Here is a 60,948-nt window from a genome sequence, read left to right as displayed (position 1 = left end):
AAGATTTCACTGCACCATAACAATATTTAACGTAAACAAGCCAACACTCTGTCACAGTTCACAGAGACAGTCTAAACTGACTTCAAAGCGACATTCGATCGACTGTTATTAATAAAAATTAGAATATTCTGACTAGAATAGTTCTCTCCAGTTCAACCGCTGTTACCGTTTTAAAGTGAAATAAATTAAAGAATTTGAAATCGAATCGGGCGCTAGGCTTAACCCTAGTAAATCAAAGTCAATTGACATTGGGCACATAACGGACAGAAACAAAATTATATTCAAAAAATATCAAAACAAAACAACAAAATCAAACTATTGGGAATATTTTTACAAATTCTCTCAGGCCTACAATCAAATTGAACTAGGAAGCAACGTCCCACAAATTCGCTCAAATAATTTAGCATCACAGTGCAAGAGACTTAAACCTGCACCAAAAAGTCATAGCAGCGAATATCTATTTAGCATCTAAATTATGGTTTGTTGGATCAGTTCTGTCAATCAACAATAAACTTTTCGCGAATATTACATCTAAGCTAGGTTCATTTATATGGTCTAAAGGTGGAGCAAGAATAGCTAGGCCTAAAGAACAATGAGGTTTAAACCTCATGATCCTCGAAATAAAGCTCAAAGCCTTACTAGTTAATAAACAACTAAAAGAAATGGAAAACATTCCATACAGTAATTATTATTAAATTACATTCAAAATCCACCATACATAGTAGACATTCCACAATATAATCCTGGTATCTATTCCTTAAGCCAATGCTAAATCCACTGCCAGGTACTAGATGACTAGCCTGTCCGTCTGACTTACGCAGAAACTGATAGAAACGTCCAATTTCTCGAAGAAAAAAACGACCGCGATAGGCTTCTATACAAATCGACACTCCTTCAGGCGTTTGCATTGGTCCTCTCATCCGTTCCGTTCCAGAACTCGATAACGCTCGTCTTTGTGCGTCTGCTTCGTCTCCCATCAGTTATCCGATATCATCGTGTGGTACTGTAGTATCGTTTGTTGTAACACTTTCAATGTTTTGCACTTTACCTTCTCACTAGCTGTGTTTAATATGTTTTCACTCCTCCATGCACTTTTCGTTTTGTGTCTCTTTTTTTCCAATTCAGAATTGTCCTATTTTCACTTCCACTCAAAAAGATTTTTCCAGCTCAGAATTGTCCTACTTCCCTTCTACTCCTACTAGCCTCCTACTCCTACTAGGTCAGCTTATTTATAAGTTATTGGTGCTGGTGTGGATTTGTGCTGCTCTCATAACTTGCTTCCGCAGGAGCGCTTTGTACTCTAACAGATTGCTACAGAGGAGCGAGATTGCATGGTCGCCTGATCCACTACAGCCGACACGAGAATGACCAAGTGACCTCGCCATCCTTGGATGAAGTTATCAGAGCCATCAAGCAGCTGAAATGTAACAAGTCAGCTGGCTGCAATGTACTTTTGGCAGGCCTGGCAAGGCTTGCCAACATTGTATATCGGCTGATCGTAAGGATGTGGGAACAGAAGGAACTATCAGATGAGTGGGGGTGACAGGCTGTACAATGACTAACTTTCGAGTCATCACAATTCTAAAAGTCGCCTACAAGATTCTGCCCCGAATTCTCTACTACAGACTGGCGCTCTTTCCCATAGATTTCAAGAGCTCAAGGGTTTAACAATTTATGTAATAACTTATATCTAAACGATCTTTACATAAAACTGACAATCATGAGAGGATCCTAAGAGGATCCTGTGAGAGGGAAAAAGAAAACTGGGTAGGAAAGTAAGAGGAATGAAGCAGAAAACAGGAAACAGAAATAAGGAAAATGGACTGTTAGGAGGAAAACGATGGAAACAGAGCAAAATGAGAGAAGAAAGAGAAATATTAAAATCGAAACAACCAGAGACGGGGAAGGGGAGCGCCGGAAAAGGTGACGAAATATAACTCTCGTGAAAAGGTTTTGAATTCATTCAAGTCTATTGATGTCAGTTTGGATTGTCGGTCCATAGCCCAAGCGATCTACTAGCGCTATTGATGTCGTGGTAAATCTAAGGAGCTAAAGATAAATTCCAATCAAGAAGGATCCCAAGATCTTTAATACGATCAACTCGATCAAGCTGCACAAGCAGGATGGAATAAGTGTGGATACGTAGGTGGCGAGAGCGAGAAAACGTATTGACAGAATATTTATTTGTACAAAGACAGAACAGATTACAAGAACACCAAGAACAAAAAGAATCAAGAAAAGATTGAAGGGAATTGCATTCAGATTGAGAAGAGATAGGGAGAAACATCTTAATGTCGTCAGCATAGGGAAGGTGACCATCACAAGTGAGGATATCACAAACATCATGGACAAACAAGAAAGGGCTAAGCACACCCCCTTGTGGGATACCTGAGAAACAGAAGCAGGATCCTTGCATTAATGAAGCTTGCGCACGTATGGAACAAGTCCCTTCTCTCCTGTCTTCAATTAACTTTAATGTTTTCTCCTATCGCCTTTGTCCTCGTGCTCCTCTCGCTGTTGCGTCGTAGGGCGGTACGTGCAAGTCATCCGCTTCTCAGAGCTGTTCGCAGCTTCAATTCCTCAGCAGTGCTGTTTAATTTCTTCATCACCTTAGATTCTTTCGGGAATCATCTCCTGTCCTCATCCATCTCTTCCATCTGCTCATGAAACCAACTAAGTAATGTTAGGATAAGTTACATTATGTAGCACTGAACAGACTATTAACTAGAATACAAATACACAAATATAAAATTATCCCTTGCGTTTCTCGTTTACGTCTTCGTTTGGTTAATACCACTTATCGAATTAATGTTTTATTCCTGGGGTTTTACTTATCGGCGCAGGACGATTATTTTAACAAGCAGAGCTTAATCATTTGAAGTTCGTTAAAGGTTATTCTTAAAATAAAACTTTTTTCAATTAGCTAGTGTATTTCGAAAGCATTTGTTAGCATGTAGAATAAAAAGTTTTGCAATACAACGTAACAATAAAAGCTTTTATAATTATGTGATTTCCATCATGCCGTTCGTCGCTTATTGCCGTGTGGTTTTTCGTTTCCACATGTTATTGCGAATATTTGGTCATCTGTATGCAACATTATCGAATACTTTTGGCGTGAATCGTGAAATTACTTTTTGTTTAAAGAATACATGTCAGGCTTAAAGGGTGCCATAAGTAATTTAATTTACTTAAATAAATAAATAAATCACAGGGATTGAAATTTAATGGAGACGCCCAGTGCCTAAGAAGTCATGCATAATGAATATTAAACCACCGTATACAATACGTTTGTATACATGTATACATGCATACAATACCTTTTTATACTGTATACCCGTGTCGTAGACCTATAGTCACGCTCAAATCATTGGGAACATTTATCCATTTTATTTAATTGATCATAAATCAAAATCTTTTAATCAGTCTGGTGTGGAATTGATAGCAATTGTTAACAAACAATTCCTTGAAACTAAAACCAATGATCAATAAATGAAAAATCTCAAAACTATGAAACTGAACCCTTTATCAGATTTGTTGTTTCATTTGAAAAGAAATTAGTGCTAATAATCCGTATGGAAAATTTGGAAAATGAATGGTAAAATGAATCTGGTATCTTGTCATCGTGTAACGCATACATAAAGGAATAAAGGAAAAAAACACATTAGTTATTGGAATAACAATGTTTTGTCACTCAAAACACTCACAACCATTTTGGATGTGTGCACTGATGTAAAATTACCATAGTAGGAACTGATACGCCATCCAGCAGAATCCAATGAACATGCACACCACTTCTAGTGCATTTCTCAGGCTCATCATTTTCATTCGGACCTGCCGAACGCGTCGGATATTACGTTTGTTTCGAACGTTGTTGTTGGCGGCTGGTCGTCTATCTCTAGCCGTCTTAACCTTCTTGCGGCTTACTTCATACCGTAAATTACGGATGCGATGCGACATTTTCGCTGCACGGGCTTGAATAACAGTCGGACGGATCGGAATAGATGGAGCGGAAAATCTTTAATGCTACCCTACAACGAAACAAGCGACCGAGCAAAAACAAGAACTTAAAACAATTAGTAGCAATATAGCTACACGATAAACTACACGAGCAAAGAACAGTTTGATGTGTTTGAAATGATTTGTGATTTCAGCCATTACTTACAATTTGCAATTGGAAATTTCTGCTTCAATCTGCAAGCGAGAAGTTAGACGGTGGAAAAGCGAATCAATTGTGACAGTACAGTACAACGCATTGATGTGTTGGTGACAGTACAACGTATCGATGTGTAGGTGTCTTCGTGACAGGAAGGAAAAATGTTGACATTTGTGATTCGATTGAAAAATAAATTAACTATCAATTAATAATTAATTAAAAATTCTGAACAAACTCTGCTCTAATGTTATGATAAAGTGGCAACAATTTTCATTGGCAACTCAGATTCCTTCGGGAATCATCTCCTGTCCTCATCCGTATTTTACATCTGTTCATCTAAGTAAGGTTAAGTTAAGTTATACTATATAGCACTGAGCAGACAATTAACTAAAATACAAACATACATATAAAATTATCCCTTGCGTTTCTCGTTTACGTCTTCGTGTGGTTAATACCACTTATCGAAATAATGTTTTATTCCTGGGGTTTTACTTATCGGCGCAGGACGATTATTTTAACAAACAGAACAACAAACATATTTTAACAAAAGAGCTTAACACAATAAGTAGCAATATAGCTACACGATAAACTACACGAGCAAAGAACAGTTTGATGTGTTTGAAATGATTTGTGATTTCAGCCATTACTTACAATTTGCAATTGGAAATTTCTGCTTCAATCTGCAAGCGAGAAGTTAGACGGTGGAAAAGCGAATCAATTGTGACAGTACAGTACAACGCATTGATGTGTTGGTGACAGTACAACGTATCGATGTGTAGGTGTCTTCGTGACAGGAAGGAAAATTGTTGACATTTGTGATTCGATTGAAAAATAAATTAACTATCAATTAATAATTAATTAAAAATTCTGAACAAACTCTGCTCTAATGTTATGATAAAGTGGCAACAATTTTCATTGGCAACTCAGATTCCTTCGGGAATCATCTCCTGTCCTCATCTATATTTTACATCTGTTCATCTAAGTAAGGTTAAGTTAAGTTATGCTATATAGCACTGAGCAGACAATTAACTAGAATACAAATACACAAATATAAAATTATCCCTTGCGTTTCTCGTTTACGTCTTCGTGTGGTTAATACCACTTATCGAATTAATGTTTTATTCCTGGGGTTTTACGTATCGGCGAAGGACGATTATTTTAACAAACAGAGCTTAATCATTTGAAGTTCGTTAAAGGTTATTCTTAAAATAAAACTTTTTTCAATTAGCTAGTGTATTTCGAAAGCATTTGTTAGCATGTAGAATAAAAAGTTTTGCAATACAACGTAACAATAAAAGCTTTTATAATTATGTGATTTCCATCATGCCGTTCGTCGCTTATTGCCGTGTGGTTTTTCGTTTCCACATGTTATTGCGAATATTTGGTCATCTGTATGCAACATTATCGAATACTTTTGGCGTGAATCGTAAAATTACTTTTTGTTTAAAGAATACATGTCAGGCTTAAAGGGTGCCATAAGTAATTTAATTTACTTAAATAAATAAATAAATCACAGGGATTGAAATTTAATGGAGACGCCCAGTGCCTAAGAAGTCATGCATAATGAATATTAAACCACCGTATACAATACGTTTGTATACATGTATACATGCATACAATACCTTTTTATACTGTATACCCGTGTCGTAGACCTATAGTCACGCTCAAATCATTGGGAACATTTATCCATTTTATTTAATTGATCATAAATCAAAATCTTTTAATCAGTCTGGTGTGGAATTGATAGCAATTGTTAACAAACAATTCCTTGAAACTAAAACCAATGATCAATAAATGAAAAATCTCAAAACTATGAAACTGAACCCTTTATCAGATTTGTTGTTTCATTTGAAAAGAAATTAGTGCTAATAATCCGTATGGAAAATTTGGAAAATGAATGGTAAAATGAATCTGGTATCTTGTCATCGTGTAACGCATACATAAAGGAATAAAGGAAAAAAACACATTAGTTATTGGAATAACAATGTTTTGTCACTCAACACACTCACAACCATGTTGGATGTGTGCACTGATGTAAAATTACCATAGTAGGAACTGATACGCCATCCAGCAGAATCCAATGAACATGCACACCACTTCTAGTGCATTTCTCAGGCTCATCATTTTCATTCGGACCTGCCGAACGCGTCGGATATTACGTTTGTTTCGAACGTTGTTGTTGGCGGCTGGTCGTCTATCTCTAGCCGTCTTAACCTTCTTGCGGCTTACTTCATACCGTAAATTACGGATGCGATGCGACATTTTCGCTGCACGGGCTTGAATAACAGTCGGACGGATCGGAATAGATGGAGCGGAAAATCTTTAATGCTACCCTATAACGAAACAAGCGACCGAGCAAAAACAAGAACTTAAAACAATAAGTAGCAATATAGCTACACGATAAACTACACGAGCAAAGAACAGTTTGATGTGTTTGAAATGATTTGTGATTTCAGCCATTACTTACAATTTGCAATTGGAAATTTCTGCTTCAATCTGCAAGCGAGAAGTTAGACGGTGGAAAAGCGAATCAATTGTGACAGTACAGTACAACGCATTGATGTGTTGGTGACAGTACAACGTATCGATGTGTAGGTGTCTTCGTGACAGGAAGGAAAAATGTTGACATTTGTGATTCGATTGAAAAATAAATTAACTATCAATTAATAATTAATTAAAAATTCTGAACAAACTCTGCTCTAATGTTATGATAAAGTGGCAACAATTTTCATTCCAACGGAAGCCTTACGTTCTAATCGGTTAGAGTTATTTAAAACTGAATATTTTTTAACATTTAATTAACTCCAGGCCAAGTACACCCGGGATGCCGAGAACTGCCACCGTTTAGAGAATTAAATATTTTCAAACGCATGTCAATTGTACAATGATGTAATCATGGCGTAATCATATCACGATACATAACAACTGGAAACAAGCGCGCAGGCAATAAAACGAAGGGTAAATTGCAAATTGCAAGCGGCACAACTACACCTAAAAACAAGGGTTAGCACAATAAATCAGTCGGCAATCAAACAGGTAAAATGACGTGTCAACGTATGCACATTATGACAAACTAGAATCCAACTCATGAATCGTACGATTGTAAACGGGGGGAGGGGGAGGGGGTTTAAATTGAGGCCTCGCTTTGAACAGGTTGAACGGGACAGGGGGGGGGGGGGGGGGGGGTTGCTCCACTAGCATACGAAGAGGGATGACGCATCGCTTTTCGGATCCGTTCCTGACATAATCCATGCACCTTTTACTGCAGCTTCTTTACAGCTTTTTTAAGGGCTCTCATAACTACGAAACTCTAGGCGGCCGCGACGAGAGACGTTTCGGGTGACGTTGAGATGAACAGTGTTCAGATGAGAGTTGAAGCCGAAAATTTCTCAAATTTTTATTTCATTTTAATTATGACAACTTTTGCGTTAACGGAGAAGAAATGCATGATTTTAAAATAGAAACATAAATACACTTATTGGAGTTGATAAATCTTTAGGACGATTGCCACATATGTCAGTTCCGATAGTATGAAAAATTCGCATTTTGGGCGGTATTGGTGCGTAAAGCGCTTATCAAATTATCAATATTCCGCATTGCATGAAATTCCGCATTCCGTGTACTGGGAGCTTGCGCACTGCACTTATCACTCGCCCAATTCCCCGGGATCAATATCGTTGAACCGAACGTACAGCAAAATCACTCTAACTAACAATGCCTGTAGAAGGATAATGATCCTAAACAGGACATTAAACAGCAAAATTATTACTCCTAATATTAACAGCAACTGCTTCATGCGGTCGTCAATCTCAACCAGTGTGTGCTGCGACGCCATTAGGATGCGAAACAATTTTTCGATGTAGCACGGCAGCAACAAAACTGTGTCAGGAATAGAAAAGAACGATATCATCACTCGCTGGAATAATTATCTGTGGAGGACGTGATTTGGAATGTGGACGAAATAATGTTTCACCTTCTTCTTTACGGCTTATGGTTGGACGACGAACAGGTGTGGATGACAGCGAAAATGTGAATGCATCACCTTCCGGCAATATAATCTGCTGGCCCCTTCATCTCATACACACACGCAAACATATAGACACCACCACCGCATAGATGACTCAAATTGCGTTAAACTAGCTTTAACACGTTGGGGGCCGTGTAACAAATCGCATTAATTACCGTAGGGCCGCTGTTAAAGCTTACTTGGCGTTAATTCACCGCGTAATTGAAGGGTGAATTAAGGGTAAATCAGCACTCCTTAATGTACCCTTTCCATAAATTAAATGATGCTAATTTTCCCTTAAATTGCCCGGTAAGTTACATGTGATTTATGGGTAATTTAACGAAATGCGGTATGTGCGGGTGTTAGTTAAAGATTATGCGAGTTGAAAGTAAAAGTGAAGGGAATAACTTTACGGGCGGAGGAGGTCATTAACGACGAAGCTGAATGCAGAAACTTTAAATATTTTCCAACCGAATCACCAAGCAATCACCTTCCATTTCAACCATATCGTGAAAACAAAGAAATTAAGCCCTTTACTAAAGGGAAGGAATTGTACGATCAAAGTGAATAAAATAAGTTGTATGAGTAAATGAATTTTGTATCATATCTAGTGGCTGATCAATCCCGTTGAAGGCCCTGGGCAGTGGCGGATCTAACGGTGGGTGGAGTATGCAGCAGCCTAGGGCCTCGCCATATGCGGGTCCCGAAAAAGCTGCTTAGTGGCAAAAGATGGATTATACAAAAAACAGGGTTTTAGATCTTGTTCTTCATCTTGAGATCATGTTGCAATTTACGATCCCAATTGTTGTTGGGTAACCAGAGCAGGACTACTGTTTAACACTGATCATTGGCTAGATTATAGACTGCTTGTTCCCCAAAATTAGCCATATCTGAAGAATACGAAATGCCTACCTGTGTACAACTTCTTCACTTTGGTGAGAGGCCTGCAGTACGAACAAAGCTTTGTAAGTAGTTGCCAGTCTGTTTTCGAATTATAATAGCTATAAAAGACGAAACTATGAGGGTTTTTACAAACGTTATTGCAACAGAGAATTGTTTTATAAAACGCTGGATAGTTTGTTTTTAAACAAACGGGGAGGAACTGGGAGGAAGTTGTCTTTTACGGACGATTTCGTGTGCTCGAAATAGATCGAGGTAGGACGGCGTCATAACGTCTCCTTGATTTTCGAGTGCAACCTCGCAGTACAACTCCTCGTTTACCAAATCCGCCCGAGCGGAGGAAGCTTCCTCTCTACAGTCGATCACCGTGAAGGCAGATCGAGTCAGTGGTTTGTTTCTTGGGTTTATATCAAACTATAAACTCCAGTCCAGTATATCAAGTTATCTAAACTCCGGTCCGCTATCCATGCCCGCGGCTATAGCCCCCTTGCTGGTCCCGTGGTGATCCATGCCGAAACAGGGAGGCTACGTGTAGGTTGAAGGCTGTCCTCATGAGGCTGCCGCTTAAAACCCAGACCAGTACGACTGAAGCTTATCTGCACCAATAACTACCGGGCGTTAACCCGGCATTGGCCTTCTCGGCGTTTTACTTAGGATCCACCACAAATTACTAAGGACAAATGGAATTGTTCGCCAGCCCCCATAGCCATAAACGAACGTGTGGAACTTGTCGGTATCAGGTGCCATCTCCGAATTGCCACTACCCAAATGAGTATGCAAACTCTCGAGGCAAGCTCTAGATGGATAAGGCTTTCACTCCGCCTGGGACCGGAAGGAGGTACGGGTATGGATTTCCCCCGAGCTCTGAAGTAGCTGCTATAACGTATGGAAAGGGTATTTTAATATAAATGGGCATCTACGATGTACATCAAAAATCATTTTTTTGCTATGAAATTGTGTTAAATATCATGCAGTACGCAATTGACGCAAACAGCCAACACTTGCACTAGCGAAGAACTCTCTCAAAAGATATGATCTTTTATAACGTTGAACGGCTGTGGGGTTAATTTACGTATTTCGGCAATTACCGTTTGTTATTGTGAAGAAACTATGAAAATAATTTTTAGGTCAATTAAGATCTTTAACTGAATTGAGCGAATGAAATAATCTTTTATCCTGTCATCATATAACGCGAACAAGAAAAACAACAAGAATGTAACAAGAAAAAATCATCTTTTACACATACAACATTGTATTGGGTGTTATCGTGGTGATCGTATCCAGTTTATCCCAGAAAATAATTATAAACTATCCACGTTAAAATTAAACAGATGATCAACTCATAAATCCGTACTCGCCAAAAACCATAATTAGATTTTCCTTCGCGGAGTTGTTCCTCAAGATATTCTATATAACCTTCATTGGGAAAGGGTTCCATGAGGTCGCTCGCTAGAGCTTCCAGACTCATCTTATGCTCCATATTGCTATTCAAACTTCAAACAATCGTAAGGGGAGATATTTATAGGTGGTAGTCGATGCCCTTGATAGATTTTGATAGGTGATATCCTACAAACGAGAGGAGAGAAAAGCAAAACAAAAATAGTAAGAACAACGCTAAGGTGGTGACAAAAATGACAAAATATATTCATTGGCTCAAGCTGTTGGGATTTATAATCCGGCGCTGTTGGGTGTGAACCAGATCATTCGTAAGAAAGCTTTAATTTTTCCACTGACATAATTACCTCCAATTCTTCTCCGTGCTGCCGGTGTTCCAAAAGGGTCAATTTTTCGCAAGTGTACAATCCAGGCTACTGCTTCTTCTTTTTCTTCCCCAGAGGTAACCCCTGAACGCGCCTGTTCGTTTATTCCAGCTGTTATAACGTATGGAAAAGGTATTTTAATATAAATACATTAACAATAATATAATAACAGTACAAACGTTGTGGAGGAACCACAAAACCACACTTGAATGCTTTTTTTTCTAGAAATTGAGACAAGATGTACTCACCGACACCGTACTCGTACGCTGGACCGAATAATACAAAGAAGCAGCTCCGAAGTTATTGATTGATTTATTTTATTCACCTTTTAATCAAACGAACTATCGTTATCAAATAACTATCTTATTTGTCACAGAACGCCAATGACTGACACAACGAGCAGGGAATGGAATTTTGCCGTAGCAAAGAAAACATAGCTAAACTAAACCAGATGCGTGCGTGCTTCGTTTAGAAGTGGCTAGTCAATGAAATCATTCGTTTCTATCCACTTCTGGTGACCACACCAATACATTGCAACATCCACGCCGATGTGTCAAATGACCCATACGTGGACGTATGTAGCGATAAATCACACGTGGTTGCTCATTATACATACCCACTTGCGTTTAATTAGGAACAACTGGAACCAACACTATCAAACATCTACACGGCTACTTCAGCAAGGAGGAATTTTGCCAGACAAGTATTAGTGCCCTTCGGCAGCATTCGATCTTTCATGTTGGCGTCAAAGGTGAGGTTATGTTAGGTGAAGAGAAATGTTTGAAGATTTTTGTTCCTTTTTATCGCTTCATTCACCTATGCATTTAGAAGCAATCCATATGATACTCGTATGATATTCGTATGGAATATTGTCGTGTGCTTGTCGTGTCGCGTTCTCCAAATTTTTCAATTTTTTGGTCACAAAGAAGGGGTGAGTTGCTTTCTAAGGTGCGGTGTTTTCTTCGCTAGTGCAAGTGTTGGCTGTTTGCGTCAATTGCGTACTGTATGGTATTTTACACAATTTCGTGGCAAAAGAAAACGGATTTTAATTATGCTAGGCACTGTTTTTTAACTTCAAAAGTGAATAGTGTATGAATATTCCATGATTAGAATAATCCCCCCAAAGTTCGCTCCCTATTTGTTACGCAACGCTAATTTGGCACGAAGGGAATAAAAGAGACAAAAAATGTGTTCTTTCCATTTCCGGGTTTTCTTTATTGCCCCATCCACGTGCGAGCGTGTGAATGTGTTGGATAAATTTGACACTATTTGGCACACGGGGTGTAGGCGAATGTGTTTGTGTAGGTAGTTCTGGCGTGTGGCTATTGAGTTGATGAGAGTGTATTAGTAAGTATGCGTGTGTGTAGCAATCATTCTATTATCCATGCGAGCAAATCACTTCATCACTTCGAGCAGAAAGGGTAAGGTGTTGGTGAGTACATTTTGTCTTAATTTCTAGATAGAAAACGTTCAAGTGTGGATTTGTGGTTCCTTCGCAACGTTTGTACTGTTATTATATTATTGTTAATGTATTTATATTAAAATATCCTTTTCATAAGTTATAGCAGCTGGAATAAACGAACAGACGAGGTTACCTTAGGCGAAGAAGCAGTAGCCTGGATTTTACACTTGCGAAAAATTGACCCCTTTGGAACACCGGCACGGAGAACAATTAAAGGTAATTATGTCAGTGCAACAAAACTATTACTATCGCAACGAATGATTTTCTGATGTAGTGTGGTTTTTTGGAATTCTTCCGCTTCGATATTCACAATATTGCAAAGCCGCTGTACCTGTGTGGAGACTTACGGCGTCCCAAACCACCAACACACATCGAAAAGCTTCACTATGTGCACCCAACAGCCTGAGACACATCCAAATGATTTTCTTTTCGGTTTACAAGGCAACTCGATGCGCTGATCGGGTTCGCTATGTCGTGTTGAGAGGATATTTAATTGGCTTCGCTGGAATATTTTGGATGTCCGAAAATTGTTTCCAGTTGTGGAATTATGCAAACCTGCTCTTTTTTCTTCTCGTTTTAGCGAAGAATCGAACACTGTCAATCATAATTCAGGATATAGATAGCTACTGACGTCCGCCAGATCATTATTGAAGCTCATACAGCAAAGATGAAATACAGCAAAGTTCGTATGGGTAGCTATGGGTGTAACCCGAACTTTGTCAAATACACAGGACAAATTGCTGTCAAACCACGATTTGCTTATGAAGGCACCAATCTCCGATTTAAGGTGCGTGCACCGGGCGTTGCATATACACCGGAAATTATGATAATGTTGAAAGTAATGGGTTTTGTCATAATATTCTACATTGTGATGATGTACATAATGTACAATATGGCGTAACGTTGTTGCGTAACAACAAGGCCGTACACATTTAACTACGCTGAATGACAGTACACTGTTATTCCGCTAACGATTGAATATACATTATGAATTAGATAATGTTTGTTTTTTTATGTTTGTTTGAACGTTATTGCTACAATTTCCTCGTGCTATTTTCTTAAGAACCTTATCAGCCAGATCGTTAATACATAACAAACTGTTGCACGTTGCATCCTCCCTGTCGAACGGTAAGAAGTTCGCAAGGGTTTTGGCCCTAGATGCATGGGTGATTTAATGGTCGGAACGAACGGATCAAGAGTACCTTCGAACACTGGAGTCGATCAGAGAGATCTTGATGTTGCATTGCATTTTTTTTTTTGCATAATTCAGGAAAGCCAGCCAGTTTTCCGATGACAACTATTCATGCAAGTTAACTACCAATATCTACATTCGGATGTAAAAAGTCATTAAAAATCAAATAGTTCTTTTATTGTGTTAGAGCATACATATCCTCTGGATCATGCTCTTGGCTTTTTTTTATTAATTAAAATTGATTTGTTAAAATTATCTGCATGTTATTGGTTCTGTATATATGTAAGTGTGTTTGTGTATGTGTGTTGTTTATCTATTGTGGGTGTCTTATTCTAAGTCGTTGCATCCTAAAAACCTCAACTAGCATTCTGCTAGTACACGTACTGCTCTGTTTGCAACTATTAATATGCTTCCTTGTCCAAGTATATAATATTAAAATAAAACATATAGATAAACGCTCACATAGAATATCCGCAAGAAATTTTATAGAAGGTTTGGTTTGGTACAGCTTTTGTTTTTTTTTTGTTTTGTTTTTGTCCTCAAAAACCTGCAGAATAACGTTTACGTTGATTGACGGTCTTTAGGCCGGTTTAGAAATTTGGAACAAAATTGTTGTACGTTTCTGCAATCAAATTCAAATTACTAAAAATCGCCTTCCCATCTTAAGCGACGAAGCGGGCGAATGATGGTGAACATAAACGCCTAGTAAATGGTACAAGAAAAGTGTTCTTCAGGCTACACACGGTCAACCTCGCGATGGATAAGAGTTAGTAGTAATTGCAATAAATTTAAGAGCATTCTATTAAGGATTTGTATCTGCTTGTACAAAAACAAAAGTTTACACTTTACTTTTTGGTTTACAAAAATATCGTTACGAGATGTATAGGCGCGTATGCATGCTGCTTGCAGTTTAACTTCTCCAAAACATTCTCCCCGTCTATTCCTCAATTCACTTCCACGTACAGGTTGGAAAATGAGTAGATGTCAGGTAAGATCATTACAATTAATCATTGTTTTTAATACCGAAAACAATGGAACCGTCCATCAATGTTTGCTTTGTTTTCGCTAATATGATCGCAATTCTTTTCTTTGTAGTTAAGGAACAATCAATGATGTGGAGTACTGACACGACTAAACCTTATAGCGAGAAAACTAATTGACAGGAGTTGAAAGAACCTTAAGCCTTAACTCCAGTACGTTTCACATTGTTGCATGGATAGCATCCTTGTGCAAGATAAACAACAGCTAAACGGGAAAGTCAGGCAACGTCAGGAAAGAGCATAAAAAGCAAAGAAAAGGGAAAAATGGAAACGTATAATGGGAGGAGAGGAGAAAGGTGGAGACAAAGGAGAGAGGAAGTCTACCTGTTTTTTGTTATCTCTTAAGTTGCCCAGTGTGCTTTTTGGAGCTAAACCAAAGTATTCAATAATTTTTTGTAATGCATTTAATTGTCAAATCGGTTTCGTAGCAGCATATAAAGCCTAGCGTTATCTTGGCTGTTTAGTAGTAAAGGTACAATAAGTGTTTGGTAATATTATTATGCGACAGGGAAACCAAATTATTGGCACCATTAACAGACGAAAGCGTTATAAGTAGAAGATGAAAAGAAGAGAGAAAGAGAGAAAAAAAATCAAAAAAGAAAGTTGGAATAAATAACGTTAAAGTATAGCACGAATATGTAAAAACATAACAAAAAAACCAACAAACCCGATAGGGAGCAGAGGAAAATGACCCATAAAAGGAGTAAACCCAGTAGCTTATGCGACACAAAACATATACGTGGAGGGATAAAAAAAGTGATAAAAGATTATATATGAAACAATTAAAAGTGGAAGTGAAGGAACAATTATCATGTGAAAGTGTAATAAATTCAATCTCAAAAACTTAAGGAAAGAGTTGGAAGGGAGGGTGGTGAGGAGGGGTAGGACACGGGTGGAGGAGGAAAGGAGAAGGGCGACACACGACAGGTTGCGGTACGATGAGAAAGTTACGTCGTTACGTCGTACAGAAGAAAGCAAATAAAAGCGTACGGTGTGGAGAATCGGTAGAAGGCGAAAAATGCAGTCGTGTCTGTGGCCTGTGTCACCTGCTATCAAATCTCCCTTTCGTGGGGGGGTTGGTCGTTTTTGCAAAGCAGTTTAGTTGAATGCAGAAGGACGTGCAGAGTTGGTTAAGGGAGGTTCGGGAGGTTCCCTAGCATTCGTTGCAATGTTTTCTTCCGTCCGTTATTGGTTCTTGTTGGCATTATGTTTCTCGGTTTCGTTTACGTTGTAGTGCGCATGTTCCGTTTAGCATATTCGCTTGTTCCGTTGCTTTTGCTTTCGGCTGTCCAATGTGCACTCGTCTCGTTAATTGTTTATTTGCTTTTTCCGTTTCATATTACCGGCAGAAAGGTGTGGGTGGAAAGAAAAATAAAGAGGGGAGAAGGGAATCGAACAAGTTTTGGTTGCAGTACAGCATTGCGTAGCACGTCGTTTTGTTCACCCCACCAAATGATCGTTCCAAAGGGAACGCACCAACGACAACAAAACAAAAAAAAATCAATACGAATGGTAATTTTTTTTTCACAAAATTTCATGCTCTAAATAAGCTCTTTCGCACCTTTACGACAGATTGTTTCGTACATTTGCTTTTCGCTTGGGAAACGTTTTACATAATCAATTTTGGTCGCAGTGTTGTGTTTGCTTTTTCTTACTTTAGGGGTGCCATTCCAAACGGTCTTCACATCATGCCCTCTTTCTAGCTATTGGTGTCGGGTGCTCTAATAGGGTTGCGGGATGCAGGGGTTGGTCAAATAATTCCTACATTGTTGATTACAAAAGTCGAGGGGGGGATTTTGCTTTTGCGCTTATTCGCGGCACTCTTTAGCCAATGCGAAACCTTCACAAGCCCGAAGCCGTTCTGGTCTTGTGCGCACCAATCGTCGAATCGAAATTGTCCGAGCTGCACCCCTAGTGTGTCTCCCTTTGCTTCTGCACTGAATAATGCCAGCATTTACGTTACGGTGTTAATGCGTTTTGTCAGCTCTTGCTCTTGCTGTTGTTGGCTCTTTTGTGGGGACCATTCCCCTCGTCGCACTTCGCAGCTGATCAATTTTGCAAGCGATCATGGGCGGTTTTGTCGGGGGGTTTCTCCCACCTGCTAGCTACATGTACCCCCGCGTGTACCACGCCATCCAAAACGGGAAAGTTATCACACCCGGTAGCAAAATTTTTAGAAGATATTGTACGTCACTTTAATATCACCGCACTGGGGACAGAAATACATTTTCTTTTGTTTTTTCTTCTGCTTCTCGCGTATTTTGCTACAGTTTGTTTTGTTTGTTTGTTTGTTTTTTTTTGGGTTGTTGTAGTTACAGTTGCAGGGTTGATTAAGAGTATTATGCCGTTTTTGTTTTTTTGCATTTTTGCGGGGTTTAATTACCCGGTACCCGTTGATAATTGTACAAAATATAGTATATGTTGCGCATATGGGTAGAACGCAAACGCAAATAATCGATGTGCAAGGGGGAGTTTATTTTTTGTTTTGGGAGACAGATCACCCGATAAGGGTGAAGAGGGAGACCACGCGGCACGTTGAGCACGGGATGGCCAGAAGGAACGTAGCAGTAGTTGTAGAAGAGTGAGACGACGAAGCATAGACAGAAGAGTGGAAGAAGATGATGATAGAGGAAGGTAGATTAGGGACGTAGAGAAGGAGAGAACAGGTTGTTGTGGGGGAGAAGAGGTTGATATAAACAGGTTCGTTTCGGGAATGTTGTTAAAGTTGATTTTCGTTTTTTTTTTGGTTGTTGGTGGGGTAGGGGTGGAGGTAGGATTAAAGGATGAAGGGCATAGAGAGAAAGAAGAGAGAGAGAAAGAGAGAGAGAGAGAAAAATAAAGAAAGAAAGAAAAACACATTAAAGTTTATCCTCCGAGAGCAGAGCGGGTGGGAGACGGTGAATAACCCTGTTACGATGATAAAGGATGTGATAAGGGTGGTAAATGAATTATTCAAATTGCATTCTGTACTAATTTTCACATTCTAGTATGTGTGTGTGTGTGTGTGTGTGTGTGTGTGTGTGTGTGTGTGTGTGTGTGTGTGTGTGTGTGTGTGTGTGTGTGTGTGTGTGTGTGTGTGTGTGTGTGTGTGTGTATGTATGTATGTGTGTTTGCAAAAAGAATTCGTATTTATATATTTATAAATATATATATATATATATGAATTTATATATAGATATAAACGTGGTACATGGTGGGCACTACTAGCTGCGAAGGGCGATGAGGCAAATGGCACGACAAAAAAGAAAACAACAAACAAAATGAAAAGAAAAAGAAACATTGTAGAGCACGAACAAAAAAAAACATTTAAAGTTAAGCGATGCAAAACCGGGCAACAACTCTGGCAGACTAGAGATAACACTTGAGAGTAAAGGCTATAGGATGATTATACGGGAGAGCAGGAAACGATGGTAGGATTTCTGCTGTGAGTTATCGGCGGGGGGGAGTGCCGCCCCATTCCAGCGCGGCCAGCACTCCGAAACACGCCCCGAGGGGCAGCCCCCAGGGCTGTGCAACGAAGACGCACAATGCAACAACAAAGTTTATGAAACGGGATGTGAAGTGTGGAAGGCGACAATTTAATTATAACATAAGTAAATACTACCAAATTAATTAAGCCTAAACGCTAAAAATAGATTGGGATAGTGGGCAAATGGGAGCAAGTAGAGCGCTACAACGCTGTGAGACATCGGGGCAGCCATTAGGTACCACTCGCGATCACTACTCTATTGCTACACACTACTGGGGAATCTCGGGAGAGTACTAGTGAGCTAGGTGTTGGAAGGTAGAAAGGAGGGTGTAGAAAGGCTGATTTTGGGATATTCACGTCAGTGTGTTGTTGGGGTTGGTGTAGGTGAATCCCTCGAACTGGGCCTGGTCCATCGAAGCAAGGATGTTCCGATCAATGGGCGTCAGTCGCGCTCGTTCACGAGTGAACTGCTTGTCAAAATACTGAGTGTCGAGTGGATGTCGCTGGAAGGAAAATTGGGAGAAAGCAAAGAAGAAAAAAAACGCAGTTGTGAATCGAACCAGAATGAGGTCGGAAAACACATTAAACGGGCTTAGATGCTGCAGATGCTGGGTGACACTTACGACTTGGGGCTTGAAGGGTGGTTCGACGGCTCGTCTCTCCAATTTGTCCCAGATAATACTATTGAAGAAGGGGTGGTACTTGATGTCGCTCTCCTCATCCATCGTGTTGAGCACACCGAGCCGTATCGAGGCATCCTTTTCGAGAAGCTAAACCCGATGCGGTACGACAGCGACACGTTAGTGGTGGAACGGTATTGGGCCCTATTGGCCCTCTAGCAATCGACAATGTGTTGCTCACTTACCGACTGTAACAACCGTAGCGCTTCCTTGGAGAGATAATGTGGAAACCAGGGTATCTCATTGCAGATGGACCAAAACAGCTCGTCCTCGTCACAACCGCTGAAGGGCGACTGGCCGACGAGCATCTCGTACACCAGCACACCGAACGACCACCAGTCGACGGCTTGATTGTATTTTTGCCCCTGCGAAGCGGAGAAGCAAGTGATTTAAAGGTAGAAAACGACGTTTTGTGAATATGACTATTAACCTAATAAATGTTAATATATGACTATGACTATAAGAATATGACTATTAACCTAATAATTAACTTAATAAATGCTTACTTTGATTATTTCGGGCGCCATGTAATCCGGTGTGCCACAGAAACTGTCTGCAAGCTTGTCCAGGTAGATCTCTAGTTTGCACATACCAAAATCCGCTATCCGAACGTGCCCATCGTAATCGAGCAGCACATTGTCCAGCTTCAAATCACTGCAAGTGGAACAATGTTGACGGGGTAAGCTTTATCGGAACGACACTATTTACATGAATGATGACAGTAGGACAAACAATTTTGTTTGTTTTTAATTGATAACTAACAATTTTACTGAGACTGGATTGATCCAAGTACCCGCTGTGTATCCCAAGCATTCCTCCGATCGATAGGGTTCGCTTATAACTCGACATTAACATGAAAATACAGTGAAATCAGGCGCACTTACCGATAAACGATACCCTTTCGGTGTAGAAATTTGAGCCCCGACACAATCTCGGCAGCGTAAAAGCGGGCACGAGCCTCTGGAAAGCGACCGCTTTGTTGGATGTGGAACATCAGATCGCCCCCGTTCAGGTACTCCATCACGAAGAACAGATGACTCTGCGGTACAATAAATAGCAAAACAAGCATTTTAAAAGAGAATTAAACTGGTACGAAAACATATTTGCATATACGTGGGAAAGAGATTTGACAGCCCTGGAAAAAGGCTTATAAAAGCTAGTGCAGGAAGGAGACAGTATCAGTTCCAATCAGTGAAGCGATAAGAGCGGTTCACTTAATTGTAATCAATAAAAACCTATCCCATTACCTTCTTACCTATACATAGCTAAAACCAACTACACGAAAGCAAAACAGAGAACGTTGCACGCTTGCAACGACTCAAAAGAAAATTGTTCAATACCGAACAAATCCTTTTTCTCTTTGTGTCTCCCACATTTATATTGTCTAGTGCACACAGTGCCCAAATAAGTCGGTCAATAGGTACGAAATCGCGGTGACCGACTGCACCGCAAACTGCAGTACGCGAAGAAGATGCACGCGAGCGTGAAATGTGCGAATTCTTGGGCGGCGTAAAAATAGTTCAGCGTGGCCCATATCCCACAGGAGGGATACCGCGCACAATTAGGTTTGCCTCGCAAGCCTACCATGGATGCACTTCCTCGTTCTCGCGTGTGCCGGTTGTTGAACCTGTGTTGAAGGCGGTTAGACGATCTGCCCAGAGCGTGTGAGCGTACGGGTGGTACTTACGTCCGTTTGAAAGGTGCAGAAAAGATGGCACAGGAAGGGATGCTTGGTACCGAGGGCCAACACCTTCCGCTCGATCAGCGTGCAGTCCACATCGTCATCCTCCAGCACGACGTCCTTCTTCAAGCACTTGATCGCGTAGTAGTAGTCGGAATTTTTCAGCTCGGCCAGAAAAACCTGGAAATGTATAAAGCAATCGTATCGTTACAGAAGCGGCATAGCGCGAAAAAAAAACGGAAACATTCGGTTCGGTTCGGCACTTACCTTGCCAAAGCTGCCCTTGCCCAACACGGTGAGAAAGTGGAAATCATCAACGTTGTACTTCCGGAACCGAGGTATCACGGTCGCAGGTGCCGTGAGCTTGCCCGTCTTCTGGAACTGTGCATAGGTGTAGGACGTTTCTGAGGTCCCACGCGGTCGGGAAAGAAAGAAAACGTTAGAAAAGGACGGCACAACACACAAACCGGTCCGGTGGAATCTGCCTATCCAATGGATGAATGGATGTAGCGAAATGTCCGCACGAGCGCATACGCAATGCGCTTAAAAGTCTTAAAGCAATAAAACGGTATACAACACTACGTCTCTTTTACACGACACACGTCAACTAATTATCGTAAAACTATTAAATGCAATCACGGTAACACGCACAGGTCACACGTGCCCGCAAGGAAATAATCGGAACTTTATTAACTAATCCTCAGCGTCGCTGCCTTCTTCGATGCACAAGATGCATGGAAAGCAGCGACCAAATAGGGAACACCACAGCGACTGACGAGTGACCGGTGTGTCATCGTGGGTCAATACTAGCAATATCTCATCAATCGATTCTCTATCAGGGGACTGTTCCGTATCAACACTGTCGCCGCTAGGTGGCGCCAGCTCCTGATTTGGCTCTGGCTCGTTATTTGTCCAACGCGCTATCACCTCCTCCTGCTCCAAATTCCAGAACAAACCCGTATCCACGATGGTTAACTCTGGCGATTTTTTCGGATCGTCGTTCCGGCGCTCCTTGTTTACGAAATCTTCCAAACACTCCAACACCTCGTCCAGTTCATCCACCGGCGGAAGTTTGCTGGTCGGTAGGAGCCGCTTTCGCGTCCACTTCAAGCCCGTTTCCATAGTCGCCTGCTTCGAGTCTTTCGCACGGCTTTCTTCGGCTTTCGGTTCTTCCTCCGGGACGATCGTTGCAATGCAGTATGCCTTTTGCGCACTGTAACCGATTTGCTTCTCCTCCATAACTGTGTCGTCGGAAAACTCTGCCAGTTCGAACACGTCTGGTTCGTTCAACTCCAGCGCTGTCTGCAGCCCGTAGGGATACTTCATCAGTTGACGTTGACGTTGATGCTTGCGGTACTGTCGCATCTGCTGCTTCGTTGTCTTCCTTTGCGGTTGTTTGTCGTAGCGAGCTGTCAAATCCGCGTCACCGATAGTATCGACCATTTTACGGGATCCAAGCAATCCGTTCACGAACCGTGCTACACTTCAATCACGTTCGACCACAGCACGATGATTGTTTTCACAGCTCCATACCGGTACTGGCAGCGGCGTGTATGTTCCGAGGGGGTGTTTCCAGTTGTGATTGTTTTCCGAGCAACGAGTCGTATTTTTCTGAGTGCGTGTGACACACACACACACACACACACACACACACACATCCACGCGCGAGTTCGTATAAGCGCAACGAGCAGCGAATAGGTTCTGGAGAGTTTCGGGAATTAGCGTATGTTGCTTTGTTTGCCGCGCTAACTCATCATATCGAAGGGTGAGTCTCCGCCATCGGTTGTCTCTTTTCGTCGCGCAGCATGCGACACAACACACATGTGTTTGCGTGTCGGTATTGCCGTTCTAGGGTACGTTACTCTGTCCCTTTTGTTATATGGCTGCCGCCGATGAGTACTGCTCGGTTGCGTCGATGGCATCATCAATCGACGCCGATGACGATAATATATTATGTCCAGCAACTCGGAAAGCCGCGCATCCGTACGCGCGGTTTACTATTTTACATTTTATTGCATTCGTGATCGGATCGCTTTTCGCATTGCCGTAAAAATTAATATAGTCGAGTTGCAGTGGGGGCACACGCCGTCATCATCATTACGTATCCATTACCGGGATGGATGCTGGGGCACAGGTAACCTTTTGTTGTGTGTTATGCTGCACTTCTTTTTATGTGTGTGCTCTTTTTTCATTCTTTTTTGGTCGTTCACGGTAATGCCGTGGCCGCGACCGGAACAGCGACAGCGGGGGGCACTAAGGGAAAAATTATTTTTAAACACCTTCTTTTGACCGACGTCAACATTGCACACATCCGTGGTTTGATTTTGCGCAGATATTTCTGCCCGTGTGAATGTTGGGTACGCGATCCCGCGGTGCTCTTTCAATTGCGCGCTCGCAAAACGGCACTGGGACGACCGATGGGAACTTGATGTACCTTTGACCAGCGGTAACCTTTTTCGTTTTCTATTGCAGTTTCAAGCGCTTTTGGGGAGGTTTTTTGGGGTGTTATAATTCGGGGCAAGCCCCGTTGATCCATTCCGTCCAACGGTGAGGTTGTGCACGGTCCATTTCTATATTAGAAATGGTTAGCCCCCGGGATACATTATTAAAGCGGACCGCAGAGATTCGCGTACGTGGGCATGCAAATTGCAGCATCCAATTATCGCTTCCCCTAGAATGCTACATCTTATTTACTTATTTGCTTGAGTAGCTAGTTGAGCAATCAAAATTTCAACTTCCGCGTTTTTTTTTCTTTTTAATACAACGCATTTACCGGGGGCTACTTGCTAGATGGTCTTGTATGCGTCGAATTTCGTACTTTGTAATATGATGCGTTGCGTAAATTGCGGAGCATGACCTTTCGCTTTTATCCACCCGTAAAAGTATGATCGTTTGGCTATTTTTTTAATACACCGTGCGTAATATGTGCAACAAGTACAAGAGCGTTCGACATTCTTCCATGTGTTTACTTCAAGTTTTCTATCTTCTTGCGCAATTTGTGTCGTAATTATAAACACTGTTTCGCCTTCCAGTCGTTGCCGCTAAATTTTGTTTCGTAATCACCAATTTTCGACAGTAGGCATCAATTTTTGTCTCGCGATCACCAAATTTTGTCTCTAATTCACGAATGTTTGTCTCGTGATCACCAATTTTTTGACCGTAGGAATCAATTTTTGTCTCGTGATCACCAGTTTTTGGCAGAAGGCGTTAATTTTTGTCTCGTAATCACTAAATTTTGTCTCTAAGTCACGAATTTTTGTCGCTCATTCATGCATTCGTGTATGTACACAATATCTAGCGAGTTTTATTGCTTTTTATTTTATTGATAAGTAAAATTTTATAGTGAATTAGGTATTTAATTTCATGAATCATTAATTCATGAATTTCATGAATTTTTCATGTAAAAACGTTGAATTTTATCGGTAATTTTGCGGTACTGAAATAGCCTTGCAACGATTTTTGTTCAATTTAACAGATGAGAATCAATTTCAATTTCAATTGGATTCATGTATGCTGAATAACATCAACGGTAATTGTTTTTGATGTTTTATTTATTTAATTCCATCAAAAATTACAAATACCTGAGAGGTAATCATTCAAAATTTCTTCCAACGTGGAGTTCTTCATAACTTGAGACAAAAATTGGTGATCGCCAGATAAAAATGAACGCCTATTGTCAAAAATTGGTGTTCACGAGACGAGGTGATCATGCGTTAGAGACAACGTTTAGCTGCAAAAAGTTTAAATTGGAATGCAATTTTATTGCTTCCCCATTGGTAAGTATTTCTATTGCATAGTAGCCGATAACATTCAAAGAAATAGCTGTGTAAAAATGCAGTAAATTTTATCCAAATATTACTCCAATTTCACAACGCACCTTGCACGCCTAGCGCGCCGCGGTTTCATATCACATGAAAGTTAACATCGTACTGAAACGTATGAAGACGTAGGCGTAAAATTCTTCCCTCAGCGTCAACCCACTCAAGTCAACCCATCGGATGCTCAAAAATTACATTGCCGAAAACGAAAAAAGAAAAAACGGAAATATAGCAAGAACGCAGTGGACGGGTGTTTGCGCCGTCCCCGTCCCTTGTGTGAAGGAAAATGCTGTCTGCAGTCGCCGAGTCAACGGGTCGCCTAACGATGAGTGTGACGGATGGATTGAACAAAAAAAAACACAAAAAGAAACAACGTTGAGACATACCCACTCTTACACAAACAGAAAACGCGGGTGATCTGCTCTGACTGTGGGGAAATGATGCATGCGACCTAAATAGTTTTGCCTTTTCTTACTACACGGCTACTACGACTGAGCTGCCTACGGCACCGAATGGAACGGGCCCCCTCCCCGCTGTTGGGACGCCCAAATATTAACGTGCATTATATGCTGCCCAAAAGGTCCAAGTTTAGCACGAGAAAAGAAAATTCGAATTCGAAAAAAAGAGGTAAAGGTTTATTGAACATTACTTTGAAGAAAATGTTCATTATTTGTGCACGAATTTGTGGGAAATTCTTCAATATGTTCATTATTAGTGGAAATTGAATTCGTTTGCGAACTAATTTTCACACAGCGATGTAGGCGTGAGAAATGTTCGACTTGACACCGCTGGTCGTAAGATTGAATTTTACAACTCAATTGACTTCGAGGCGACTGTGTGGTTATCCAAAACCACTATTGCCAATTGTAATTGATCGACCTATGTTCGTTGCTCTAGATAAGGGAGGAAAATTAAAAATAAACCACCGTGTTGTGAGATTACATTACACGACGATCGTGCCCCCCCCCCCTCCACCGGTACTAAAAATATTAAATTCGAAACGCCATATTGAAAGTAAAGCCACATGAATGCCACGTGCCCTAAATAATGAGTGGACAACCTGCGAACGCGTGGTAGGGAGAAACGTTGTACGCGACCGCCGTTACCTATCTCTTCCTCCTTGGCGGCGGATGACGCGGCCGCACAGCTCGTCGATGCCACCGTTGACATTCCGCCACCATCGACGCAATCGTGATCGAACCGGGTGGCCGACGGTATCGGTGTTTCGATGCGGTAAGCCGGATTGGCGCTCGGGGGCATTTTCGATGGTGAGTCGCGAGCCTCCTGCACTCCTGGAAACGGGAATCGGGTTGTGTTTTTTTGGGTTGAGAATTCGGACGAAGGGTAAATCGTGTACACCACCACGGAAACAAACCGCCACCTAAATGCCAACAATGCTTCCGCTGCCCGGGGGGGGATGGCTAGCAAACCCCCAATCCTCTCATTTCCGTTCCAAAACGGAATGCCTCGGGCAGGACATACGCAGGACGCGCAGGATCGCAACAAGACGTTCGGTACTTTGAGGAAGCTGGCGTTGGTTTTCGACCGTTTACCCGCAATCAACCACCCAAAGGAACGTCTAACCCGCTAGTCACATGCTTCCCAGAAGAATTTGCCCGTTTGGCACGCTCGGTGCGACACCCCCGCGCGCGCGCGCGCTCTCACATATTCATTCCGCATTCTGTTGATCGCCTTGATCTCCTACTCTACGCCTTGATGGCAAAGGTGAGATTTTGTTGTTGTAAATCGCCTGCCACTTGCCGGCAGTCTACATATATCGATGTATGTGTGTGTGTGTGTGTGTTGGCATGGGAAAGTTTTTTCGGGTAATGCAGACTGAGGGTCTGACGTGCACCCTCAGTGTTTATTGGCAAACATTCTACAAATTTGTTACGTCGTCCAGAATGAAAGTTCTGTTTTTGCTGCTGGTTTACTATCCCAACCCTGTCTGGCGTACGTTAGCGCCGCACTGACTATGCTTGAAGCTGGCTTTCAACCGTACCGTTACAGCATCACCCCCTTCACCAGCTGCATAATATATACACAAGCAACTTTCCGATTGCTGTGGCGATCGATCGATTTGAGACGGTTTCTAATTTTTATCTGACCGATTCGCACCCTACACATCCCCTGTATATATTTATATGCTCGGCCTGCCTCCCCAGCTTCGCTGTGGAGTATTTTTACTCTTCTAGGTAGGGATCGATCCAAGGACTAGCGTGGATCACGGAAGAGCACGGTAAAGCATAAAGGCCGCGAATACGGACGGCTTTCTGTGGGTGCAATATTTCGTGCCGAGGAAAGTGTTATACGATGCCGTTGATATATCCCCCCCTCCGTAGAGTGGGGAAGATGTTCTTAAAACAACGAAACGAAAAAAAGCTTCCGTGCTGTGTGTATTTCGTTGGGTTATTGCGCTTTGCGCGCGTAATGTTCAAGGTTTTCTTTTCTGCCGGTTTTTTACTACTTGGTGTTACGTTTTTGGTTTTGTTTGCGGCTTGATGGCGCATTTTTACAATTTTCCGCCGAGACAAACAGCCTAAAAGACATATGGCACATATGGCGCGACATAATAAAGAACAAAAGCAAAAGAATAATATCTGCATTGTGACGCGCTACGTTGATTCTTGTGTAATCAATGCTTTTTTTGTGTTTGGTTTGTTTTATTTTGGGTTTTGTCATAAATCCCGAACCAAACCAATCTCTTCCATTTGCTGGTTTAGCGCTTTGTAGGTTGTTGAATAGAACAACATAATTGATCAGAAAGTTAGTCCTCAATGTCCACTGCCAAACGCCAAAGTCCGTTAACCCCACGGTGTGCCAAAATAATTCTGGCGAACTCGTTGCGCGTCCTATCGGCGCAAGTGAGATCATTAATTTTGTACGCCGTTTTTTCGGCCTGTCCCTGCTGCTTCTGCTATTCGTGCCGCCTTGGTTGCAGTGGTATAAATATTTGCGCGGCTCATTTACGTTCATTTTGGTTTGGTTTGTTTTATTTGCTGATCAAGCTAACATGCACCCAAAACACACCTTCGATTGCAGATAGGTCATGGGAAAGTGTTTGTTAGGAGTACTAAAGCATGTAGAATGCAAACTCGAATTTCCGCGTAAGTCGAATCCTGGTGCAATTTCGTGTCTATTTCAAAGTCAAATAGTCGATTTCCTTCTCTGGACTCAAATTATGCAGCGAATCAGGCGATTTTTAGAAAGATTACGTTGAAATCAGTTAGGAAGAAATGTTTTATATAACCAAACAAGGATTTCAGACCAAATTTTCACCTTTTGCTTAGATTTCCTATAAACTGTCAAATTTCCTAAAATCATGTATATCAAAGTCCGCGTATTTCGGGGACTACCTGTATAATAGGATAATTTCTGTGTCAAGTAGAAATTATGAATTAATAGAAATATGTATAGAAAAATATACATATAATATAAATAGACATATTTATATATAATTTAATATATAAAAAATGTTTCAATTTATCTAGCTTACAAAACGACTCAGTCAAAGTACATTACTTGCTCTTTATGAGCAAAAGTGTAAAACACATATCCTGAGTGAAATGTATAAAAGTTGACAGTTTAAAAAAGTATCTCCCCCAATCATCGTTTACTTCCCCCCCACCGAATCCAGAAGATTGTTTGGCATTTTGACGGTTTTGTCCAGTGGTGTTGAGGAGAGCGTTCACTAGTGGTTTACCTCGACGGACGGAGGAGAGTGCCTCGACGATCAGTTTCTGGTTGACACCGCACAGGTTGGCCGCCAGCTTTTCGCACTTCTTATGACAGTTGACGTCACAGTCTGCCGATAATGTACGTGCCCAACCCCAGGCCCGGGAATGGGATTGAGTGTGAGAGCAATAGTAGAAATATGGGTATATATACGAGGTAGAGTAAATGTAGGGGTAGTCTAGTGCGGCACAGCAAGGTGGGGATTAAAATGTCTCCGAATATCAAGCATTATCAAGGATTTTCGCACTGCCGTGTTCCGATTGAATGTATCAAATGTTCTTTGTTTTCGCAATATCCCTCTCGTTGTCTCTAAAAGTACATCTCTCTCTCTCTCGACTTTTTTTTCTTACCGCAGAAGGTAGGCGTTTGGAAAAGCGCATATTCTCGCGGAAGCACCTTCCGCATACAGAGCTCAATTTGTCGCGTCGAAACAAAACAAACACCGCAAGGAAATGTACCACGAACTAGGATCATAAAATTAGTGCGGTGAATGGGGCAGAAATTATAAGTGAGGCATATTCACTAGTCAACAAGTTTATGACAGGCTCCTTTTGCTGATGAAGAGAACCGTACAGATCCCCCAGACCTCCCGAATATATCACCCCGCAATTGGGCGAGGAGTCTTTCCCCACGCGGATGATGAATTCGTCGACAAGGGAAAAACAGGTTGCGGTCCCTCTGCATCGCATGTGTTGCGCTAAGAATAAATATCTCGAATAGAAATAGATTGAGAATTAATTAGTCTAATTGCATACCGACCATGATAGACAGTTGGCGTTCGTTGTGGCGGCATTTTGCCGTACCGCCGCTCTTTCGCCGAGGTGTACTACGGCCCAAAAAAAAAGCAACAGTTCGTGCAGTTCGTTTCTTATGGTGCTGTCTATGGTGCTGGCAATGCTGACCAAAAGTAGGGGAAAAAAAGCTGAGATTGTGCACGCATCTGCAACAACCTCGAATATGGTATGTTGCACACCGGCCAGTACGTAGAAAGAATGGAATGTAAAGGTTTCCATTATACCCAAACGGCCGTGCAATGTGGGGAACATTTAGAAGTAATAACACACTGCTCCTGAAGATCTGAAGGTACCTCTGAACGGAACAGTGTGATGCAATTGTTGTGGTGCGATGATGAGCAAGAGTCCACCACCTTCCGCTGTGTAGCGAGTGTAGGTGTTTGGGGCAAGATAAATGGACACCACCGGATTAATCTACTTCGCTACTGGGTGCTCTCTCTCTTTCTCTCTGAATGCCCTGATCTATGACTTCGTTCGGGTTGTCTTTGATCCACAGTATGCTGCCGCTTCACCCCGAGAATATCGCTTCACCCCACAGAATGAATGGTTAGTGGGTGAATCTGGAACATGAAAACAACCAGGGACAGGGTAAACAAATCACTAGCGCTGGTGCTGAACCGAAGATCGCTAGCGTTTCGCACATTTTTTCCGTCTGGTCGATTACACCACCAGGTGAAAAAACATATATACGAACCAGTCGAATGTTTGGACGTTCGTGAATGTTAAATTCGGGATGCGCTATTTGCTTGGGGTGGAAAAGAAAAAACATAACTTGTTCTTTGGCTTAGCAGCGTTTTGAGATGTTTGCAAAACCCCAGATGTTGAACGGCGCTATCTTCTTTATTCCATATCCCTTGCTGGGTCGTTCATGCTTGTCGTTGGAGAATACAGGCAGTCCCCGAGATACACTATTATAGCGGATCGCTATAAACCGGGAAAAATCCACGCAATTCTGGGGCGATGGGCCGAAAATTGTATGAACAGGTTTTGACGGGTTGCATCGTGGATGACGAAACGTACACGAAAAATGGATTTCAGACAGGTTCCTGGTCAAAAATTTTATGTTGCCACAGCTCAGGGGTGATGTCTCCGTTAAATATAAGTTCGTTTTTGCCGACTGTAGTCCAGACACTGCAGCTGTGGTCTCAAGGCACGGGTTTTCATAACCAATAAATCAATAAAACTCAACAGTGTACAAAGAACAGTGTCTGGAACAGCGTTTTGCCTTTCATCAAGGTTCACAAAGTCCCAATAAAGTTCTGGCCATATTTGGCAAGCTATGTCACTATAGTCGGGAAGTAGTCCAATGGAGTACACCAATAACGTGGACGTCATCGGCAAGCATTTGAACCCACCGAACTGTCCAGAATTTCGGCCGATAGAACAATATTGGGCGATAATGAAAAGAAAATTGAATAAGACAAGCAAAACCACCAAAACAGCCTCAAAACATGTTATTGGAAAAAAATAGCTGCTGAAGTTGCTAAATCGGTTGTGCGGCAGCTGATGGGAAGCAAACAAAAAAAACAATAAAAAAAACCTTTCATTTGATGTGAAAATTATACATCAATGTTAAAGAATGGTTCCTATAACAGCTTGAGATGAGTGACCGAATTCTAAATGAACAGCACTTTAAGAATCGTCTAGATAAGTCGATAAGAAATGTTGAGTTCGATAGTGTTGCGACTACAATTGCATAATCATAACCCATGCGGGTTTTTTTTGGTGATGTCGGCGAATCCATCCGGTAGAACCGAGAGCATCGTTTGAAACGCAGCCATAAAACCACGACTTCTCGATATTCAGGGTCATAAATACCCCAATGGACCGTGCCCGCCGGGACCTGCGCTGCCGGCCCGTTTTCGACCCGGATCAGTGCCGGCCAGTGGTCGTGGGGTTCAGCGTTAGCAATAAAAAGAAGACCGCAGACCGTGCTCGTGGTCGACGATATCAGTTCGGGACGGCGTCTAAAGCAATCGGTTTTTATTTCTGGGATCGAATTGTTTACAACCGACCTGCGGACCATATAGTATAAAAATTCGTACCGTCCCTGAACGAGGGCATTCAGCTAATCTCTTTCGTTTGGGTCGTGGTCGCGTGAATCGTCACCCGACACGTACCCGTGTGGGGGGGAGGTACCTTAACTCGCACTTGATGTTCTACACGAATATTCGCTTCCCTTTGCTATCGCTGGGCTAGTTTATTTTTAGCTACCATCCGGGTGTATGAGGGTGATCATCTGCCCTTCGTCCAGCGGAGTAAAGGTAGATTGAGACCATTCGCCAAACGGATGCAGAATTGCGAGTTGTTCGACAGGTTTTACATGCTCACAAACATCATCTCGATCGGTGTGCTCCTCGGCAAGAAAGTGCTCCAGGGTCAATCGACACTCACCCACCTGTTGCCATTCGATCAGAGGGGAGTTTCAGCAGCTCGGCAACGCTCAGATCGTGTCGTGGGAATCGAGGGAAACAGAGCGCAGAACGATAAAGGATCACCCCGCACAACAAAAAAAAAACGCTAACGTCAGCGATGACATTGAACTTGACTTTCATGACAAACAGCCGCTACCACCGTGGCTCGACTGCATATATGTTGGTGGTGATGGGCGTGAGGGCCCGCGAGTGAGAGCACATCGATGAATTGATTGATCAAGACGAACTTAACACGCTAACGCGGAACGCTATTTTTAGCCGCAGACGGATGCTACGAGGTTTGGCAGGAAGTAGCCACCGTCGCGCTTGCACCGGCATAGGGGCATTGGTCGCGGGAAAACTCGATCGACACAGTGTTGTACGGTTTGACAGATGTAAAAGATATAGGGATGGGGGGTGAAAGATGAGTAGCCTTAAACGGCAATTGCTCTAGACACTTACCGAGTGCCTTCTTCGGACTGATCGGCGCTGTACCACCACCGTAGAAGCCGGAATCATGACTGCTGGTGCTGGCACTGCGCACCTCCTGCCCGCCCCCGATCGAGCGTGCCCGTTCGTCCTCGTCCAGGTCGGCCGGGGTGTTGTTGTTCTCATCCCGGAGCGGCGCCACAAACGAGCCGCCACTCTTCCGGCTGCTCGTGCGCGGCTCTGCATGCAGCGGAATCACCATCGGGTTGTCGTATATGTCACTGAACGGATCCGGCTTTCCCTTCTGGCCCTTCGCTTTGCCCTTCTGGCCCTTCTGCTTGCCACCGGTGCTCGAGTTGACGCTGCTATCGGTGTTGATATCCGAGGTGGCACCGTCCATCATGGAGACCGCCTCGGAGGAGGTGTGATCGGTGGTGTTGGTGCTGGTCGTAGCCCCACTGCTCGTCGTGGTGGAGGTGCTGGTGCTCTCGTCGTCACTGCTGCTGCTGCTGCCGCTGCTGCTGGTCAGGTCCGCCTTCCGGTTGTGCCGATGGCCGTGCCGCTTCACCTTCCAGAGTGGGCGCGGCCGGGCCACCAGCACGATCGGACACTTTTCCTCCTTGGAATAACACTTCCGCATCTGATCGAAGTTCAGCTTGACGCGCTTGGTCGGATCGAACGGTTTCTTCTTTTCGGGCTTATCGTTCGCCATATCGTCGTCGTCGTCTTCCTCCTCCGATGACCAGTCGTCTTCTACGCCCGAGAACGATGTCTCCGATGCACTATCGTTATCAACACGCGGTGCGGTTGCACTTTGCTCTTCCTTACCGTCCTCTTCACTGCTCGATTGGAACACCTTCTGTAGCTCTGTACCGGCCGCAACCGTTTGCTTCTGTTTCGCTTTCACCACTGACGAATTCTCACTCACCACGCCCGTGATGTTTCGATAGCGAACGTTCACAGATGATAAGTCGCTCAGGTTGTCTAGCGTACCGAATTTATTCTTCGTCAGCTTCGCCCCGTTGGTGATCGGCTGCTTCGGTGCCTTCGGTGTCGCAGGCCCCATCGTCGTCGTCGTCGTCACGATGGCTACCGGTACCGGAAGCGCCTCGGAAACTATCGCCGATTGACATTTTTGGCACTCCTTTACCTCCACCTCGGTACCCTTCACACCCATGTTAAGCGTGATTTGGTTCAGCTTCGTCTTCATGCGCTCGAGATTTTGCTGCTGCTGCTGCTGTTGTGCTAATCGGTGCTGTTCCTGTTCCTGCTCGCGCTGAGCATCCATTTCCGTTTCAGACTTTGCCTTGGTGGTGGTGGTGTTGGTGGTGGAGACAACTTTTGGTTTTACCACTTTTACTACCTTCTTCACGATCACTTTCTTCTTCAGCTCCTCATCGGGTTTGTTGCCATCCACGATCACCTTTGGAACGGCGGCGGCAGCCGTACTACCTGCAGAGGAGTTGGCAACAGTTGCGGGGATTTGTTTCGCTTCCGCCGGTTTTATCTTCTCCTGCGCTATCTTCTTTTCGGCAGCGGCCGCAATGTTGGGCGCAATGGCTTTAATCAGCTCCTTCGGTGATAGCTTTTTCGTATCGAGCGTAGCGATGGCGATGGTATCCTGCACCCGAGATACTTTGACGTCGTTTGCTGTTGGCGCCACTTTCACTGTAAGAGTGGGAGTTGTTGCCTTCGGAGCAGAAACCTCCAGCAGCGCCGTGGATTGTTTTGCTTTCGTCGACGTTTCTTCTAGAATTGTTGGTTTGGAACCGATCGGTTTTGGAGTTGCTGTATTCTGAGTTGTGGAGGTCTTGTCTTTTATCAGGGATGGTTCTGGGTGAGTAATGAGTTTCGTAACGGGTGTCGTCGCTATAGAAGAACTTCCTTTCGAGTTTGCTGTTGCATTTTCTGGAGTAACTTTCGGTACCTTAGAATCAGGAGTTGGCGTAGATGGTGGTTGAGCTATCTTCACGGTTAATGCAGTGGTTTCAGAAATGTTGGATTGTTTGACAATTGCTAACGAATCATCCGGGAGAGTGCTGAGTTTTACCTTTGATACATCCGGTTCCGGTATAATGGGTTTACTCTTCTGCGCTTCTACTCCTCCTACAACTTTACCTACATTAGACTGTTCCTGATGAGTTGTTTCCACATTCCCGGGAGGCTTTAAAACCTCCGAACATTCGCCTGTTTGTTTGGTCTTCACAGGGCTTTTAGGAGTGTTAGTCACTTTGGAACCGCTTGGAGCAACATCATTAGACTTTGTACTACTAGATGGTTCCGATACTAGCTCTTTAGTAGCTGGGAGTGGTTTACTTTGCTCTAATGTTCGCATGATGTTAGCTTCTGACGTTTTGGGTTGAGTTGGTGAAGTTGGCGAGCCTTGCAGTGGATGGCTTGGTGAGGCAGGTGGTGATTCTTCTTCCTCCGTTGTTCGGAGTGTCACCAGCTGTTGCTTGCGCCGTGCAAATGATACCGTCTCCCGCGTGCCAATAGTACTCCAAAAGTCTACTTCCTCGGAGGACCGTTTCAAATCGAGAGGTTTTTGGCGAAGTGCCAGCTTGCTTGGAACTATTTTCACCGTCGTCGGTTCGTCGGCCATCGGTTTGATTGATTGGGATTTGTTCGTTGGCGAAACCGGCGGAGTATTCAAAGCTTTGCGCTCGTTTAAAGCTGCTGTGGATTGCGCTGGGAGCGTTGGTTTCTTTGTCACATTTGCCACCCCAGATTCTTGAGCCTTTTTGATCGAATTTACCTGTTCGACATGAAAAAGTTTTGTTTGCTTTGCATCGACTGCCGTTTTATTCACCGTCAATGATTCTGTGGCCTGATTTGGTGTAGTTGGCCTTGCGACTTCGTCGACTTTGAGCTCTCCTCCTGCCTGTAACCTTCCAACCTTTTGTTCAGCGATCGCAATATTATTGGGAATTGTTATTGTTGTCGGAGTTTCCGCTTGCTTTGGTTGATTTACTACAGGTTTCGCGACGACGTCGATGTTGGGTTTGACTGCTTCAATAATATCAACCGATTTTATTGCCTCATTACGTGCCACACCTTTCACATCATTCATCGGAGTCTTGATGTGTTCCTTCGATTCTTTTGATTTAACTGATGCGTTTGGATCTGTCGTTATGCTCTTTTCTAAATCATTCTTCTTCACAGCCGGTTGCTTGTTGGGCTGGATTGGCATGTTAGATTTAATGTTTAATGCTTCCTTTGGGAGTGGATCAATGGCTTCTGTTGGGAGCGTAATACTCTGAGCACTTTTCACAGTGTTTATATGTTCCTTCGGATCTTTTGGATTTACTGATCCATTTGAATTTGTTGTGCCTTTTTCTAAATCATTCTTCTTCACAGATTCCTGTTTGCTGAGCTGCATTTGCGTGTCAGATTTCACGTTTGACGACTCTTTTGCAAGTGGACCAATAGTTTCTTTAAGCGTAATACTCTCAGCACCCATCGAAGAATCAACAAGTACTGGTTCCGCTAAACTCTCTATCGTTTTCTTACGCACGTACGTCTTAATACCTGTCTTGGCTGTCTTGCGTGGCTCGGCGAGTTGTGCGGTTGGTTTCAATAATGGTGCTGCTACTGCACCCTGAATGTCGGAAGGACCTGCCCCGACGACAAGTGCTTTGGTGTCGGTTTCTGTCGAAGCCTGCTTCGGCGATTCCTGCATGCCATTTGTCAAATCAGCCTGGTACGGTTTGGGTTGGTCCACTATGACCAGCTGTACCTTCTGCAGCGTGGGTTCGGTGCGACCCTGTTCCGTCGCTTCTTTTCGCAACCCACCCGGGGTTACGATTTTCTTCGCGCCGTTTTCCTCTGGTTGTTTTTTCTTCTTCTTGGGCAGTTTGTACACCGTGCACTCTTCAATCGATTCCAGCTCTGCCACAATCCGCGGTGGCGCAGCATTCTCTACCACCACCACGGGTTCGGTTAACAGCTTCATCTCCTCCTCCGGTTCGGGAGGCGGCACTGGCAACACCTTGGTGCGGGTGCGCTTGATTTTCTTCAACTTGCGCTTTTCGGCCACCTCGACACCGGAGTCTTGTGCGTTTTGCTGCTCCAGTGCCTCTTTGAGCCGCTCCTCGAGTATGTCAGGTGCGAGGTTGGTAGTGCCAGATGCTGCTTTTTTGAGCTCTTCTTGAAACTGAAGCAGCTCGTCCTCGATCAGCTGAGACGCCCGGCGGCGCAGTTCACCCGCGTTCAGATCATCGTCCAGCTTGTCCGAGCTAATGTCGGCACAAATCTCATGAAAGCTAGGTATCTTGACCGCGCTTTTGCGTCGGATCGTACCACGACGCTTCGGCACTGGGGAACGTGTCGGTGGATAGGCGGTGTCTGTCGGACCTACCGCAGGCTCCCCGTCCCTGATGAGATGCTTCTCGAGCAGCAGCTCTCCGGGCGATTTGCTCGGTTCGGTCCGGGTGCGTGGCCGCAACGATAACTCATCGCGAAAGTTATCGCGCCAGGAGGTGACGACACCCGCCCGTGCCACCGGTGGTTCCAGCAGTAGCATCTCTTCGTCGAACGTGGGCTCGGTACCTACATCGGGCAGGGTCAGACGGTCCCGACCTTCGGTGCTGCCTCGGCTTCCCCGAGATTTACTACGCGCCCGGATGGTATTCAATCGCACCACCGTGCGATTGCGGTTGATTGTGGAGCGAGTGCGCCGTTGTTCACTGCGTTCGTTGAGTTCTTGATCGCGTGTTGACAGCGGAGCTACGCTGGACATTGTTCCAACGGAACGATCGACATCAGACAGGTTGATGGACGAGGTGCCAATTGTCGCTAACGATGATGTCTCGGGAGAGCTACCGGAAGCACCGGAATAATTAGTTGCGGATGTGGTTGTCTCCAGGATGGCTGAGGTGCGATAGGTGGATAATGGAGTGCGTGTACTACCGGCGTACTTCGATGCCGACACATCGATGTCCGCCGTGTTGATCGTTCGCCGAGGTTTCTGGTATGTTGGCGAGCTGTGGCCATGGTGGTGGTGATGACCGGCCAGAAACTTTGGTGAACTGACACGCCCGAGCGCTGCTATACGGGTGCTGGTTAGCGGAGTTTCGGTGATCGGTGTTAGCTTGGGCACATAGCCCCGGGTGAAGGAGGGCGCAGTTCGCGAGCTGGTTGAGAGGGGATTCGGAAATGCCCGCGACACACCTACGTAGGTAGGTGGGCTGTACGTAGACGACCCAACCGCAACTATCGGCGTCGGTATGACGGGGGTATTGCCGACAAAGTTGTGATACAATTCTGAATACAACGGCATCTTTAGCGGCGACAGACGTACTGCTTCCAAATGAGTTACAACACTGACTCTATACTTTGTTCTGGTACATTCTACTGCAGATTACTGCTAGTATCTTCTGTTCTCTCTGCAGCACTCACAACACATTTCGTAGAACGGAGATAGAAATAAGAGTAATACACTCACAAGCATCAAACATAGAAGACATCAGATCTGTCCAAGTTTCACGCCTATACTGATTGGATCGCACCGGGCGAAATCCTGAGATAAAAATGTACTAATCAGTATCGACGTCCGCAGTCTACGCAATCTGTCTCGATGCGTTGACTAGCTGGTTTGGGATTTCTCACGGATTCTTCACGAAATTTATTTGCGTTTCAGTTCGGAGCAGCGCCGCGATATCTCCACATTAGCAATATCAACATTTTATTCGCATTCTCTTCACTCTCTCGCCTATCATCTGTCAACCGATCATTCACTTCCTCTCTGGGCCATGCGTTTTCCACTTGTATTGGCACACGTACACACTCATTCACGCAAAGCAATAGATCCTCGAGGTTCGCCCGTCAATATGGACGTACAGCCTGTACCTGCAAGGTTACTTGCGGTCAAAGGAAGTTCAAGAAATAGTATTGGAAAATTGTAACACCACTAAATGGACGGTCGCACCAAAGCCACTGGGTAAAAAACTTGAGGAGCACTGTTCGAGCACTGGGGGCACCAAAAATTCTCAAATACTCCGGTTTGAGACGGTTTGAATGCTGGCGGCGTATCGCGGACGGAAAGCGGAAGGCGCAGATGGACAACACTGGCTGACAGTACCGTTGCTGGCAGCGGACACTTGCAAACTGAGCCACTAGCGAACAGCCGTCTATTGACCGTATTTTTCAAACCGCCAGGATTTGAACCAGATTCTCACCGCCACGAGAGTCTGGGTGCCCGTCTCAAAGCTAGAGCGCTTTTAACCTGTTCCGGGGCCAAACGAATGTGGGATATCATCGATCCCATGCCCACCTAACCAACCACCCGCCCCCATTGCCCATCACACCGTTTCCCGAAAAAAGAAGAACTTCTCGCAGAACGAGAGTGAGCAAAAGGAAAATGTTTCTTTTCTTTTTATTTTCCTGTGAAGAAAAATCTTATGCAAATACACACACGGGCTAAAAACGCGCAACGCAAACAACAAAACACCACGAAAACAGACAAAACAAGATGCGGCCTGAGCGAAACGGTCGCTCTCTTGGAGTGTGCGCATTTTTCGGCTAAATTCCTCAAAATAGCATTCCCGCTTGCGTTTGGGAGATGGTTCGCGATCGCGTGAAGCCAGAGGCAGGGCCAGCGTCACTGGGAAGAGACACCGGGTTGGACGTGGCGTGTGACGTCCCGAAAACAGCTGACGGAGATCTTTAAGGTGCGTACCGTACCGTATGTATGCGTGAATCATTTATCAGCTTGACAGCGGTTTGAAACTCGACGAATGTACCGACAAAGCGTTGAAAAAAGGTACATAAATACACACACGCCTGGGAGCCAGGGCTGCAGTGGGTGCAGTCGAATCAATCGTTCTCAGTTGGACCAATTGATTGAGCCAAAACCTTTAAAGTCTCTCCTGTCTAGATCTCCAAACACTTGGGCAAAAGATCGTCCATAGCGGAACTGTTCGATAACGCGTAATTGCAGCTCCCAACTAGCATATCTTCGTTCTGCGAATTCGTATCGTACATTTTTCTTCCTTCACCTACTCTAAACCCAATGTAAACGAACTATTGACACACGAAACTCGTGTGCGGCTACCCTGTTATCCACACCTTTCACAAGACGTAGTACAATCGCACAGCCGCTGACATTTGGCAGATGATTTAAGGCAGTCGGTCGGCTACCGCAGATTTGCTTGTCTTTTCTGCTAAAGATTTGCTGTGACATCTTCCATCGATGTCTTATTTCATTCGGACCAAAATAGAAATACTGTAATACAGACTGTCGCTGTGTTTGGTCGAGGAAAAACCCATTTGGATAATGGCAGCGTTACATGGGGGGTGCTCCAGCCGTGACCCTAAGGCTAGTTTAAGGGGGGGGGGGGGGGGGGGGGGGGAGGAACACTGAGTTGCTATTTCCTGTACAATGGTTTTGGCAGTCAAAGAATTGCCAAACACCAAACCATCCGCTGCCGTAACGAATCATTGATCTCGGTCTACGAATCTTTCGTGCGGTCGTCACGCGGCACGCGCTGCTTCCGTCACCTCCGTCGTGTGCGTTGCGTGTGCGTTGCCAATATTTAAATCCGGCGGAAAAGTGCGTGGCAAAGGGTTTTGTGTTTGTTTATCGGTGTAACTAGTGTCAGTAGCTTCCAAGTCAAGATCATTGGCCACTGGGTACAGCCTGGCCTCTCTAGACCGCAGCAGAGTCCGTTCACATCGCGGTATGTAGTGCATTTCATTAGTGCATTACCCCACCGCCTGCGCGTCATAACATTTACTGCCACGCACACACACGGTGCACCGATAGACGGAAGGATATAAATCAAACTTTAAAATTTACGACGGTGCAAAATGCTCCCAACGCACACGGACTAGTGTCGGGCGGGCGATACAATTGTCACAGGTTTGTGCCGGGTGCTAGAATTCCCATGCTGGTTTTGGGAGGGCGTGGGGAAAGCGAGGTAGTGCGGCCGGCCCAAACCAGGAGAGTGTGTTTAAAAATATGCCCACAGTTATTTACGTCCACTCGTTAGATGATGGTCAGCGCCCCAAGCGGTCAACCGCGTTAACCAGCCGTTAGTGCGCACTGAGGTCGATCGAGGAAGTGATCAAATCTGAGTAAACTTGCGACTAGCACGAGAGACAGAGAGAATTCGAGAGAGAGAGAGAGACAAAGAGAGAGAGAGGAAGGTGAGATATAAAGAGAATCTCGAGACTTTTGTTTTTCATTTGAGGAATTAGGAAGGTCTCTATTTTTGCTGTTGTTGTGCTGTGCAGTTCGAACGCAACCCAAACAGCAAATATGTGCGAATGCTCTATTTTTTCCCTTGCGCTGATCCAAAATTGATCTTATGTAATACCGATGGAACCGCTATATGGGCCGATTGTTTGTTTTTAGATTCGCAACGCGAAAGAGTTAAGATATTTTGCTGCTACCTTAGCGAGAATGCCAATGCGGGGCGAAATGAGCGAATCTTTGCCGCAACGCGGCTAACAAAAACGACACAAAACGGGTCCGCACAGTTTAATTTAAAAGCGAAAGTGCCATCTAGTGGGAACCGGTGGCAAAGATTCAGAGATAGCGTAGAACATTTGATACAGTACAGCGATCGGAACAACGTACAGCGAGCAGACCTGGTGAGAAGGCGAGGTGATTTTTTGAAAAAAAAACGAAAGCGATGTGTACCGTCTCGGTCTTTCCCGGGGCACCGTTACTAGCAAGGGGGGAAAATTCGCGACCAGACGGTACAGCACTTACCTTCGCATTTCAATCCTTGGCGGAAGAATCCGTACAGCAGCGAACCGCAGTGGTCGCAAAATGTCGGCGACATAAAAGTGTAAACTCTAAAGCGATGTGGTAAGTCTATTTTGAATCTTTCTCTTAAATACTGTGAAATAAACAGATAAGAACCCGCCGAAAAAGGATGTTAAGGATGCTAAGTGTCCGGTTCGGATCCGCGTCGAGACAGTGAAATACTCACAATTGTACTTTCGGAATTAAAACTAGATTCAGAGCAGGTTCCAAGCAACTTGTCATGGCACTTCTTATGTACGGCGGTTTGGCACGCTGGATGGATTGACGCATTGTATTGGCATAACAGAAAGTGGACAGAAAACTCTAGTTAGTGTTCGTGGTGAATTTTGATAGTGAGTTGCTTTCTTTGACGTTGCAACAGTGGACAATTTTTTTAGTTGTTACAGGGTATCCCACAATTTTTTGACAGTTTCCTAAGGTTGATTGCGTTCCAGGTATTTTTGAATCGGTCCCGAGATTTTTTGACTGCGTCCCATCAATTTCTGAATTCGTTCCGAGGTTGACAGTTTCCTTCATATTTTTGAACGCAACTTTATCTTCTACTGCGGGAAAGTCTTAATGAACGAGATTACTTCAAAGTCAAAATACGAGATTATTAAAATTGGGCCCTCTTCGTTCGTTTATGCTTACTGTTTGAGTCATTAAAAGTAGGTACAGAACTACATAAGCTGCTCGGCCAAACACAATAATTGTCTTTCGCTTAGCCACAGCAGCATCCTGCAATTATATTGAACCACAGATAAGAGAGAGAGAGAGAGAGAGAGAAGGTTAGAAAAAGAAAATCTTGGATAGCTCATCTGGGGGGTCGTTATACACGGGGAGTCGTTATACACGCTAAAATACGGTAACTTAGTAAGAAGTACGCTCCATAAAGTAGCATTCAAAACTATTCAGGAAATCGTCAAAAAACCACGGAAAGAATTCAATAATTGATGGGAAACTGTCAAAAAACCACGGAACGAGTTCAACAATTAATGGGAAACTGTCAAAGAAATGCGGGAAACCCTGTAAGATTGAACGATGACAGATTTTTCTAGTAAAATGTCCACTAAATTTGAACATACTTTGCATATCTTTCAGTTCAACAGATGCAGCTGATGCTAGCTGAACGGACAAACAGTAGTGAGAAACGATCGAATGTATACTTACTCTTGCACTGGTAGCCCTGTTTACCGAAGCCCCACAGGAACTCCTTGCAGAAGGCACAAAAGGTTGGCTGGCGGAAAAATTTGGCGACAAACTTGTGTCCATTGATCTCGTGCGTTCTGCAAGAGAAATATCTTGTTCTAATGAAAAGAACGACAGCCAAACAACAACAGAACGATCAATTGCTAAAATCGCCCATGGCTTTAGAGCGGGAATGATGCGCGTGGAGTGGATGGTAAAGAGGCCGCCGATGGCCAAACGTACCTTTGATGTTTGATGGCACCGCGACGCTTGGTGATGTCACGTGCCTTTGTCTTCTGCACAAACTGGGCCTGTTGCAGGGCGGACTGCTGTGCGCCCTGTGACTGTTGTTGCTGCTGATGGTGTTGTTGCTGCGTTGTTAGGCTGCTGGAGTTAGCACCGAGCGGCAGCAGTGGCGCTACGGTTGCTACCGAGGAGGAGGAAGACGTGCGTACCAGCGGCTGGTGTTCGCTGTAGGCCGAATAGTAGCTGGAGTTGGTGGACGAAGACGATGACGATACGACGGACTGGAGCGAGAGCTGCTGTTGATCGCGCGATAGGTAAGGCCGCTGAGATTGGTTTCTGCCGCGGGCCTGCGTTGGAGCGAACGGAGTGGAAATGAAATTAACTGTCGAATGGATTTATTCGGTCGGGTTGCCCGTTTAGTTACCTCCTGTGCATTGCTTCGCGAGCCACGCACGTTACGTTGACTGTTGCTCTGCCCATTTCCAGCACGCCGTCGTCCATGGGCTCCAGTGAAGATCATTTTACCGCAGTCGCTCCCGATTGCGCTTGTATTGCGGGCGTACACTCGCGTCCAGTATGCGGACACCCACTTGCCTTAGGCTAGTTAGCCTTACTCTCCCGTCGTTTGGACAGACAAACAGAAAGGATGGGGGGTTATCTAGATGAGCAGGTGTACGCTACACCCTCTGCTGAACGATACAACAATGTTGCGTGGCTAGTACGCAATCAGGCAGATGCCGGCCCAGATTGTACCGCGTGGCTTTTTGTCCGGTCCAGGCACCAAACTAGCGCCCACGGTGGTAGCGATAGTATCTGTGGTAGAAGAAGCAGTGTACGCAATCACAACGGAGTGCCAAATCCACGCAGTCCAACTCGTACACCCGTCACCGGCTGGAAATTGTTTCACTCGACAGGCCATTTTCCCGATGCCAATCGCATGACGTTGAAATTTCTCTTTCAATTAGCCGAACCACTTATGCTTATGTTTACTTTCATCCAATTAGCTGTAATATCACTGAAACCACCGCACAATAGCTGACATTTGTAAAGATAACCAAAGATGTCACATTTTATTCCATTGATGTAATTTTCCACACAGCAGCACTATATTGTAGTTAATCAATATCACAATCCTGTTGCTTCGATTGTTTGTATTCGTTTACGATTTTCTATTACAAAAACGAATACAGAGCAATTACGCGCAAATTTCTAATAGTTTTTGTAACCCCTTACAACTGTTCGAAACATTAATCCGTGTTGGTTGTGAATGTAGAATGAGAGTGTGTGTTTCTTCGTAATGATGGTAATAAATTCCAGCATTCTTGTAAAGCAGTTAAAGCAGTCTCTTAATAATGATCTTGGGTAAGTAACAGCCTTTTAAATATCCATCATTCAACGTGCGTGAACGATGTCAATGCCAATCGCAGATGTTAATAACAGGTCGGCTAATAATTGTTTGGCCTAACACATAAATGGTTTTGAGGAAAGGGGTAAATACTATTACAAAAATGGTATCGAAAAATTAAAAGACCGCTATAATCGGTGTACCACCCTTAATAAGAAAATAAGAAAAAAAAGTGTTTTACGGTCTTAGGCCAAACAATTATCAGCCCACCAGGTTAGATAAGAGAAACCATTGCACAGAAAGATTGTAAAATTATATTTTGGTCAGATAAGTTTGAAATAAAAAAAAATCCTCCAGGAGAAAAAAAAAAGAATAAAAAACTCGTCTTAAGACCTAAATGGTTCTTTTAAAGATTAGTTCGCTATAACTAATTTAAAAAGACCATAAAACGTTAAGGATAATAACAGTGGTGGAATAAACAATACAAAGAGCAGGAGCCAAAGCTTTTATAGCTGAAGGTTAAAGTCGGCTTCTGTAGAATCGAACTTTTTCGCACAATTCATAATAAAAATAGGGCTGCAACGTACGGTTGGAAACTGTGGCTAACATAAAGCCAGCCTGGCGGAGTTTTTTTATGTGCATATTTAGAACCTTCATGGAACCACTAAAGTTGAGCACCTAAAATTGTGAATTCGGGTCGGTAGAGTTTGCAAACGGTTGAACAAACGGACCGTTTGGCTGTAGACTCTTTTAAACCGGCTATTAATCCAAGATATTGTGCGAGACTAGTCGAGGATTCAGAACGGTGTTGGTGCGAACTAAGAATTCGAATGTTTGATGATTAATTCATTCCCCAAAAAAATACACATTTTCCAATATATAAACATTGGTCAACATTGGTCGAATATTATAAGGAAACACGGACCACTATTTCATCAGGCTAGCTTAATTACTTTTCTATAATAAGCTTAACCGTTCTTAAATTTTCTTGGATGATTAATCGATAGAGCTTGGATAGTTTACCTCGTAGTAGAACAGGTACCACACACTACTTGCACACTAGCACATCTTTCACTGCGCCGTTTTGTAAGATTATAAATTACACTTTATTGGAATGCCGAATGGCGATGGGATCGAAACTCACACTTGGGTCAAGGTAAGGCCTTTCTTGCACTTGAAATTGTTGTTTACGGTTCGAACCAAGAAGCGGAACTGTAACTGCATCGGTAGGACACCATCTTTTATGCAAAACTGCCCGCGTATCCAGTGGGCATGCTCTATCGCATCTTTGCAACCGGTTTCCAGAGAAGAACGTTCCGTTTGTAACGTTCCGAATGTTTCCGCTATTGCACTCCCAAAACAGCCCGTTCGTGGCGTGTATTTGAAGGTTTGTTTATACCTTTCGCGTGCAATATGAATGATCGTTGAAGCGAGCGAGAATATTGAGCGTTTCTGACTGTTCTGGCAATGGTACAGCGTCCGGAAAGCGTATAGTTGGGAGGGATGGTTGAAATATTTGAAGAAAAGTGGTGGTCGTTTTACCCTTTCTACTTTTTGATACACAATGATCAAACCTACAAGCAATAGATGCACACACGTGCAGGGACAAAAGTGCAGCATAGCGAGAGGAGATCGTAAACATCAAACGTGTTTCACAAACCTTCGATCATCGCGTACCTTACGCTATGAGTTAACGAAGGGTTGTAGTTGTGTTTAAGTGTTTAATTTACAAATAGTTTTGCAATAAAAGAGTTTATGATTTTAAACAATATTAATGCATGAAATGGCAGCGGTTCTGTTCTGCAAACAACAGAGGAACTGGTGCCCAAAAGCCTGTCCGTGCTGTTCGTTCGAAACTATCTTCTATTATTATGAAAATAGTAGAGTTTTAGGAACGCAGGAGGAAGTATGATATAATTCACTTCGAAATAGAAGAAAACAACTACCAACCATTATAGATTATTATTTTTGAGGTTCTATCGAAATTAGTCCAAAACTTCCTAAAACGCCAGACTATTGCCACATAATTTTAATTTATGCTACTTTAGAACGCTACATCGGCCTACGCTCAAATATCGTTGTGAAACCTTTAAATTCAAACGTTGGTTGAAGGCTCGTCTAGGGGAAAAGTTGTTAATCTTCTTGTTTATCGGCACAATAACTTCAAGCTAAACCTACCATTTTTGACCTTCTTTTGACTTTATTTACCCGTAGCTGGATAGTCAGTCCTGTGTACGAGGAATGGTTCCGGACGGAATTTTAGTCTGGTCCGTTTGTGTGAAGACCGACCGAAATTGAGTTTATATGGGCTTAATCGAAGCATAGGATGATTTTCGGGTGTTTCGGGTGATCAAACTATCAATACTCTTCGTGCCATTTGTTATCTTCGTCATCGGTTTCCATTTTAGGGGTTCAATGAACATAGTTAAACATCGGTGGTGATTCGATGAGCAGGTGATGAGTAGAATATGCATAGTACAGTAATGAGTTATATTCGTTCTAATAACTTTCTCAAATTTAGAACCAAGGATATAAAAAATTATAGTCGAATTTAGGTGAATATATAGTTAACTCTTTTTCTTGAATTATGGCAAAATGTTGATTGCTTCGTGCACTTTCAGGAATTTGTGTATCGCGGCGATGTTTACCAAACACCGTTTTGCATCGAATACTTTTACGTGGCGTGCTAGTTTGTTTTATTTATATGTCAGTTTTAATTATCGTGATATAAAACCGCCAGAATTGGAATGCCTTTCAAGTGTCGATCGTGAACACTTTACTCTAGCTTCGCTAGCAGTTGGGATTTAGTGCCTCACTAAATCATAGCCATATGGTAGAAGGGCGAATCGGGACAATTAAACTATTTTTGAAATTCTCTTTTCTCTCTCTCTCTCTCTCTCTCTCTCTCTCTCTCTCTATCTCTCTCTCTCTTAGTTAGTGCAAAATTTCCAGCACATGCAACAAGCCGATAAAATTGCAAATTTCACCAGCTTGCGAGATACGAAGGAATGAATGATACCAAGCAACATGCCGAATGGATGCATGAGATAAGGTTGCATGAAGTCGTGTCGCAAACGGTCATGTGGATGTGTTTGGGGAACCATTTAATGATCGATATACATTTGGCACTAATTTCATCAACCATCCATCAACATCCCAGAGTAATTGGGAAATGTGTTTGTTGCTTACCACCACGCCGGTGTGAGAAGTTAATGACGGATTACGAGATATTGGAACACACGAGACCACGAACACGAAAACAAAATTATTAGTTCCTATTACAGAAATCATCACGGGCAAGAGTTAACATTTTCAATGCACCATGGCATCTTTCAACTGCTGTTAAAATCATTTAAAGATGTAAGATTTATAAGCCGGTCCCAGGAAATTTGGCAAAATTGGCAAACTATCCTCAAGAATAAATGATGGTAATGAAGTATGAGGAAAAGAAAATCAATTTAAGAAAAAAGTATTTTTCCATCCACCATAAGACACCTGGTCAAGTCCACTAATTTGCAATGCCATGCGAAGCACAAATTAAAATAATACTTTGACCTATATATAAACGTTTGTATGCGCTAAGGAAAACCAAAACGCCACTACTTGGATCACATTTTCTACGATTTCGAAAGGATCTTCAAACCCGAGTTAGTTTTGACTTTAACAGTTTATGTGGTATTCGATCGAAAGCTGCTCGGAAATCTTTATAAATTGTGTCGACCTGGTAGTGGCGCCGGACTTCACACGAAAGGACCAAGCAAAAATCCCATACGGACCAGACGGCTAAATAAAGTAAAAAAAGCCAAAAATGGTAGGCCTCCTGAGGATGTCGTGCCGATGAAGAAGAACAAGTTTGAGAACATTGCATAGTTCTCTTGCGTAGCCGTGTAACCGGGCCGATATAGCTAGTTGTATAGAAGAAAAGGTTCTAGAAACACTGACGTACATTTAGCCCCTATTTTCTAGAACTAAAGGACTTTCATTGGAGAATTTTCTACATGTCGATCGTTGTGTTGTGTTGAGCTATGTACAATTTTACAAGGCATTTCCTCCTTGCAATTTGCCTCACCTGAGCATACACGGATGTTTGTATTGTATTGTACTAACTTTTTTTGTTTACTGTGCCACACATGAGCTGCACGTGCACGTGCACGTGCGTTTTGACTGCTTTGATGCCACCCATAGCAAAAAGAAAACCATACTGGGCGTCCCGAAACCTACCGCAGATAAGCTTCGTGGGAGATCTATCTGTTGTAATAAAAAACGGTACGGTTCCAACACGGCTGTTGCTTCATTTTGCCGCACGACACACGACAACTTTTTTTGGTGGTTGCGGTTTGGTTTTTGCTTCTGTCCAATGTTAAGAAGCGTTACGTACGTTAAACCAGCAGCAGAAAAGAAGCTGTTAGGATGATGCACAAGCTGAAGAAGCAAGCGGGTTTTTCAAAAACACGTTCTCCCCTTTTTGTTTTCACTGTTTTTTGTTTTTCAAGTAACAACATTGCCTTCGTCTTCTTTGAGATGCATAACATTTTTTTGGGTGGTCTGGAATAGTGCACAAAATGCCGGGAACGAGATATTCTACGTGGTCTGGATCCATCCACAACACTTGCCGAATATCATTAAATGATTTATTATACTTCACTTCAAGTGACCTGTTCACATTAATTGAATGATAAAATCAGCACATCACACATGTCAATCATGCGGCCTCCGCTCTTAAGCATTTTGTCCAAAAAGAAGTATTAATTTTCTATATATATATATTATATATATATAATTATTTTATATATATATATATATATATGATCCAGTTGGCATTAAACTTTAGTTTTGGAGGAAAAGCAATTTACCTAACCTGCATTCCTTGTACGCATTGCAAAGTTCATTTGAGCGCACCCTGGAGCTATAATACAAATGAACGGCCAGTTTCATAATTTAAAAGCCGCATCCTGCTATGCGGTAATTGTTGCAAGTTTGCTAAGGAACAAGTTCGTAAAGGACCAAAACCAAATTCTCTACACGTGAAGCAAAAAACAACTTACAAGATGCGTTGCTAGTGCTCAAAATTGCCTCTCGTTGCTTTGAGCCCTAGGGGTGGCCTTTCGTCCACCAAAAAATGTACTGTTTCTTCGCTGCTTTGCGTTGGTTGTTTTTCGTTAGACAATATTTACGACCCCAAAATGCAAAACCCGCTTCGTTACGTGTGCAAAAAATTGCACATTTTTGACGTGTGTGTCCTTTAACGCATGTTTGCTGCTCACGGCACACGGACATATTTTTCCTTTCCGTAGGATGCCACCGGTAGGCATTAGTAGACTAGAATGAACATTTTGAGGAATGAGCTAATTTGTAACCCATAAAAATGCAACGCCTGAAGCATAGCAAAACGAAATTGATCCCGCAGGCAAAAAAGCAAAACGCAATTTCGGAGTTAACGAACGAAACATGGGAGAATTCAAGAAAAGAGCTTGAGGTAATCCTTTACAATCCCTTTTAACCGTTGTATCTGTCTGTTGTGTTCCGTTTGTTTTGAAAGAAGGCCCTGAAATTTAGCCACCATGCGTTGAGTTATCCACAAAATGCAATGGTCTATTTGACAACTTTTGTCCAACCTGCTTATACTTATGTTTGAAAGAATCAAAACGTTCGTTAGACGAAGGAATAATTTTGGTTTGGGGTATTTTTAGCACTAGATTCCAAATTCGCGTTGATGAATACTTATTGTAATCTTATAAACGACTTGAAACAATAAATGTTGATCTTTGCCCTGGGAGGTCAGAGTAGTACTCGAACCAGTGGCAGATTAATCATCTTGGAATCTCTGGACGGAAGGATAGTCGACGATCTCGAATTTCTAGAAAGTTTGGTGGAGAAAAGTCACTATCCCTTATCGGGCCCTTCAGTACCACAAACCACATACTCTTTCCTACGAAACAGATTCTTTCGCGACTTGTTTGCGGCGATCAACATGTATTGGCGAGGAACAGCGAGGTTGCACCCCAAAATGTTACGAACGGTGGGAAATGTAAAGCTACCGTTGCCATACACTCATAAACCAGAGTAAGGGAGAAATAATTATCAATTACTTTACCTCATTTCAACGTTAGTTGTAAAAGGAGGAGCACGTTCATTCGACATTATTAACATCAGAATTTTGTGCACCAAATGCACTAGAATTTTAGCGGATCATTATGCGATTATTGCTCTGCGAGTTCTATTCTTGTTTATTTAATAATGGTATAAATCAGGGGTCGGCAAAGATCGACCCGCGGACCACATCCGGCCCGCCAGCTGATTTTATCCGGCCCACATGTGGATTTATCCACATATTAACCATTTCTGGTGTTTCACCTGACACATTCACGATTTCTATGCATGTTTTCCGTGTTCTGCCAAACTTTTCCTCGGCTTACCACTCTTCGCCCCGTTTCAGCCTACCGCAACGTATCATTCCTCAGCAAATGATACAAAAATGCAGTGCAATTGCAAATGAGCAAAATGCACAAATTGTCGTGCTCACGCACACAAATAGAGCCTCGTTACGATAACATAATTTCAGGGCAGAAATAAATGTAGTTTTCGTTTATTTACAAATGTAGTATTAGTAAATAGAATGAATAATATTGAAATAAATTTACAATGCATTTATTAAACATTTTCATCTGTTATTGTTTTGTACTACATTTTTCCAAATTATGCATGATTTTACTATAATTTTATGACATTACCTTATTCATATTTTAAAAAATTAGTGTGGGGTATATGTCCCGTAATTCCAGGCTTATTTTTAATGTCTGGCCCGTTTTGAGAAAAGTGTGCCGACCCCCGGTATAAACAATAAAATGTATTATGGGAACTAGTACTTCGCTTGAATGTTACTTGTACTTTGAGTTCAAACGAAATATATTCTCTTCTTTCATATTAGAAATTTAATTATATATAAATCCAGGAGCACTTGCAGCCAAATGAAAAATAATATGGCCAGACCGTTCTGCATGGAATTGAAAAAGTGTGCAAATGTTTTGCCTAAAAGTGCCAAATGTAGTTGAATTGCTAAATGTAGCAAAATCAAGGAAGCGCAAGTACTCCCGAGTTTACTGGAACGGCGTAACGAATACGGAATGTATAAAGGTAAGTAACAGTTGGTTCTGCACTTCAGACCAGTTTGGAACGACGTACGAGAAGCATCAGTTAAACGGAGCGAGTTTTTGCTTAGCACAGCCTCTTCACATACTTTTCTTCGACCCAGCCCAGCAGTGGTAAGTGTGAAAGCGTCGCACGGTGGAGCAGAGCAATAAAAGCTTGCAGCCGCTGAACCGAGCTGTCGTTTTTTTTTTCCTTCCATACTAGGTGCAGCTACGATGCCGGATAGCCGAAGCAGACGCGTTTTGAAGACGCAGTTGAGGCTACAAATAGTAAATGCCCGGGACATGCTGTTTCGTGTTAGGGATGAATTCTTCGTCGGAATTACGGTGATGCTGTTGTGGAAATTGGAGCGCGCATTGAAACATGGACGGATCAAGGAAATATCGACTCTTATGCAAATTAAATTTATAATTGATACATGTGTGGATGAAATCACTGAGCAACTTTATGTTGAACAAGATGGAGAACATTTGGCCGAGGGAGCGTAAGAATTTGAAACGAAAAAAAAGGATATTCTATTGAAAGAATCCTTTAAAATGTATTACACCCAGAAGGTGTCGTTTTAACTTCCTTTTTGAATAAAACGAATGAATGAACAAAGAAATACAATGGATTGTGCGTTAAATTATTGAGAAAATAGTTTGTAAAAATTAATGTGGGAATGAATAAGGAAGCGACCCGTGGAAGAGTGAAAGAGTAATGGAAGGAGAGAAACAGAAATAGATAGAGAGAGTAAGAGATAAGGAGAGAAAAGTTTAATAAGTGACGCGCGGCGTCACGAAGGACAGGATTCGCGAACTGACGATCAAAGCGGAAGGAACTGTTATACCAATTGTCATTTTTTTGCAATCATTCTTCAATAAATCAATATTCACACATTATTTCCTACATTAATATAATGGCGATTTGGTTTGAGAACATGTATTTAAAATACATCCTTAAAGGGAGGTTTAACTGGTAGAAAAGACATAGGGCATGGCGTACCCTGCCCATTCAGACCTCGAAAACACATAAAAAAGTAAATTCAAAATGGAGTACATAAGGATTACTAAATCATCGAGTTTTTACTGATTCACACTTTTCTTCATCCGGTTATGCGTTATCAACCTAAGTGATGCTATAATTTTGGTTTATCATGTTTATTCTTTTTTTATTCATACGGTTACTGTTGCGTTATTATCCTACTTGATGTGCCATTTCTGCCCTGTGATGCACAGCTATTTCTGTTTGCAGATGACACTGCCATCGCAGTTAATGGTAGAAACATGGTTGAGTTGAGGAGCAGGGCTCAGCAAGGCAGCGCTGCAGCGATAAATACCTCAAATATGCATCAAATTGGAAGATTAAAACCAATATAACCAAAACACAAGCTGTGCTCCAAAAGGAAGCTGTGATCGCAAGATGCTCTTTCGTGAGCATGTGCAGAGCATCTTGAACAAAGGTCGCATCCTTATCAAGAGCCTGTATTCTTTGATCAATCGTAGGTTCAAGCTTTCGCTCCAGAATAGGCTGGCACTTTTTAAACAAATTTTTGCACCAATGGTGACGTATGCGGTATTCGTGTGGTGGTCTTGTGCACGAACTCACAGAAGGTGTGTTCAGATCATGCTCAACAAAGTGCTGCGCATGATTTTGAACGTAAGCAGATACACAAGTTGTGTCCATATGTATGATAAAACTGGCGTCGTGTCTTTGAATGCGTTAATGAGAAAAATTAATAGTATATCATAAAACAAATGTTTGCATTCTCCCTACGAACACATTCGTGGCTTAGGAGATTTCATTAGAGATTAGTTTAGTTTTAAATAGATTAATTTTCTTAAATCAGGTTGTATGTAGTTAGTTAGTTAGTATAGTTAGTTAGTATAAGATTAGGTTAATTATGGAAATAAAATCGAGCTAATTGCAATCAATTTCAATGTCTAACATAAAGTTAGCAAACAAACAAATAATTATTTAATATTCTTAATATATTATGAATTTAGGTTAAAAAAGTAAAAAGGCTGCGTATAACCAAACAAGAGAGAGAAGGAGAGTAATTTAACAAAATTTAAAATACTATTTGTTATCAAAGCCGGATGTAGGCTTTGATTTAGATTCCGTATGTTAAAAAAGTACATCTGTTTTCGCTATTCCGTATACGCGAATAACAATCATAAATGAATTTGCTTTTGATCCATAACAACTCATTATTCGAGATGTTCGACGAATACTATCCCTGGCTGGGTTTATGTTTTGGCGCGCAAAATACTCATTTGTCTAAACCATGCCCAAGACCAACACAATGGAAAAGGTTTCAAACACGTTAAACTAGTTTATCTTTTATAGCCAAGCGAAATATTTCTGCTTTATAGTCGCTGATCTGCCGGTCCAGTCGCGAAAAAAGCGAAAAAAAAATCTCAACCTTGCGCCTGCGACTTCTCTGTTCTTTTGCGAAGCGCTGATGAGCTTAAATATTCTTAATTATGTCTTAGCGTCTGTCTCGTGTCGGTATTACAGTTGTTTTGCAGGATTGATCTTGTGTCCGAAAAGTCAATCATGCCGCATCCCCCGAAGGATCATGAAGATTTATGAACCTCAACAAAAAGCCGCCGTCATTAGCCGGTTTTACCTCTCCGCAAAAATTTTGCCGTCCATAAACGGTTAAAATTATTTGGTGGATCGGTGGAATTTATTACGACGAATTGAGGAACAGACAGATTAGCAAAAAAACGCAGACGAGAGAAAACACGAGAAAAACCTTCTTGTTTTTTGGTCGATCGAGTTGGAATTGACTTGACGCCCTGCAACTGTAACCTTATCACGAGGTGGCAGAAAGGGGGGAACTAAAATTGGGCTCGGCGAATTCCATTTTGAAGCGTAATAAATTCACGTCATCATAAATAACGCTGTCGCCATAACGCGCAATCTCTCCGACCCTCCGAATTTGACTATCCCAGCACATTCGTTTGGCAAACGTCGCCATTGCCTCAAAGCTAGCGACCAAACAGCCAATGCCGATGGTATTATTGATGGACCGATGCTTAAAACAGTTTTCTAACCCTTCCACGTCTTCCAAGTTGCCCAAAAACAACAGGACAGATTACTTTAGACCTTGGAGGAATCTTCTCTTCTTGCTACCGTCCTTTCTTCTTCACATAAAATTAAATTGGCGCACGCATAAACCTCCCAAAGCAAAAAGCTTCAGAATCGATTATAAATAGAGTTTAACGATGATTAGATTTTGGATCTTTGGACTCATCAAAGTACTCGACAAAGAAACCGCCACCGTTCGGCATGATCTGAAGAATAGTGAGAAAATAAAGCGAAGTAAGATGATGCATAATAACAGGTGGGCTGATAATTGTTTGGCCTAACACATTTATCGCGCTAGAAGATTTTTATCCATATCATATTTCGTTTGTACCAACCTTCAAAGGAATTCTGTCCAAATTTGACAGCACTCGGGCCACAACCTAATGAGCTAGAGCATTTTGTGTGACGCAACTTTTGTGCTTTGAGTAATCATGGAAAAGAAGGAATTTCGCGTGATGATAAAATATTAGTTTTTGAAGGGGAAACATATAGTTAAAGCCAAAAATTGGCTTGATGAAGAGTCTTTGGACACTGCTCTACCAAAATCAACCATCAAATATTGGTATGCTAAATTTAAAAGTGGTGAAATGAGCCCTGAGGACAGTGAACATCGTGGAAGCTTAAAAGAGGTGGTTACAGAAGAAAACTTAAAAAAAAATCAAAAAATTATTAAGAGCAACCATAATGTGAAGTTGATCGAGATAGCTGACACCCTAAAGATGTCTAGGGAACGTGTTGGACATATTGTTCACGAGTATTTGGACATGAGATAGCTCTGTGCAAAATGGCTGCCGCGCGAGCTCACATTTGACCAAAAGCAACAACAAGTTGATGATTCGGAGCAGAGTTTGGAGCTGTTTAAGAGAAATAAATCCGAGTTTTTGCGTCAATATGTTACTGTGGATGAGTCTTGGCTTCTCCACTTCACTCCAAAGTCCAATAGACAGTCATTCGAGTGGACTGGACGCGATGAACTTGCTCCAAAGCGGGGGAAAACGCAACAATCAGCTGGCAAGGTTATGGCGTCAATTTTTTTGCGATTTGCGAGGAATAATCTTCATCGACTATCTTGAGAAAGGAAAAACCATTAACAGCGACTATTACATCAAATTTTTGGAGCGATTGAAGGACGAAATCGCCAAAAAACGGCCGCATTTGAAGAACAAAAAGTTTTGTTTCGTCAAGACAACGCACCGTGCAACAAATCAGTAAAACAATGGCAAAAATTCATGAAATAGGCCACGAAATTCTTCGCCACCCACCGTATTTCGTAGATCTGGCTCTCAGTGACTAACCCCATTTCTCAGATCCCAAAAAGATGTCCTCTGAGAAGAAATTTTCGTCGGATAAAGAGGTGTTCGCCGAACCAAAGGCCTTTTTTGAGGCAAAGGACAAATACTACTACAAAAAGGGTATCGAAAAATTTAAAGACCGCTATAATTGGTGTATCGCCCTTGAAGGGACGTATGTTGAATACAAATAAAAAATTGGGCCAAAAAAAAGTATTTTACTGTCATAGGCCAAACAATTATCAGCCCACCTGTTATATTGCATTTAGTTTCAGCGATCTGCAGCCAAAGCCAGCAGGCGATAGCGTTCATTCGCCTTCTCTGTACCGATTGGCTAGAATCCTAAGTTCAGCAATCCACGCTGTGTCTCCGTCGTTCTGGGCATGCCACCCGGGTGAAACCACCCTGAAAACCGTAGCGCGATGCATTCTCGAGCAAAAGCAAAATAATTTATTGCAATGCCGAAAGGTGCAACGCCGATCCCATAAACTTTTGAGAGATTTGATTTGCGTACCCATTACGCCTTCACGGTAAGCCGTAACCATCATCATCAGGTGGTGGTGTGTGACCCACGGGTGGCCGCGTACATCGAGCTGGTGTCGGATGGATAATTTATTGCACCACATCGGTGGGCTCCAGCGCAGAACTTTCAACCGCCCAGCAACTTGAGCATTTAGAATTATTCACGTCCACTGCATGCTTTCCACTCATTACATTAGTTCGACGGGCACCATAAATGGTCACTGGATCGGATCACTCGTCGTTTAGCTTGCACTATAGCCCCGGAAGATGTGCATTTAGAATCATTCTAGCGCATCACATTCGTTCCAATTATCTCATTAAAAAGGGTGTTCTGCAGCTGCGATCGTTCGACATGCATAACACAAGTGGGCGGTGGGCTGCACTTGAACTTCAACTCTGCTGCTGATGTCTTATTCTTGTCGTTTAGTTCATTGCACTAATCCAATTGATTGCATCCCGTACTCGACACTTTACTCGGCCATTCTGACGATTTCTGCCTTTTGCCATCATATCTACCAGTGATTGTGTCCTTAACCAAGATTAGCTGGCTGCTATCTTCGATTCTATCATTTTACTTCCCAATTGACCAGAGAGTCACGTACAACATGCAGATTGAGATCATCTGCTCTCAAATATGTGGATCATATGGATCCGTTTGCTTTTCGAGAACTCAGATACTCAAGTACTGTTCCGTCACCTGCCAATAATGCAGCCCATTGTGTGATTTCACCAATCGATCGACACACCACGACCGATCAGTACGATATAGGCGACACATTTTACGCTAGCGTTGCAATATGCCGCACTTTGCATCCCAGCTAGGGTAGGCAGTAAATTATTGAAACATTAAACCATCGTTCGGAATCTAAATTTCGTAGTAAGCAGGAAACGCTATTATAAACATCTTAAGCCATAACAAACAGTTGAACGAACTGTTTGTGATTGGGTTAATTCTTCATGCGAAAGGTAATAATTTTAGAGGAAGGAACGTTTTAATGGACCGTCATGCTGGATCTTACCCAAATCAATTCTAACGTCTTAACATTTCAAGGCCATTGAGTGTCCCCCTTTCCCTCGAGGTAAGGCCTCGATGTGTCCAACAACTCCAGTAACTCCAGGCTTATAGGTTTCTAACGATCAGCTGGATGATAAAGTGTGTTCCAGTACGCCTAACACATAGATCGCGCGTAGATTTATATCCATATCATATTTAGTTTGCACTTTTTAGCGACCCGGTGGCATGATGGTAGCGGAGCCGGAGCATCAAATAATGGTATGATAAATTTAAACGTGGCGAAATGAGTACTGAGGACGATGTACACTGTGGAAGCCCAAAAGAGCAGGTTACAGACGACAACATTAAAGAATCCACAAAACTATTAAAAGCAACCGTAATGTGAAGTTAATCGAGATAGCTGACACCCTAACGATGTCTAAGGAACGTGTTGGACATATCGTTCCCGAGTATTTGAGTATGAGATAGCTCTGTGCAAAATGGGCCAAGCAAGGCGATGCACAGTTTATGAACATTATGTTGTATTCCTGTTTTTTTTAGCAAGCTGTGATTTGAAAGCTGCACGAATCATTTTCTATACCAAACGCCAATTATTTGAATGAATGTCTTTGTAAAGCTTTGCAGTTTATTGTGCAAATTCCTGTTGGCCATTAACTCACTCGTTAGAAATGGCAAACCCTTAATCGAAAATAGTCACACACAAGACATCCAATTCCATTGCCGATCGTTCAATAATGCTGTGAGTTGTAATGTGATCATTAAAAGAAACGTTTTCCCATAACAATGTACAGTAATTGAAATTATGGAAATTAGCTTATTAAATAATAAATAATTTATTATCGACATGTGTTCAATCGGCATGCATCGCGTTGTACACGCAGGCGAAGGATGAACGTGCATGACGAAACTGTGACGGAACTGTACAGTCACGACGACAACGACGAAGTACTAAATTTACGAGTGCCATTAAACGTGTGGTCACCCGGACGGCAAGCAAATGTGTCAATCCTTCTGTGAATCTGTGTAAAACAACTGGGAAGGCGTCATCCCTCAGTTCCGGGGAGGAAAATCTATTAAGTTCGATTAGCTACGGGTGGTGACTGTGCGAGCGATAGGGTGTGAGAAACTGAGCCATAAAACCCCGTCCTCGAAAACATGTGTGTGCTGGGCGCTCGAGTGGAACGCGGGCGTTGCTAAGGCATAAGCCGTTTCCTTTGCATCGTACAAACATGCACATTCTCTAGGAGAAAGGAACCAATTGATTGAAATGCATCCTGCATCGCATAAAAACGCCGGGTAAGCGTGAAACATAAATGTCCCGTTCGTATTTCATTGCTGTGCATTGCATTTTTGGTAAACCTTGGGAATAATGGTTAGGTCACAACTCTTGCCGTTGCATGTTGTATTAACATTCGATATTATTTTCAAATTTATTCTTTGGTTTCAATAATAACAGCCTGGCCGTATTGACTGATTTTGAATATAAGAATTCAAGGTCAGCTTCAATTTTTTGACAAAGACAAAAATTATATGATGTCTTTTTAGGCATTTTTGTCGCAACTGACAATTAACAAACGAGAGTGACATGCGGGTGGTAGTATTTGTTTTTGATGTTTTCTTCTACATAATTACAAAACAAATCATCATCAATCGATTCACAGCACTCTGCAAAGTCGCACCCGCTCCAAGGTCAGAAAATAATCACACGACACCTATTTGAAGACGTTTCGTAGCTATCCATGATGCTTGTATAAAGGGTAAAGATGTTAAAGATCAGTTTATACCATTTTATTGCTCCGCTGTGGTCATCGACCGCAGCGGTCGAATAAAGCAATCATCCCAAAACGGGTGTCAGAAAACTTGTTCCATAATAGGCGTTGTGTCTGACGCAGATCTACTGATTGCCTAGGGTGCTCAACGATGTGCCTAAATCCATCATTCTTTGCCGCGGCACCTCTTTCATATTACAGCCCAAAATCCTGTTTATTTGGCTTTTTTGAACGGTTTTTGGGGATCTTCGCTCGTTTGTATTCCACGCGTTTGACGGTTAGGTCAATACATCGATCAAGCTTCGATGCTTTCGATGATTTCTGAACCGCGCGCAAGCATGGCACAACATAAACTCATCCCAGCGGAACGCTATTGATCTCATCGGTCGGAAGATGAATGTTAATAAAAAAAATTAGTGAGGTGACCGGTTTTATTTCACAGCAATTATGTCGTTAGGCTATAAAGTCATCGGAATGAACATTAACGCTGGACGAAAACGCGATTTTACCAGGGTCAAACGGGACAGGAACGTACTGGTCGGGCCCCTTAGCATCAATCTGTGAGATAAAATATTATCAAGAAAAAAACAAAAAACTTTTGTTGGCCAGACGCGATTTTAGCTTCAAAAGATACCTCTCAACAGCTAACGCGGAAACCCGTGTCATCCAGTGACTTTCCTTTCGATCATTGGTACCATAAACTTGAATTTAAAGATTGTCGAAATTAATTCTGGTTTATAAGCTTCACCTTATTATAGAAACATCGATTTATTGCGAGATCAAAAAATCGTTATGCAAAATTCAAAATGTTGCAGAAAAAGTGTAGAAAAAGTACACTTTATGCATAATATCGCAAATTAAATTAATTAATACTGGGCTGAGGAGTAATTAGTGCATATATTAGTGAACATTTTCGGGTTGCTTTTAATCCAGGTGGTTTGATTGGTACTCTGTCGTTGAATGATGGTACAAGAACAAGCACACGGTGGGTATATCTTGGCATCTCGGTTTAAACACAATCTCACATTCTAAACTACACTCTACACCCGATGGACGAGTTGCACCAGGGGCATTTTTCACAAGCGGATTTTTCTTTCTTTCCCAAATCTCGACACAATCGACGCACACAGAAACACACCCACACCCAATGCGGAAAATAAACTTCCGCAAAGTTTGGTGTGTTTCGTTCACATATTTGTCATTCTTCACATTATTCTACAGCACGGCTCTCATTTTCACTTATATGCCGGATTTTTGTTCCTGCATGTTTGTAAACACTGTAAACGCCTACACCGTTTGGCGTTGGCTACCTGCAGCCAAAGTGACCATGTAGGTTGAATTTAATGAGCAAAATTCCAAATGAGTAAGCTTCCGGTGCAAGGGAATGAAGTGTGTTGAGAGCTGGGGCTATCGTCTTTTTGGAAAAACAGAATAATTCCAGTAACTATTATCGAAAGGTATTTCTTCTGACCTTCATTTGCTATTTAACGCTCTGGTAATCACCATCAGGCAGAGAAATAAAAAAAGGAGTGCTTTTCGAGGAAGGTTTAGTTCAGCCTCAAAGGACAATTACTAACCACGCTGCCCGAAGAATAATATGTCTGAATATCAGGAATTCAGGAATAACAGGAATTCAAGAAACTATTGGGAATTATACAATGCTGTGCTATTTTGTATCCTATTCGTAATTTCAGCAGTGTCTTGAGGTACGAAATTCAACAAGTAACAACACATCTGGAAAGAGCCTCTAAAGAATTTCGGCTAGGTACGCATTACGACATCTTCAACTCTTCATCAGGAACACAACCAACAACTCCTGCAGCAATCAAAAAATCACTTACAACCGAACATGCCATAATAAGGCGAGAGGCATGGAGAAAATCCCTTGAGAATATTCTATCCTCTCAGCCAATGTGCGGTGGACAATACGGCGAGGAGCCGTCATACTCTTGTACAAGATCGGGTCGGCTCTATATTACACTTCTTGTCCCCATTTTCCACTTGCCGTCATTGATTCTCATTAAAAAAGCCCACGACATGTCACAAAACAGTGTGCCAAGAAGCCCATGGCTTCCGCTTTTGTTGATAGTTTACAGTTTTGTTGAGGTTGTAGGGTGGTAATTGATTGAAGAGCTTTGAGCTGTATGGGAGTGTGTTTGATTGGTAGAAGCGTTCGTTGATATTCCGCAATTGATTGAAGCCTTCGCCGTATTTGTTCGCCTCCATGGTTCGAAGTGTTCTGAAACGCACCGTCGCTAAGCTGCGCCTTCGTAGCGTAAAACCAACCAAAAATACAACACGCACACACACACACACCCACACACGCGCACACATACACAGCACTATGTCGTAAAACTATGGCGAACAAGTTTTCCATAAAGGCGCGTGTGAGGAAATGTGAGAGAACGATTGCGTGAGCAGTGAGTGAAGAAAACGTGCAGCTCACCATCAGCTATTAGGAAGTGAGCGATGCGGAGTTGTGAGATGTGTAGGCAAGAGAGTAAGGCACATTTTTTATGATCACTTTACCATTCAGCAGATGTAATGCACTCGAAGAAAATATTATAATGTGTAAATGTACATGATCGTGAACTGACTCCCTCTGTGTCTAATCATGCTTCCTCACCGTTGGAAGACGAAGAGAAAAACGTGCTGGCGCCAGAGTCAACCCTAGCTTGCGTGGTGTAAAATTGCGTATGCGTATGCGATTTTTGCACACATTCCATTCCGTCCAAACGAAATCCGGCTAAGAGCGAATCGGATCGGTGACAAAATTGTGCACCCACGAGCAACTCACTGCGCACTCGCGCACGATCATATGCTTCTGGTGCGATGAGATAGATCGCGTAAACTTCTCTTTTGATCGTGCTCGCTCAATCAAGTTAATGCTGCCTAATGCACCATACTTCCATTATGCGAGCTTTTGTTTTGTTTTTTTGTTTTGTGTTGTGCTTGCAAAACCTAGCCTAATTCAGCGAACAAAGCAGATGCACACGCTGGTCGAGCGAAAGCGAGATAGAACATTCACGTGCGTAAAATAAAGCAACATGAGACAAACAAATTAACCT

The 60,948-nt window shown here is 42.7% G+C and overlaps 1 protein-coding gene across 1 annotated transcript; it reads right to left on the bottom strand.

Moving 5' to 3' along the window:
• Nucleotides 1-16,119: 16,119 nt before the first annotated feature.
• On the bottom strand, nucleotides 16,120-36,811 carry LOC128306450 (uncharacterized). The gene is made up of 10 exons (XM_053043970.1): nucleotides 34,931-36,811; nucleotides 31,567-34,702; nucleotides 20,611-20,747; nucleotides 20,350-20,523; nucleotides 19,547-19,701; nucleotides 19,169-19,316; nucleotides 18,848-19,027; nucleotides 18,606-18,752; nucleotides 18,340-18,485; nucleotides 16,120-16,777 (listed from the first exon to the last, which is right to left on the bottom strand). The coding sequence occupies exons 1-10, from the start codon at nucleotides 36,809-36,811 to the stop codon at nucleotides 16,687-16,689; spliced, it is 6,195 nt and encodes a 2,064-aa protein (XP_052899930.1). The 3' UTR covers nucleotides 16,120-16,686.
• Nucleotides 36,812-60,948: the final 24,137 nt, after the last annotated feature.

This window comes from Anopheles moucheti, chromosome X, assembly GCF_943734755.1.
Source record: "Anopheles moucheti chromosome X, idAnoMoucSN_F20_07, whole genome shotgun sequence".
Classification (NCBI taxonomy): Eukaryota; Metazoa; Arthropoda; class Insecta; order Diptera; family Culicidae; genus Anopheles; species Anopheles moucheti.
This window is presented reverse-complemented; position numbering and strand designations above follow the sequence as displayed.

Bases quoted from the DNA above. Each gene is read 5' to 3' on its own strand.
- LOC128306450 (XM_053043970.1), bottom strand. From the start codon at position 36,811: ATGCCGTTGTATTCAGAATTGTATCACAACTTTGTCGGCAATACCCCC. The intron at 20,748-31,566 runs GTAAGTGTCTAG...GTGGGACCTCAG, and splicing joins CAGTCCGAAGAAGGCACTCG to AAACGTCCTACACCTATGCA. The intron at 18,486-18,605 runs GTAAGTGTCACC...TTTTCCTTCCAG, and splicing joins CACCCTTCAAGCCCCAAGTC to CGACATCCACTCGACACTCA.